We start from the raw sequence: 71,034 nt of genomic DNA on the forward strand, positions 1-71,034 counted from the left end.
CCTCAGTATCTGTTGAGTTTAGTGATAACCTTTCTCTCTGTAACATATCCATTGCCGGTATATGCCTTTTCAGATGCAATCAAGTGTTGACGTGGGGTAAAGTGACCCTTTTGGTGGAATAAATAATACGATCTTCAAGGTTACCCTCTCATGGTAGTGAGAACTCAATTTTTGCTTGATATTTTTATTTCAGGGAAAGGTGAAATACTAACATGCTCGCAAATCTAAACTCAGAATTGTTCTATGGGGTGTTAGGAGGTTTGAGTCAATTTGGAATTATAGTGAGAGCGAGAATTGATTTGGACAATAAACCAAAGAAAAACACAAAAATAATATTTTACCCATTAAATTTCTACAATACTAACCAAAATTGAACAAAAATAAAATGCAGGTGAAGATTACCAAGAAAATGAAAAAAATTAAGTCAAGAAAAATAACATCTCAGCTATTCCGAAAAACTATTTTCCCATTTAAAATCTCATTTCTTGACCATAATCAATACAATAAAATTTTCTTGTTTTTCACCAGCTACTAACACCTCAGATTTTGTAACGGAGCAGAAGTTTGACACATGAATAAAAATAGCTAACCAATCAAATTATAATATTAATACAGATCATCTTATTATTTTGCCAACAGGGACACATTGATTCATTTCTACGGATAGAGAAACGGAAAATTTAAGAATGTCCGCCGAGTTCTTTTCCTTTTCACTACGTCTCTAAAGTTTTTCGAATTTGATCTTTTTTGGTTTTTAATCGGAATTGAAGCGACGGAGGAGGTGGTTGCGGAGCGAGCGGCGCAATGGGATCAACCTGTATCGGAGTACTTAGAGCTCACGGAGCAGTACTTAGGGTTTCAACAGCCTGATTCTGTCTATGGTTTCTCTGATGCTCTTGAGGGATGTAAACGGGTCAGTTCATGAAAAATGTTACTTTTTTTTTTATTAGAACCAATTTATTATTGGATCTTTTTGGTTTGGTGAAGAAATGGTTTTTTAATCTTTGAGTAAGTCTGAGATTTTTGTGATGTGTGTTTTGGTTAAAAGCTCTCTTGGACGTTTGAGAAGGAAGGGACTAAACTTGAGTGGAGGTGGAAGTGTAAACCATCACATGATAACAAGAAGATCACTGTTGGGGTCTTGGATTTTCTTATGGAGGCTAATATAAGACTAAGTGTATGACTCTTAACACTATAGGTTCTGATACTTTTGAAGATTTTTTGTGATGTTTGAGAATGATGGTGATTAGTTCTTTATGATTATACTCCACAGGAAGAAGTTGTGAACAAGACGAGATCTTTTGAGAAGATGAAGAGTGAAGCTGAGAGATGTCTAGCTCAAGGTGAAAAGCTCTGCAAAGAAAAAACAGAGTTTGAAGATGCAAGCTATGCAAAGGCTTGTACATTATCTAATATCTATCACCTCCTTGTTTAGATTCGAATCGTTGGATTTTGTAATCTCTTAATTGCTTTATTTTTAGGGATGAGTAGTCTTTGTGAAAAAAATATTGTAATGTTTAGTATTTGATATTATACCTTGTCGATGCAGTTCCTTTCTGTGTTAAATGCAAAGAAAGCAAAACTGAGAGCGCTAAGGGACAAAGAAGATTCAGGGAAGGCAGTTGAGGAGGAAGAGTCGACAGACAAAACCGAAAGCTTTGACGACAGTGTAAGAAGTGACAATGAGCAGAGCGAGGAAGTAGCCTCAAAGAAGGCAACAAGCAGCAAAGCTCATGGCCGGAAGAGAGCTGCACGGAGCTAAGAGATTCCCCTGCATTGAGATTTTAGGTCAGAGTTTCCATTCCAAGTTTTGTCGAGCTCATAGGTAGGAAAAGAGAAACATCTTTTCGTTGAAAATTTGCTAGAATCTGTATTGATTGTGAAAGTAAATGCAATAGGCTTGGAGATGAAATACTACAGTCCCGTCTTGTGAAAGTAAATGCAATAGGCTTGTAAAACCATTTTCTTTACCAAAACCTTTACTTCCCCTATATGGTTCTTGTGCCGCCGTGGGCCGTGGCCGAAGAGATGCTCTTTTGGAGTTTAAAGCCTTTTGGATGATATCTCTTTTAAGTTAATAACAAGTTGATTTTTGAGGAAATACATAAGTTGCGAGCTGATGGGTCTAAGCCAGTTCCAAGGAAACCAAATCAAATGAAGAAAAGGGGTCGTGCTAACAAAAACAGGTACACTCAACTGATGGGTTGAGGTATTTTGTTCTAGCAATTTTCTGCGAGGTTCCGGTTCGTCACAAAGGCTTTTTGTTTGATATTTTGGGGTTCTTAATACAGGAATTGAAAAAGCAGCTAAAGAAAACAAAGAATCCAGAAGAGGCCAACAAATTGAAGAACGAGTTAACTTATGTTGTGAGTGATCCTTTCTTTGCCTCCTCCCCTGATATTAAAAAAAGCTCTCTGATCATACTTTGTTTCCTCACCTGTTATATATACCTCAGGAGAAAATGTTGAAATATGAACCATCAACAAAGAACAAGGGAGCAGCGATACTAACAGAACACAAAAAGAGAGAACGAGAAGCCGCAAAAGAAGGGAAAAAGCCTTACTATCTCAAAAAATGTATGCCCGGAGTCTTTTTACTCAAAAAGTCCCACATTTGTGGGTTGAGCATAACAGTTTTGAGTTTTTTTTTAATTTGCCAACAGTTTTACTGAATTGTTTTCTTTCTACTTACGCAGCGAAAATCCGAAAGCAAACACTCGTCGAAAAGTACAACAGTCTCAAGGTATGTAAATCAGTTTTTACTTCACAAAGTTTAAGTGTTTGTATAAAAACGAATCACTGAATCAGTTCTTTTGTTTTGGGCATAATCCAGGAATCTGGGAAGCTTTCATCGTATCTTGACAAACGGAGGAAGAAGAATGCAACTAAGTATCATAGGTACATTCCCTACCGTCGTTCAGAGGAATAGAGAGAGGCAGTTTTGCTTTCAGACCGATCGCTTACATCAATCCATGACAATTTTGTGGTCGTCTTTGTGATGATTTTATTCCTGTTTTAGGTGTGGTCCTTGCAAAGTGATTGCTCCCAAATACAAAGAGCTATCTGAGAAGTACCAGGATATGGTGTTTCTTAAGCTTGACTGCAACCAAGACAACAAGGTTTGTTCTTCCTTTTGCTATTAATGTGTCTTAATTCTTATGTTAACACATAAATATTGAGAGCAAAAACTTGTGCTTTTTTATTGTAAACGGTGACTGGTTAAGGGTCAAGACTAATGTGCTTCTTCTCTGGCAGGTCTGGTTCGATCATCCAACAATGGATGTAGAGCCTTCACGACAATACTAATGTTTGGTCTGAAATCAGTTTTGTATTGTACACAAAAATCAGCAACTGCAGGTAAGGCATTATCAACAAAAAATGATCAAACACGAAACTGCCGTTCGTGTCATGCATTAGTTTGATTCCATGAATATACAATTTTCTCGTTCGCGAATATAGAAAACGAGTACGACAGTTTGTATATTCATAAGCTATTATCAACAAAAAAAATGATCAAACACGAAACTGTTGGATCAACCAAGACTGGTTCTATGTCCTAACCATTAATTCTAACTAAGATAGTGCCTACTCAATTTATCTTGTCTCACGTGATACTTTACGTTAGAAAATCTCAATTGTGTGCTCGAGATCTAATCTTTTGTATAGAGTTATGTCTTTTTATTGACTTCTGCTTTTTGCTTATTTGTTTAGCAAAAGTAAACACAAGTTTATTTAAAATGCAATCTAACCTATGCAATCTAATTTTATTTATTTCAAAATAAACACCATATAAAATTAACCTGAAAAAACCACAAAAAAAAAAAACACGAAGCCAAATATGACAGGGGCTAAATATGAAGACTTGCTTCGAGAATTTTAGGATAAAATAAAAGAACTTGTAGCTACATAACGTGGTCTTAAAATTGAAAATTTGGAATAAGATAAATAAAACATAAAATATAATTTAAATTAAACATAGTGCATGTAGTCTATGAAACGGTAGTTCAATGTAGTACATAGTGTATGTAGTTCATCAAAAATGTCGTCTACAAAGAAATATTCAACAATCTTCAATACACACGCACATGTAATACCAAACAAAAAAACAAAACAATAATACTTAACCTTTCATTATCACAAATACTAACAAAAAAACAAAAAAGATATATATGCAGGTGAAGATAACGAAGAAATAGAAGAAGAGTAACTCCGACCATCTCACCACCTATTTTTCCATTAATAAAGCAGACAATCTCAAATTTTCAAAACAACTATTGTAAAAATCTACTACAAGGATTATTCATTTTGTTCCACAAAACAAAAGTAACTGTTTGCAAAAAAAAAAAACAAAAAAGCACTTTCAAACCAAGTACATAATATACGTTAATTTACATTAAAAAAACTCCATCAATAAAAAAAAAACAAATACAGCCAATCAAAACCACACAATAAATCATCCACATAACAATTCACAAATAAAATGCTAAAGATATAATGAATTTCTATTCCAACACAAACATACAAAAAACAGAATACAACACATGATAAAAAAAAAACAAACAAACCACACACAATAATTAAAATTACACAAAAATCATCCCCGCGGCGTAGCGCGGGTACTATCCTAGTGCTATATAAAAAACCCTTCTTTTAAACACCAGTATGTATTCTACAATACATACACAATCCGATTTAGCTGTTTTACCAAATAATAAATAGCATAATCAAGAGAAACCACCAAAGTTCATTTCATTTAAATCAACCAAACATCTAGCAATAATAATGGTCCACCAATGCATCCTAGTATAAGAAAAAAAAACAAAATTCATTTAAGTCTAAGATTTCACAAAAATAAATTTTTACAAAACCACCAAAAATTAATGACAAAAAATTAAAAACAAAAATATTACAAATTAACATTGTTAAAATAAATATTAACAATGATTTTTAATTTGTTGTTCAAAAAAAACAATGATTTTTAATTACAAACGCTATAACAAAAATTAATCACAAAATAATTGAAAACAATAAAATAACAAACAATCCTGCGGCGTAGCGCGAGTACTATCATAGTGTTTGATAATGGTTATATAGTAAAAATAAAATAAAGAGAAATTCTCATTAATAACACTAATAATTGTCTTGTTTCCAAATTTAACACAATATCTCTATAATTCCCAAAATTAAACTCTAAATTTAAATTACTAAACCCTATTCCCTACCTAAATATAAAATTAAGAACCCAAATCTATAAAAAAAATTCTAAACATTAATTTAAAATATTTAGTTGTGTCAAGTAGTGCTATTTTTGGAAATTTGTGGAATGTTTTCTACTTTTATCTATAAAACATAAAAGTTTATTTTTGAAGTCAGTGGTCTCATACTCTCATTGCTCAGTTGTTAAAATAGTATATTTCTCAAAAACAAATTGGTTAAAATAGTTAACTTGGGTTTTGAAGTCATTGATCTCATACTCTCATTGCCATTTGTATATCTTGATTTTAATAATAATTCCTAAAGGCATCTCCATCAATGGATGTAAACATTGTATGCTAAAAACATATTTTACTATTAATCTTGAAAAAAAGTTAGTTTAAGAAATTCTTAATAAACTTCAAAATTTCATGGGTCCATTGATGGTTATTAAATTTGGGGTTCTTAAAAAGAAATACTCAAATTCAATCTTGGTTTATCAAAGAAATCCTGTAACACCCGCGAACCGAAATCCCGGTTTAGGGATCGCATCGGTCGATGCAGGTTGTGCATCGGTCGATGCAGGGTTGAGTTTCTGCGTTTTGACTTAAGTTAAACGCTGCATTTTGGGCAAAAGGGAAAGGAAAACCCTTAAGTCGTTCCTTTTGTCTCATTAGACGACTTTGGCCGTTTTTGAGAGAAAAGGAGGGAGAAAAAGTGTTCTTGAGTGTCCTTGAGTGTTCTTGGTGATTCCTGGTGTTTGGAGGCGTTTCCTGTAGAGATCTGTAGCTGGGATCGTTGTAGAAGCTTCCTAGGAGCGTGTTCTTGATTGTTTAAGGTTCAGAAACTTCTTGGCAAAGGTAAGTGCATGACCATGGCTTATCTAAGCTGGAGATTACTCTGATCTGTTTATTTTTGTGTTGTTAGGCTTTCTTGTGGCTTGGGATCGATTCTTGTGGTTGCAGGAACGAAGATCCGGCGAGAAGCTTCGGGGAAAACAATGCTCGGCATGAGCATCGGTCGATGCACTATGTGTGTCGGTCGATGCTAGTGCGAGGACGGCGCGGATTGACCTAGGAGCATCGGTTTATGCCAGGTGGAGGCGTCGGTCGATGCGATTAGGGTTTCCGCGTGATGTCGAGCATGTGTCGATCGATGCAAGTGGAAGCATCAGTCGATGCAAGTAAACCTGTTGTCGATCGATGCATACCTTGTGTCGGTCGATGATGGTCCCTGATGGTGTCGGTCGATGCAATCCTTGTGTCGGTCGATGCAGAGCCTGGTTTGTTTGTTTATTGTTGTTTGATGGTTAGAGTATCTCTATTGCTTGTGTGTATAGCCCAGTAGATGGGAGGATTGCCTTACTGTGTGTTTATAAAATACTCATGCATTGCAATTTGTGTTTGTGGTGCAGGTAAAGGCAAAGTGTGATCGTGGAATCAAGGCAATGAAGAGGAGGATGATCTAGTGGTTCACTTGGTTGTCTGGCTTCTGTTAGATGGCTAGAGTTGAGTCCTCGAAATGTTGTTTAGGATTGCTGGTTCTCTGGTTTATGTTGTTTGGATCATTAGGTTATGATTTGGAATTAATGTTGGTTATTATTTATTGAATTATTTATTGGATATTGGTATCTGTTATTTCCGCTGTTGGTTGTGTTTGTGGTTAGGTGGCTAGTGGGTATGGGACCACTAGCTGTAGTTATTTATTATTATTATTTATTATTTATTAAAAAAAGCAGGTCAGGTCGTTTCAAATCCAAAAACAAAAAGTTTATAATAGTGTCAAAATTTATGTGATTCAATCTCAAAATCACCTAACAATGTGTAGAGATACATAGCAAATGACCAAAACCATTGCAATGAACCAAACCATGCATCAGATGTGAAGAAAGCTTCAAGATTTTTGCCGTCAATGGGTTGCTCCACTCATCGCGCTTTGGGATTATCATATGATATCTCCTCTTTGATATATAGTGATGACCCCAACCATACGTCACGCTTTGGGATTATCATATGATATAGTGATACATCCTCTTACATACATACATCAAAAGAGATCAGAATCAAAAAGAAAAAAACAAACTTTTGGGGAAAAAACCCCTTGATTTGTTTTACCAACGCATCTGCATGGAACCGTAGAGAGGGTTTGGAAACACAACAAAAGTGGAAATTTTTCAGTCAAATCCGCCTATTGGCTTGCAATGGAGACAAATGCCAAGTCTTTAATACATGAAGCATCGGCTCAACCGTCCACAAATCCCCTCAAGCAACAGGTTTGGAAACTTACTGCTGATCCAAAAATAAAAGTGTTTCTGTGAAAATTGCTAAGTGGAGCGTTACCGGTGGTTGATTTGTTATTTTATAGTGGAATGAAAGTAGACACTAGATGCAAATCTTGTGGTCTTGAGGGAGAATCTATAGAGCACGCCCTGTTTACTTGCTCGCTATCAAGACAAATTTAGGCTCTATCAGACTACCCTATGTCAGCAAATGGTTTTCAAGATGGATCAGTTTTCTCTATTCTCCACCACTTCCTCATAAACAAAGACAACTTAAACTGGCCTCGTGAACTAAGGAGAAGCTTCCCATGGATTATATGGAGAATTTGGAAGAACAAGAATCTATTTTTCTTTGAAGGGAAAAGGTTCTCATCGTTAGAAACAATCCAAAAGATCAGACAAGATTCTGAGGAATGGTTCCTTGCTCAAACAATTCAGGAAGAAGTGCAGGGGGAACTACAACCGGAACTCTTCATTCAAATTCAGCTTCAGAGGGTGCTGTCTTAGAAAGGAAGTGGATCCCTCTGATTCATGGTTGGTTAAAATGTAATGTGGGAGTCTCTTGGTCGAAGAGGAATTCGTTACTTGGGGGATCATGGGTACTAAGAGATGATCAAGGTAAGGTTCTGCTTCATAGCAGAAGAGCTTTCTCAGCTATTTTCTCAATGGAAGAGGCAAACCTTACTTGTCTGTTGTGGGCTATCGAAAGCATAAAGAGCCATAATATGAACAAAATCATTTTTGCAATCGAAGACCCTGTCTTAGTTGGAACAGTCCTTAGACCAAATGCTTGGCCCTCTTACAGATATCAAGCGATGGAATTGTGGAGAGTGTTGGGAAGATTTCAAGACTGGAGATTCATTTTGGAAGGATCACTAGCAAACAGAGGAGCTAGTCTCATTGCGAAAAGTGTCACTGCAGAGTGTCGGCTTCAATCTTATGTTGCAGATGGACACCCTAGCTGGTTGAATAGCTTATTCGCGGATGAGAGAGTTCTAATGCTAGTAGCTTTTTTGATAAGAGTCTTTTTGGTATAGGCCTGATTTCATATACGCTAATGGTAAGAGTAGATATATATAATCTTGTATATGGCTATCGAAAACGAGAATGGGATTCTCGCGAATGTAATTTTGGTCTTTCGACTTAGTAGTATAAATATCAACATATGACCAAAAAAAAAATAATAATAAATTTTTTTTTGATATTTATAATGGACCGATGACATTTACTTACTCTGCCATAAAAAAGAAATAGGTTTCATAGGTATATGCAATGAGTATATTTACGCTAGGACCATGCTAATTTTACATAAAAAAATAATGTATTTTAAAGTTAAAAAAACTTTCAAATTTTTTTGATATGTAATTAAAGTCCATTTTCTAAAAATTAAACTATAATTTTTTTTGGCTACTTTCATAAGCTGACCCAGTATATATCCCTTATCTTCTGGGATTATTTTCTCACGATGACACATGCATGTTCTGAAAGCCACTAGTAGTTCTTAAGAATCTTTGTAGCTAAATAAAAATTATAGCTGTACAAGTACAACCAAGACAAGCATCGCATATATGAAACTATATAAAAGGGACCTCACTAAAAAAGCTTAGACAACGAATTAACTAATATTTGTTTATTATTAATATTTCAAATCGATTCTTTGGGTTCATTTGGGGATTTTTGAGTTTTGAATACACTGACGTCACTTTAATTAAACAGTTTTTTCTTTTTCAAACGTTCATTAATGAGAATAATTTTGAACTTTTTATTAGTTGGTACATAAAATTTACTTCCTTCTTTGACTTCCCCCACCCCCAAATAAATGGAGAAATTAGATTTTGGCATCATATGTTTGTCTTGGGACTCTTTTTAAGGATTTTGTCCACACACACAAAAAAAAACTCTTTATGGACCAATTTAAGCCCAATCAGAGTATCAGACTAAAGATTTATAGATACTTCAGCTTTTAAGATTTCTTGTTCTGCTTCAGCTTGTAAGACGGTGTCTCCAGCAATTTCTCCGCCTTATCTACATCATCACCACAGGTATTCGTGCATTCGGCTAGCTCATCTCCAATTTCTCAGTCTTTGCAACCTCCTCCACCCTTCAGAATGAAGCTTTGGAAGGTCTTCATTCAAGGAGACTACGCTTGGACAGCTCTGATGATTATGATCTTACAAATGTAGATATCTGAGTTCAGTGTCATTGTTTCAAAAGGTGTTTGTGGAGAGAGGATTTCAAGTTATCATCTCTCTTCTCTGCTTGGAATGAGTGACTTTAAAATAAATAAATGATTGATTTTGGCTAATGTTCATGATATAAATAAGAAGATTTCAAAACTGTCAATAAATTAAAAATTTACAAAATCTAAAATAAAATTAATTTTCTTGATAAGGTTAATGATGATATTTTTACATCACTTTAATGATAATTCGTTTTAGTACAACTCTATCAATATGTTATAATCATTTTACACACACACATATATATATATAATATATATATACATATAAAAAATAAAGTATAATATATGAAAAAATAAGCAAAACATATGCAAAAGCTATTACTTTTTTCACCCCAAAATCTATACTAAATAAAAGTAGGAGCTATAAGGTTATAATGCTGTCCACATAGGATTTAAAACATCCAATAAAGATTAACCACTTCATTATTTAATTTTTTTATAATTCACAAAACTTTCGGTATTATTAACATCCAATAGGAATTAGCCACTTCAATATTTAACATTTTTATAATATTTTTTAAAAAAGGAAAAAGTTTAATCTATGGAAAAAAATAAATATAATAAAATATTTGTAAATTTAAGTTTTTCTCTACAAAATAAATAATTGGTATAAAACTAATCAAAATATAAAAAATTTAATTTATTAAAAATGTTAAATTGATAAACGAAAATAATTAAATTAGGATTATTTAAAATATTTAAAATAAAGGTAAACGAAAAAGTAAAATCTATGGAAAGAAAATAAATATATAATAAAATATTTGTAAATTTAAGTTTGAAAATGTTTAATCTATGGAAATAAAATAGATATAATAAAATATTTGTAAATTTAAGTTTTTGTTTCAAAATAAATAAATGATATAAAACTAATCAAAATATAAAAATTACAATTTTTAAAAAAATATTAAATTGATAAACGAAGATACTTAAAATATATATATATATATATATATATAAATGTTAAATTTCTAGAAATTGTTATGGCGATTTGCCCTATATCTTTTTGACCCAAGAAACCAAACCCTATATTGTGTCCGTTTTAACGTCGTCTGTTACTGTAAGTTGTAACAGTGTTTTGGTCCACTGTCACTTTTACTGAATTTATGTGTACAAAAACTTGTTTGAGGTTGTCCATCCATATCTACGGAACTATCCTTCTTTGCACGTGTTTTGTGTAACACTAACCATCAGTGACCATATAACATCAAGTCAGGTAGGATTATAGCCTTATACGGCTAAGATCTCGGAGTAGTTAAGTACAGAACCGGCTCAAGGGGGCGGGAGAGGGGCAAAAGCCAAGGGTCCACTCCAAAAGTCAGAAAAAACTCTTGAACAAATGGTCCACTCCCAAATTCAGAAAAAAAACTCTTGAACTTACATTATCTATCTTAGTTCTAATTCGTTTGTATATATTGTTAAAGGGATATGTAAATGTTATTGTTGTTAAAGTGACTTAAAATCTCTGAAGACGTCTACAAAAGATGTAAAGACTGTGTAAGACGCACAAGGCTTTTACTGGGCTTTTACTGGGTTTTTGTAGAGACCGACTCAAGGCAGGGTTAGGGTTTTGGGGGTGTAGACGGCGCAACCGGCTGTACGGTGTAATAGATTCTAGAAGATTCACAAGATCTTTTATTTCCTATTGTATCGGGTTTTTTGGGGCCTATATAAGGAGACTAGGGGTTTGTAAGGTTGTTCATCAGATTAATAATATAAACCCTAGACAAAGGGTATTCGCCTCAAGAACACTCTGTTTCTCTTTTCAAATTCTTTCTTATTCTGTTTCTGTTCATCCGAATTCACAACAACTGGTATCAGAGCGCCAGGTTCAATGACGAGTTCCGTGAAGTTTGAGGTTCCATGTTTCAATGGAATAGGAAACTTCTGTCTCTGGCAGACCCAGGTGAAGGACATGCTGAATCAGCAAGGGATGAAGAAAGCTTTGTTAGACACAAAGCCAGAAGCGATCTCACAGGATGACTGGGATGAGATGAGGGATAAGGCGGGTTCAATGATACGAACATGTCTTGGAGATGAAGTCGTGCATCAGGTTCTAGAGCTCAGATCTTCAAAAGAGATCTGGGATAAGCTAGAAAAGATGTACATGTCGAAGTCCCCATCTAGCAAGTTGTACCTGAAACAGAGGCTGTATTGGTTTAAGATGGCTGAAGGACCAAATCTGGTCCAGCATATTAACCAATTCAACCAGATCACTGGAGATCTAGGGCGTGTGGGTGTTATAGTTGAGGACGAGGATAAGGCCATGCTGCTGTTGTGTTCTTTGAATCATGTATATGAGACGTTGGTGACTGCACTATTGGCTGACAAAGAAACGATAAGTCTGCAGTCAGCGACAGACTCCCTGCTTGGACATCATAACCGACGCCAACAGCATGGTGGTGGTAGCAGTGACAACCCTCAAGGTGATGGACTATATGTGAGTATAATTCAAGGTAGCGGAGTACAGAAGAACAAGGGAAAGCAAAGAGATGGCAAGATGAAGAAGATAATCTGTTATAAGTGTCAGAAACCAGGACACTATAAGAGAGATTGTCCTCTAAACAAGGAGCAGAACAAGACGGGAGGTTCATCTAGTTCTGTGAACGTGGTTCAGGCAGAAGACGCAGTGAAGGTCGAGTTCGATTTGCTTGCAGTGACTAAAAACAATCACACAGATTCTTGGATACTGGATACAGGCTGTTCATTCCACATGACTTCAAACAAGCATTGGTTTGACACGTATCAGGCTGGAAATTTTGGTACTATTCGAATGGCTGACAATAGAAGCTGCAGCGTTGTTGGTATTGGACAAATCAAATTTCGGATGCATGATGGCACTTTCAGGATTTTGACTGAAGTGAGGCATCTTCCAACGGAGAAGAAGAATCTGATATCTCTTGGTACACTTCACAGGGACGGATTCAGGTTCAAAACTGATGATGATAACTGTGTGAATGTGCGCAAAGGAGATATGGTGTTGATGAAGGGTCAGCTCACAACATGGAGTGTGTATCGTTTACTTGGAAATGTGGCTGTAGGTGGAGCTGCAGCCGTGGTAACTGAAACAGATAACACAGCTCTATGGCATATGCGGTTGGGGCATATTGGAGAGCATGGTTTGTCTGAACTTCACAAGAGGGGTCTTCTGAATGGTTTGAAGAATTGTAAGATGGGGTTTTGTAGGTTTTGCGTGATGGGGAAGCAGTCCAAGGCATCTTTCAAGACAGGTCTACACACCACAAAGAGTCTTTTAGACTATGTGCATTCTGATGTGTGGGGCCTACACAAGAACATTCATTAGGAGGAAGGAGATACTATGTCATCTTTATAGATGATTTTTCTAAGAAGGTTTGGGTTTACTTCATGAAGCAGAAATCTGAAGTTTTTGAGAAATTTAAGATTTGGAAGGCTGAAGTGGAAAACCAAACAGGGAGGAAGATGAAGTATCTGAGGTCTGATAATAGTACAAAGTATACTAATGGAGAGTTTCAGAAGCTGTGTGAGGAGCAGGGTATTCAAAGGCAATTTACAGTGCGGAAAACACCACAACAGAACGGTATAAGTGAAAGGATGAATCGTTCTATTGCAGAGAAAGCAAGGTGTTTGCGGTTGAATGCAAGACTCCCGAAGATCTTCTGGGCTGAAGCAGTATACATGGCAGTCTACCTCATCAATAGATTGCCAAGGGTTTCTTTAGAAGGAAAGGTTGCTGAAGAGGTATGGACTGGGGTAGACATTGATCTATCAAACTTGAGAATCTTTGGATGTCCAGCTTATGTGTTTGTTCCCAACGATGAAAGATCAAAGCTGGCTTCGAAGTCCAAGAAGTGCATTTTTCTGGGTTTTGAGAAAGGCGTGAAAGGTTTCAATTTATGGGATCCTGAGGCTAAGAAAAGAGTGATCAGTCGAGATGTGGTGTTTGATGAGCAGTACATGCTGCTGCAGGCGAGTTCAGAACGAGTTCATGTAAGCATTGAGGCTGATACTGGTTCAAAGATAGCGGAGGATGAAGAGGAGTCTAGTGATGCTAGACCAGCAACGGAAGCAGATGAGCAAACCCCTGAGGTGGAGCAGTCTCCAAAGGTGGGGAAGAAGGGTAATCAGATACGTACAGAGGGGAGTTTGGCTGCAACCAAGGAAAAGCGTGTAGTGAAGGCACCTGTGAGATATGGGTATGAAGATATGGCTAGCTATACTCTGATGATTAGTACAGATGATCCATCTCGTGAAGCTATTAAAAGTCCTGAAAAGGAAGAATGGATTGCTGCTATGACAGAGGAGACAGTTAGTCTGAACAAGAATCAGACATGGGAGCTTACAACACTTCCAAAGGGGAAGAAAGCAATTGGTTGCAAGTGGGTCTTCAAGAGGAAAACAGGAGTCTCTGAGAAGGAAATTGTGACTTTCAAGGCGAGACTAGTAGCGAAAGGGTACTCACAGAGGGCAGGGGTTGATTATGACGAGATTTTCTCCCCTGTAGTTCGACACACGTCCATCCGTGTTGTGTTGGGACTGGTAGCTTGCTGGGATTTGCATCTTGAGCAAATGGATGTGAAGACAGCATTTCTCCATGGGAATTTGGAGGAAGAGATCTATATGGAGCAACCTGAAGGGTTTGTCAAGTCTGGAGAGGAGGCGCTTGTATGCAGACTGAAAAGATCTTTATACGGGCTGAAGCAGGCTCATAGACAGTGGTACAAACGTTTTGATACTTACATGTTGCAGATAGAGTACCAGAGATGTGAGTATGACTGTTGTGTTTATGTGAAGAATGTTGGTAACAATTCTCCCATATTTCTGTTGTTGTATGTTGATGATATGCTCATTGCTGGAAGCAATATGGATGATATTGTTGAGTTGAAAGGGCTATTGGGAGAAGAGTTTGAGATGAAGGATCTTGGTGCTGCAAAGAAGATTCTTGGGATGGAGACTCACATGGATAGGAGTTCTCAGAGATTGTGGTTATCTCAAAGAAGCTACATTGAGAAGATACTTGAAAGGTTTGACATGAAGAATGCAAAACTTGTGTCTACTCTTCTAGCGAATCACTTCAAGCTCTCAGCACGTCAGTGCCCTATTTCTGATGATGAGATCAGAAACATGGCACAAGTTCCTTATGCAAGTGCAGTTGATTTTCTGATGTATGCGATGGTTTTCACAAGACCAGATTTGGCTCAAACTGTTAGTCAAATCAGTAAGTACATGTCTAAACCTGANGAACAAGAATCAGACATGGGAGCTTACAACACTTCCAAAGGGGAAGAAATCAATTGGTTGCAAGTGGGTCTTCAAGAGGAAAACAGGAGTCTCTGAGAAGGAAATTGTGACTTTCAAGGCGAGACTAGTAGCGAAAGGGTACTCACAGAGGGCAGGGGTTGATTATGACGAGATTTTCTCCCCTGTAGTTCGACACACGTCCATCCGTGTTGTGTTGGGACTGGTAGCTTGCTGGGATTTGCATCTTGAGCAAATGGATGTGAAGACAGCATTTCTCCATGGGAATTTGGAGGAAGAGATCTATATGGAGCAACCTGAAGGGTTTGTCAAGTCTGGAGAGGAGGCGCTTGTATGCAGACTGAAAAGATCTTTATACGGGCTGAAGCAGGCTCATAGACAGTGGTACAAACGTTTTGATACTTACATGTTGCAGATAGAGTACCAGAGATGTGAGTATGACTGTTGTGTTTATGTGAAGAATGTTGGTAACAATTCTCCCATATTTCTGTTGTTGTATGTTGATGATATGCTCATTGCTGGAAGCAATATGGATGATATTGTTGAGTTGAAAGGGCTATTGGGAGAAGAGTTTGAGATGAAGGATCTTGGTGCTGCAAAGAAGATTCTTGGGATGGAGACTCACATGGATAGGAGTTCTCAGAGATTGTGGTTATCTCAAAGAAGCTACATTGAGAAGATACTTGAAAGGTTTGACATGAAGAATGCAAAACTTGTGTCTACTCTTCTAGCGAATCACTTCAAGCTCTCAGCACGTCAGTGCCCTATTTCTGATGATGAGATCAGAAACATGGCACAAGTTCCTTATGCAAGTGCAGTTGGTTGTCTGATGTATGCGATGGTTTTCACAAGACCAGATTTGGCTCAAACTGTTAGTCAAATCAGTAAGTACATGTCTAAACCTGGGAGGGAGCACTGGAATGCAGTGAAATGGATTCTCAGGTATTTGAAGGGTACTACAGATCGTGGTCTCATGTTTGGAGGACATGAGTGCAAGGCAGAAGTTGTGGGTTTCGTTGATTCAGATTATGCAGGTGATCTTGATAACAGAAGGTCTACAACCGGGTATGTATTTACTCTTGCTGGAGCACCTATAAGTTGGAAGTCTGTGTTGCAGTCTGTAGTTGCAATGTCAACCACTGAAGCCGAGTACATGGCAATAGGAGAGGCAACTAAGGAGGCATTATGGGTTAGAGGACTTGTAATGGAATTGGGTGTTGAGCAAGGTGGAGTTCAGCTACACCGTGATAGCTAGAGTGCTTTATATCTGGCAAAGAATCAATTGTATCATGGTAGGACAAAGCACATTGAGGTAAGATATCACAAGATCAGAGAGTTATCAGTTTCTGGTGTGATTTTACTGCAGAAGGTGTACACGTCTGAGAATGCGGCTGATATGTTGACCAAGCCTGTCACCATGGAGAAGTTCAAGCACTACTTGGATTTTCTCCAGGTCTTTCATTGCTAGATGAAGACAAAAGGTTCCCCCAAAAGATAATAAGGAGTTGAAGTTGAAGTCAATGAGATTTTGTCTTCAAGATAGAGTTTGTTGTTAAAGTGACTTGAAATCTCTGAAGATGTCTACAAAAGATGTAAAAGACTGTGTAAGACGTACAGAGCTTTTACTGAGCTTTTGTAGAGACCGACTCAAGGCAACTTAGGGTTAGGATTTTGGGGGTGTAGGCGGCGCAGCCGCCTGTACAGTGTAATAGATTCTAGAAGATTCACAAGATGTTTTATTTCCTATTGTATCGGGTTTTTTGGGGCCTATATAAGGCNTTTGAGATGAAGGATCTTGGTGCTGCAAAGAAGATTCTTGGGATGGAGACTCACATNTCAGATTAATAATATAAACCCTAGACAAAGGGTATTCGCCTCAAGAACACTCTGTTTCTCTTTTCAAAGTCTTTCTTATTTTGTTTCTGTTCATCCGAATTCACAACATTTACTTTTAAGATTATGTTTTCTTTTTTTTCTGGTTATGGAATTTTAGAAGGTGAAGGATACACATCAAGATTACTAAAACGAGCCTTTTAGATGATGCTTGATCCATAAGCAATTCTAGTTACTATACAAAAGAAGTTAATGCTTCACAATTTCTAGGACCCAAATCACAATCCTTGCAATCCACATACTTTGAATCATGTCACAGAATCTTTTTGTTTTCTTTTTCCCCCAAAAGTAGTACAACAAAAACATAACCTGAATGAAATCATAAACCGATTTACTGACTAGTATCCTTTGGCCGGAATTCAATGCCTTCAATAATCACACCTCTCTTCGTACTAAGGCGGCGAGTAACATCTAGAACACTCACCTCAATTAGATCATCGAAACCCATAAATCCTTCTTCATTGAAGAAATCCCCAATCTTTACCTCCATCCACCCATCTTTCCTCTTTTTTGAATACTCTATATTCCTTCCTGGCCACTTTTTTACCGTATCCAAATATATGGATGTCTTAGGCATTACATATCCATGAAATCCAACTCCAACTTGTATGGGACAATTTTGAAAGCCATAACAATGAGATGTTTTTGTGTATACAATGTAAGTTGAATAATGAGTTCCTGGGGATATGTTTCGAGTATTCAAGGCACCACGTATGTTGAAAGTATCTATATCAAGAAGTTCTGGTACTTTTTCAAACCTGCATAACACAACGCGTACGTGCAACATTTTTCCCAATACAGTTAGCTTCTTAATTAATCTTTTGCATAAGAGATATGAACTTTATAGTGATGTAATCAAATCTTATATTTATGTAATGTAAAGCCAGTATATTCTTCCATGTTGCAAAAGGAGTTAAAATAAGTCATTAAGAAAAGGAGTTACCTAGATTCAGGAATTGAAATCCATTTCCAATATCGAGGATTTGTTGCCCCTCGGATCAATAGTTTCCTTGCAGATAACATTACGCACTTCTTCCCACTCGCTTTATCTAACCTGAAGCTCTATATATTTTGGGGAGAGAACAAAAAAAACTAAAAAAAGTAAGAACTACTGAATCATGCATGAATTAGAACTTAATCCCACATTGCAAAAAGAAAAATAAAAAAAATATAAAAAAGAAGATGAGCCAATCCACTAGTTTTGGGAGAATATGAAGGAGGATTTAATCATAACATGAGTTTATTCAAATCCCTGTTGCTATATATAATTCTCTAACAAAGTCCATTCATAAATTGAATTAGAAGGTGACACATGATTAGTCTCAAAAGTGTAAAAACTGAGGGATGTATAAATAATATTATACCATTCTGCCATTGTGGTTTGGAAAAGGATCGCAAAGAGCGAAATAGAGCTCCTTCTTGGATGAGAAAACTCGCGATTTCGGAATCTGAGATACATAATCCGGCGAAGGTAAAAACTTCTCCCATACACTATCGGAATCGAACTGCAATCTGAAGCTTTTCGAAACCAAAGCAGCGAGGAACGCGTCCCGTGGAGTAGTTGTGAAAGAGCTTATGATAGATAAGCAATCGTCTGGCAAGTCATCGAAAGAGGGCGAAGAACCATTGATAAATTCGGTGATAATCTCCCAACAACCACAAAATTTTCCACCTTTGCCTCTTGCGTCAACGCCGTGTTTTTGGCCCATCGATAGCTTTCTTGATCTGCAAGCTGAGACTTTCAAGAAATAGTCTCTGCCGCTAAAATATTCAAAAAACAAAGACTCGTTTCAAGTCGTCCATATGTATATTATACGAAACTACCCTTCCTTGCATCAACGTACGTGCACGTTCTTTTTGTCTGTATGCTGTTGGTTTTGGTAGGTTTTTGGAAATATTCGTACAAACAAACAATATAATAAAATCAAGTCATGTAAAGATGATTAGGAATATATTACTATATTAGGATCTCACGTTGGTTAATTAATTATCTTAGTAAAGTTTGATTAAAAATATTTGACTGCGCTAATTTACTTTCTGATTCACAAAGTATATTTTTTTTTCTCAAAAAGATTACAATATAAACAGAACCTGAAAATAACCAAACCGTTCTTCCATTACAAATTACAATAAACCGAAAATACTTTACTGACTATCCCTTTGGTCGGAATTCAATTCCTTCAATGATCAGACCACCCTTCGGATTGGGGCGTATTGCAACGTCTACAATACTCACCTCAATTTCATCATAACCCATTGATCCTCCTTCATTGAAGAAATCCCCAATCTCTGCCTCCATCCACCCATCACCCCTCTTCTTTGGCAATTTTTTGAATTTATCGTCAAAGCATATGAATCGTTTAGGCATTTCTTGTCCTTTAAATCCAACACCAACTTGTATAGGCAAGTCTCGTAAGCCATGACGTACGTCCTTTAACTTGTACACGATGTAAGCTGTGTAATGAGTTCCTAAAGATAGAATCTGCGTACTCATACTACCACCCATCTCGAAAGAGCAAACATTGAGAAGCTCTGGTACCTTTTCAAAACTGCATACCACATCTGATCAACATTCCGCTAGATGTAATATCCCATTTACGATTTGGTTGTACTAATAAAAAAAGTTTTATAATATACAATATACATCGATTTAATTAATTCTATATTTATACGATAGAAGAACATCTATTTCTTATATACTAAATGACTAGTCACCATAACTATAGTAAATTGAGTCATTACAATCGAATTTAAGTAAAAAAGGATACCTAGATTCAGCAAGTTTAATCCATTGCCAATGGTCAAGATTATTACCCTCTGTGATCCACAGTTCCTTTGCAGCTAACATTACACACTTTTTACCACTCGCTGTCTCTAACCAAAAGCTCTTTGATTTAAAAAAAAAAACAAAAAAAGACAAACAAATCTCAAATTAAACGATCAGAAATATTTAAATAGATGCATGAATTTGATCTTAATAACTATACCAAATTACTCCAGGGTATTTGAATAGATGATAGTTTCCACATAAATTTCTAACAGATATCTCCATACACCAATTTCAGTTTGAAGGCGAGAGCTAGACAGATACATCGTTCTCACATGTTAAAAAAAAAAAAATGTAAAACTGATTGATGGGCATATATACATACCTTTTTGCCATCTTCAATTAGAACAGGATCGTAGCAAAGAGTGAAATAAAGTTCTTTCTTCGATGAGAAAGCTCTCCACGGAGGAACCAAAGATTCATACTCCGACAGAAGAAACTTCTCCCATATGCAATCTGACTTGACCACACATGCAAAAGATTTTGAAACTGAAGCGGAGATGCACACGTCCCGTGGACTTGTAAGAGAGATTATCTTAAAGATGCACTCCTCTGGCAAGTCATCGAATGGCGAAGGCCCCAGAACGATTTCTCCTCCGCCTCCACCGCTAGATTCGACGTGGTGTTTTTGCTTCATCGATGAAGAACTGGGAACTTTTCTGCCTTTGCCTCTAGAGTCAACGCCGTGTTTTTGGCCCATTGTAATTAGGTATATCGTCTTTCTTCGCCTCGAAGCTAAGAATTTAAAGAATCGTCTAAGTCGTCTCCTGATGCTAAATATATCTATAAAAAAGTCGTGCACACGTATTTAAACTGCCCTTGTTTGCCCATATTGAGTTAACTCCGTGATTCCTTCCTCACACAAGTCACGCTCCTTGTGTTTTAGTGTATTTAAAAATTTAAAAGTCGGTTTTGGTTTTTTAATTTGGAAATATTTTACGGCCATAGTTGTTTCAGTATCTTAACTATCAAATAAATTCAGCTAATTTGTAATGGGATCTCAACTCTTATTCTCTTAAGTTATTATATTACTTCCACAAAGTTTAAATCATGTAATATGTCTTGTTCTTTTTTTCTCTGAAGAGAGTACAACACAAATTTATAACCAAAGCTCCTTTATTAAACCATTCATTCTTCCACAGTAAACTTACACTATCAATTTACCGGCTATCCGTTGGGCCGAATTCAATTCCTTTAATAACGCTTTGGTTCCCTAATCAAAATGAGTCATTAGGATTTAGGAAATAGGAGTTGCCTAGATTATGGGAATTGAAATCTACCTCCAAACTCCACTACAGAATTTTGAGAGAGGAAAAAAAAAACTCAAAACAATAAGAAATACTGAAAAATGCATGAATTAGAATTGAATTCCACGATGCAAACAAACAAACAAACAAGATGAAATTTAAACTAATACTCCCTCCGAGTTTTTTTAATTGTCGTTCTAGAGCTTTGCACACAGATTAAGAAAATAGACTAGATTAAGACCCGTGCTAGAGCACGGGTTGAAATTTATTTTATTTATATTGTAATTTTTTTATAAAATATAATTTGTGTGATTATTTTTAAAATATTTTTTGGATAAAATATTATGCACTAAAATCATATGTTAAATATGATAACTTGAAAAAGACACTTATTTTGTATGTTTTTTATTGTTAATGATTCTAGATAATTACCCATGCTATAACATTGGTTAAATTTTATTTTATACAAAATTTTGTATATTTTCTATTTTAAAATAAAAATTTAATATGTTGTATTAGTTTATATACGTGAAGTTATTTCAACAATGTATATTCTATATGATGACTTTAATGTCATTATAAGACATAATTTTGTGAATTTAGTTTTTAAAAAGCAAGTTATTATATTATGAGTAATTTAATATATTGTTATACTTTTTGTTTTAATATACTTGTTTTTTTTTATTCTTTCATATTATATTGACATATTATTGACAATGCTATAACAAACCAATTTAGAGTGTTTATAGTTTCTAACTTTAATATCAAGTTTCAATATTTTAAAAATATTTCAAAATAAATTATTTAAAGTTTATTATATTATATAAAATTATAAAATTCAACAAAAAATATGAAATTGAATTTAAATATTCAATTTTTGACCCATTACTCAGTAAAAATAGTAATTCAATATATATTATTTTTAAAGAATAATATTAATAAAATTTAAATATTTTATAGATTGAAACATTTATTTTTTAAAAACAATTCAACGTATGGTATATCCGAAAATAAATCTATTTTTTAATTATAATAAATAATATAATAATTTATTTGTTTCACAAAATAGACTCATATATAAAAATGAGAGGTAAATTTTAATAATAATTAACAAATTAATATGTTAAGTTAGATATCAAAGGATTTTATTTGATTAATAATTTAATAAAAAAAATTAATATGGTAAGTTAGATGATATCAAATGATTCTTTAGAATATTCTCTTTAAGGTTTTTGGAAACAATAAATCCAGACTATACAAATAATATAAAACTTAATCTATAACATATTTGTAACTAAGTTATTAAAATTATATAGTATACAAAACAATGTTGTGTACTTCCGTTTTATTATATAGGGGATTAATGTTTTATTATATCCTTTCTTTAATACATTTTCTAATTTTTTTCTTGGTCAAAACATTAAAATAGTTGAGATAAAATTGGTATTTTTACCAAATATATGCATTGGAAACCTAAAACGACAAGTATTGGAAAACAAAATTTTTACTATAGAACAACAAATACAAAAAACCAGAGGAATATTTAACTAGTTGAATAATATATACTGAATTCTATACACTATGTTTGTTTTTATCGAGTTTTTCAAGTGGGAAACATGTCTATATTAACCAGTTAAATATTCATTTTTGCAGTCTTTTCTACTTGGATCCCCATATTCCCGGCATTGTAGGGTTTTAGATACCGGTTACATCTTGTCGTCAACTCAAATGATGTTTCATTAGAACCAAAAATTTCAAATTCACGGTTACATGATTACCGTCCAAAATTTGAGCCTACTACAATATGTTTTCCCAAGATATACAAAAGTTTTAAACTTACGTCGACTTTAGACTCATACCAAAACAAAACCGGAATCATCTAACCGTCCTCTCCATTGTAGGAAGCCGGTTTACATCTTCACTCTGTGGCATAGTCAATTAAATAACTTCTTCACTCTGTGGCATAGTCAATTAACACTACCAATAGATCGATGAGCGGCTGAATGTAAACGTCTAACTAGTGTTTTGGCATTCATTACCGGATTTTCACAGGACGGATTTCAATTCCTTGAACGATCAAACCACGTCTCCAATGGAGCCGCTTAGTCTTTAAAACACTCATCTCAATTTCATCACTACTCATTAATCCTCCTTCATTAAAGAATTCCCCAAGCTCTAACTCCATCCACCCATCTTTTCTGCTCTTTGGTTTCACTAAGTTCTTTCTTTCCATCTCCCTTCTCAGAAAAAATCCCTTTCATAGCCTCATCAAAGCATAGATATCTTCTAGAAGATTCTTGTAAATACTGTCCCACCACTCCAACTACAACTTCTATTGCCACATCCGCAAAACCATAACATATATCTGCTTTCATGAACACAATATAGACAGAGTAACGAGTTTTGGGAGATAGGACACGAGTATTTATTTTACCCCGAATCTCGAACCAACGTTCTTCGAGAAGCTCCCCTACTTTTTCAAACCTGTCATACACAAATAAACATTTTCAGCATTATAATCATCTAAACGAGCCATTATTAATACAAAAGATAATGAAAAAGGATACCTAGCTCGAGGATTTGGAATCTGTTTCCAACTATGAAGGATATTTCCCCACATGACTCAGAGGTTCATCGTTGATAACATGATACACCTTTTCCCATTCGCTTGCTCTACCCAAAAGCTCTATTAAGAATTATGAATATTCTTTATTAGCGTGAGTTATTTAACTTCAAAAGTTATACCAAATTACACCAATTGCAACATGTTAGTTAGATAGTTAAGATCCTATGAGATCTTGGATATATGTTAATAGGAATATCTCTAGAATATCTCTTAGTATAGATATGATCCTATCTTCACACTTTGTACTCTATATATACCTTTCTATGTTGAATGATAATCTTCACGGAGTTTCACTTATAACATGGTATCAGAAGCCTTTAGTCTACAACTAGTTTTGCTCTATCCATCTCCGCTTCCTCTGTTTTTCGTTCTTCTCTCTTTTTCTTCTTCTTTGCCTTACTTCCGTCTTCTCTCTGCTTTTTCTCTCCTTCTCCTCTGCATTTATTTTCGATTCATACTGTTTGCATAACGTCATGGCCGACGCAACTCCAAAGTCTAATATACCTTTTGACATCTCACAGATCAAGGCGTACATTCTGATTACCCTTGACATGACCAAAATGAATTATGATCGTGTGGAGAGAACTTTTTGAGACTCATTGTCTCAGTTTCGGAGTTCTCGGCCACCTCGACGGCATATCCACTGCAACTTCGGCGACACAACAACAGTGGAACGAACATGATGGCCTGGTCAAAAATGTGGATATACGGCACAATTTTGGAGTTCATCCTCGACACCGTTCTCAAAACCAAATCTACCGCCCGTGAACTTTGGCTTACTATCGAAGACCTCTTTCGTAACAACAAAGAGGCGCGCGCAATGGAGTACGACACCGAACTCCGCACTCTCACCATCAGTGACTCTACCGTCGCTGAATACTGCAAACGACTGAAGACGCTTGCCGATCTCTTAGCCAACGTTGACTCTCCGGTTACTGATCGCCAACTCGTCATGTATATGCTAAACGGACTTAATGACAAGTTCGACTCCATCATCAACGTCATCAAGCACAAGTCCCCGTACCCGACATTCACCATCGCCCGATCCATAATGCAACTTGAAGAGACACGTCTGTCCAAAAACGTGAAACCCACTCCAAGCCCGCCGTCTGACACATCCTCACCAAACATTTTATACACCACGACGGATCAACAGTCCTCACGCGGCAATTAGACCGGACATCAAGGTCACAGATACAGAGGTCGCGGTCGTGGCAGTCGTTAGAAAAGAGGACGTGGCCGCTACAATAACTCCTGGTCAAATCCACACCAACCATGGGGTTACATGGTCGTCGAGACTTTTGTTTCTGTTCCCGCACGTAGTACGACTTGGCATCACCGCCTTGGTCACCCTGGCAATGCCGTTCTTCACGTGTTCTCTCTTCCAATAAAATCTCTTACAATAAGACTGACTTGACAACTTTGTGTCAAGCGTGTCATCTTGGTAAACACGTTCGTTTCCCGTTTTATTCATCAAACAGTTCTGTTTCTCAACCATTTGATCTTATTCATTCTGATATTTGGACATCTCCCGTTTTGAGTGTTACCAGAATCAAATATTATCTCTTATTCATTTATCATTACACACATTTCATATGGGTTTATCCATTGCAGTGAAAGAGTGATATGTTCGGTAAGTACCTCCACTTCTCCGCTTTTGTTCGAACACAATTCCACCGCACCATAAAATCCATTTAATGCGACAATGGTGGTGAATACAATAATCGGGGGTTCTTGGCACATTTATCCTCTGTCGGTACAACTATTCTCTTCTCCTGTCCACACACGTCTCAACAAAACGGCCGGGCGGAACGGACGCTACGCACAATCAACAACCTCGTTTGTACCCTCCTCCACCAAGCATCCCTACCACTATCGTATTGAGTTGAGGCTCTCTTCAGAGCCGTCTACACAATCAATCTCCTTCCCTCCTCGGCGATCAACAATGAGGGGCCGTACACGAAGCTGTTCAACATTCCACCACGGTACGACTACCTTCGCACATTTGGGTGCTTGTGCTATCCGAATACCCTTGCCACTTTTGCACACAAGCTGGCGCCACGGTCCACTCCATGTATCTTCCTAGGGTACCCAATGAATCACAAAGGCTATCGTTGCATGAATATTGATGGTCACCGTAGTGATATATCATGGTTTTTAGGTGTTTTTAGCCATGATATAAGTCTTATTTATAGAGTCTTTTTGGTATTTTTAGAGTCTTTTGAGTCTTTATAGGATTTAGCATGGATGAGAGTATAATGGAGCTAAATAGGAGGATTTGGAGCACATTCAAGCATTGAGGCTAAGCTGTGAAGTTGGGAGACAAGTTCAGAGACTTGCATCGGTCGATGCAAGTGATGGTGTCGATCGATGCATCATCCAGCAGACAAATCGGAAGTTTTCCCACAAGTTTTGAAGATTTACAAAGCTGTCCTAAAGTTTTCCATATTTGCATCATTAGTCCCTGGACGTGTTTTAGGAATATATATAGGATTTTTATGGTCACTGTTTAGACCTAAGGTTTATTTTTTTCCTGCAACTTTTGAGAGCAAAACCCTGAGAGATTTTAGAGATTTTTTGGAGAGAAGATTCAGAACTCCTTTTCTTCTTCTTTTAATCTCTTAATGCTATCTATTTTATTCATGATTTGTGTTCTTACAATTATGTCTGAGTAGATCTGCTTGTTAGGTTTAGGGTTTCTCATTAGAGATTTCATGGATTTTTAGATTGATTAATTGTTTGGATTCATTATCTTTCTTGTTCTTCACCATATGTTGTTCTTAATGCTAGATCTTTGATTAGTCACCTGGATTTAAATCTTAGGATTATTGATTGTTATGAGAATATAATTGATTTTCCTGACAAAAACCTTTGGTGAGCAAAATTACTTCTTGCAAAGAGATTTGATTTAGTAATTTTGTGAACTTATCTAAACTTGATTTTATTGCTGGTTTTTAACTTGAATTTTGCAAAGAGATTTGGATTTTTGGGTTTTAAAACTTGAATAATATTTGCAGTGAGAACTGATTTATTTTACAATTGTGTTTAGAGTTCAAAAACGGTGCTTAATTATTGAATCCTGCTTACTTAATTAATTGATATGATTTTCCATGATTTCCTGAGAATTTCCCTAGGCCTAGCGTTTTTAATTCCTGAATTTACAACACTTTTGAATTCTGTTTTTGCATTGCTTTAAAATTAATATTTTGGTTTAGCATAATTAAAAGATTAATAAATCTATTGTGTGATCTAGAGTCTTTGTGGATACGATCTCTAAATACTACAGTGATCTCTTAATTTGAGAGAGTAGCTCAGAGTTAAATTTGAGCATATCAAATTTTGGTGTCGTTGTCAGGGACTCTTTTGATTTACCATTAGATTAAAGTCTTTGATTTTGTCTAAATTTTTCTTTTCTTATTTTACTCACACGCTTTTGTTTCTTTTCTCTTGTGTGTTTCAAGTACATGCCTAAGCCTAGCACCAGGAAAAATCATACTGGTCTGATTGTTAAGCTTACAAACCAAGAGTTAGGACAACTAGAGCGTGATAACACAGAAGCAGCCAAGAGGGCAATGTGTACAACGAGCAAGGCCAGAAACTTGATGCTAAAGGACAAGTTATTCAGGAAGAACTCGTCGTGGTTGAGGAGGATGCACGTGGCGTCGAGCGACACAATGATGGCATCGATCGATGCAACCAAGAAGGCATCGACCGACGCAACGTTGGCGTCGATCGACGCAATGCCAGAGCTGGTGCGAATGGTGCGGATTTGGATGGTAACGACCAGCAGAACCCTCAGGGTAGAAGGGATAACAATGGAGAGCTTGTTAAGACTCTTGTGGACTTCAACAGACCAGACTTATTCTATGAGAACCGCTCCGCAATTGTCCCTCCTCCATTCCCAAGGAATGATTTTGAGCTGAAGTCTGTCTACTTCGCTCTTGTTGGACAAAGACCATTCTAGAACTTGCCGCATGAGAAGCCTCTAGACAACATTGAGCATTTTGAGGATATAGTCACAAGCATCAAAGCTAATGGAGTTACAGAGGACTATCTCTGTTGCAAGATTTTCCCCTACTCTCTTGCTAGGGAAGCTTCTCATTGGCTAAGACAACTCAAACCGGGATCTCTGACAACCTGGCAAAACATCAAGGTGGCATTCTTGAACTACTTCTATGATGATGCGATGTCTGATGAGCTAAGGATTAAGCTCTCCACCTTTAGACAAGGACCAGCTGAATCTTACAAAGCTGCTTGGGTAAGGTTCAAAGCATACCAGAGAGATTGTCCGCATCATGGGTTCTCAGAGGTGCAGCTGATTAGTATTTTCTTCAGCGGGATTGATTTAAGGTATCAGATAGCTTTGGATGATGCTAGTGATGGGAACTTCAAGACAAGGTACCCAGATGAGGCTGAAAAGTTGATAGAGAGGCTAGCATCAAGCAACAGTACCAAGAATGCAGACCTAGAGCGGAAAAGGGCACATGAAGGCCATGACTCAAATCAGCTAGCTTCAGTTAATGCTAAGCTAGATTCAGTTCACAATCTTCTTGTGGGAAAGAAGTCTGTCCATTTTACTGAAAATGTTGAGATTTTTGAACCACAGCCAGAGACTACAGAAGAAGATGTCACCTATGTGTATGGAGCTGGGTATTAGGGTCAGAAGTTTGGAAATCAGCAGAGCAACAGACCTTACAGTGGGAACTCTTCAGGCTATACTCCTAAGCCGGATTACCAGAAGCAACAGCAGAACAACAACTTTACAAGGACCTATGGTACTTCCTCTTATCAGTCTCCACCTCCACAGACTTCTGAGAGTAGAATGGAGGCTATGTTTGAGCAGATTCTTCAAGTTCAAGAGCAGTTGACAGTGACATTCAATGGGAAGATTGACAATGTCTATACTGAGCTGAACGGGAAGATCGATGCATTAAACATTCATATCAAGGAGCTAGAGAATCAAGTTATTCAGATTGTTGGGTCTGTTAAACGGCAAGAAGGTTTTCTCCCTGGAAGAACTGAGTCGAACCCCAAACATGTTTGTAATGAAATTTCGGTGAAGGAAGAAGACAACTATCTGGTAGCTGATGTTGCATCGACCGATACAAAGCAGCATCGATCGATGCAACCACCATCCAGCGTCGATCAATGCACCACAAGCGACGATCGACACCCCCCACAACCAACTTCGGTTTCTCTTCCAGTTCAACCATCCGATTCACAACAAGCCTACAAGCCTAAGGTTCCTTTTCCTAAGCCTAGGAGGTCCAAGCAGGAGATTGAAGAAGCTAGATGCAAAGCTATGATGGATAAGGTGATGATAGAGATGCCTTTGATTGATGCTGTCAAGTTTTCTCCTGGTATTAAGAGATATGTGAAGCGAATGGTCACCAATGGTTTGAGTCCTGAGGAAGGAGCTTTGCTAACCAAGGATGTCAGCTCAATTCTGTTGAATCAGCCTCCAAAGAGGAAGAAGGAGAGGAAGCAAGAAGTGGTTGTATCTAAGGAAGTAAGTGCAGTGATTCAAAGTAGGATTGCAGAGAAGTTACCAGATCGTGGAAGCTTTGTACTTAATTGTTCTATCTCTGCAGCACGATTTGCTCACTCTCTTTGCGATCTCGGTTCTAGTATAAACTTGATGCCACATTCTGTTGTTGTGAGACTTGGAATGACAGATTTCAAGCCAACTAAGATCTCTTTTATCTTAGTTGATCGGTCCAGAAGGATTCCTGAAGGTGTCTTAGAGGATATTCCTATCAAGATTGGAGATTGCATAATTCCCACAGACTTTGTGGTGCTGAAATATGACCAAGAGCCTAATGATCCTCTCATCTTAGGACGCTCTCTCTTGGCTTTAGCTGGTGCCATCCTTGATGTTAAGAAGGGACACATAGCCTTGAATGTAGATGATTTGGTTATGAACTTTGATATGGACAAGCTGAGAAGGGTTCCCACTATTGATGGTCAGACATTTTCTGTGGAGGTTGTTTCTAATGACAATCCGATCATAGAGCTTCATGGAGACATTACTGCTAGGTATGTCAAAGAGATGAAGACTGTTGAGAAAGTGAGTAAGCAAGCCGTTAAGCTTGAAGATTGGAGTGGAGATCATCTAATCAGTACTAGAGACCGTGATGAGGTTCTAATCCATGACAAGTTGCTGGTAGATGACGTTTTTGTACTGGAAACACGGATAGCTGAGGAAAGTTGCAGAATCGTCGAAGAGACATGAGTTGCAGACACAGCATCGATCGATGTAGCTGTAGCATCGATCGACACACCTCCACGAGAACATCTAGACTTGTCCAAAACCGAAGATTCTCGAGTTGATTCTTTAGCTGCAAGTTCTAGACCGATTGTAAAGCTGAAATCTCACCATTCCACATTCCAGAAGCCACAGGTAAGGCCAAGGTATGCATATCCTTCACCCAAACCTTCTCCTATCATCAATAAGACTTTCAAAGGTACAAATTTTTTTTTGTAGTTAACCAAGCCACGAGATTATCGTAGAGCGCTTGTTTCTTCTGTTGATGATTTTGCAGGACATAAAAGAAAGCCACCCATACCTCATTCCCGTCCTGGTCCTGTTCCTCACATCCTTGGCAGATCTCATGCACCTAATGCCTACACACCACCTTGGATGAAGAGGACATTCTCCCGGAAGCATTCATTTCCTTGTTCCGATCCAGCGGATGCTTGAGATCCAACACAGTCAAGCTAATGACTGAAAACAAGCGCTTAGTGGGAGACAACCCACTCATAGGTTTTTTTTTTCCACTTTGAGTCATTTTTATTCTTGCTTTGAGTCATTTTTATTCTTGCTTTAAGTCAGTTTGAATTTGTATTGAATTATGAACTTTTATCTATCATGTTGCGTTTAATCTTGTGTTTGAGTGATTCTTAGCAGTGCTAACACCCAAGGAATGAGAAAAACACAAATTAATCGCAGCTAACTCAGGAGTCATGTTCGAATTCTCTACATCTGCAGAGTGCATCGACCGACACACCATCAGCATCGGTCGACACAGAACATCCGGTTTGGTAACACGATTTTGTTCACAATTTCAATACTTATTCGTTTTTGTTTATTTTTATTTCGTCAGTCTCTTACTTGATAACACTGTGGACAATGTTGTTTAAGTCTGGGGGAGGCAGTTACTAACTACGTTTTTGTTTTTGAAAAAAAAAATTGTTTTATTGAATCAAAATTTTTGTTGGGAACTATGATTTTTTTTTTAGTATACTGCATTGGTTGATTAATGCTGCAGATTGAATCCAGAATCCGACTAATGAAAAATCCAATGACTGACCAGTAAACCAATGACATCCGAATTTCCAACAGAGTCCATAAAAGCTTGAGGTATATTTCTGTGCTTTTCTTTTTACCTCATCAAGGAGATTGATGTTCATAGAGCTTGACTCCTTGTTCATACCTGACAAGTAAGATTTCAGAAAAGATAAAATGGTACTCCTCTCCCTTGTTTAAAGTTTGAAATATTTTTCCTGAGAGCTTTGTTTAAAAAAAAAAAAAAAAGTGAATAAAAGATGAAATGATTTTGATCAGTTTAGAGGAGTAGGTAAATCACCTGTGACCTCATTATTCTACTCTTGAGTCAAATGATCACACAAAGCTTGGAAGCGAGGGGTAAGTAAATTACTGATGACCCCATTATTCGCCTACAACTTTGAGAAAAAAAGAGAATAGTAAAAAAAACAACAAAGCAAAGCTCAAAGGAAGATTAAAAAGAATAAGTCTAGGGGAGAGAAAGAGTACTACATGTTGTACAAGATATTATCTTGCTTGTTATGGTATAGTACGGGAATGAGTCTAGAAGGTTCTTGACACTGATCAAATTGATGAGACCCACCGATGAAGGCTTAATGGAGGAAGTAGTGGAATTTGTTTGAATTTAGAATGCTATGAAAGTCAACGGAGAAGTACATGGTGGTTCGATTTGGATTTTATCTGCTAAGCATATGGATTATGGTTTGGATGATCATGGCATTACATTAAAAAGAAAATGAGTTCCTGCGTTTTCAAACCTCTTTCACAGGTCTAAGTTTATGTTTTGCTTGAGAGAAAGCAAAGGCTAAGTCTGGGGGAGTTGATATATCATGGTTTTTTGATGTTTTTAGCCATGATATAAGTCTTATTTATAGAGTCTTTTTGGTATTTTTAGAGTCTTTTGAGTCTTTATAGGATTTAGCATGGATGAGAGTCTAATGGAGCTAAATAGGAGGATTTGGAGCACATTCAAGCATTGAGGCTAAGCTGTGAAGTTGGGAGACAAGTTCAGAGACTTGCATCGGTCGATGCAAGTGATGGTGTCGATCGATGCATCATCCAGCAGACAAATCGGAAGTTTTTCCACAAGTTTTGAAGATTTACAAAGCTATCCTAAAGTTTTCCATATTTGCATCATTAGTCCCTGGACGTGTTTTAGGAATATATATAGGATTTTTATGGTCACTGTTTAGACCTAAGGTTTATTTTTTTCCTGCAACTTTTGAGAGCAAAACCCTGAGAGATTTTAGAGATTTTTTGGNTTTATGGTCATTGTTTAGACCTAAGCTTTATTTTTTTCCTGCAACTTTTTAGAGCAAAACCCTGAGAGATTTTAGAGAGTTTTTGGAGAGAAGAATCAAGACTCCTTCGAGAGAAGATTCAGAACTCCTTTTCTTCTTCTTTTAATCTCTTAATGCTATCTATTTTATTCATGATTTGTGTTCTTACAATTATGTCTGAGTAGATCTGCTTGTTAGGTTTAGGGTTTCTCATTAGAGATTTCATGGATTTTTAGATTGATTAATTGTTTGGATTCATTATCTTTCTTGTTCTTCACCATATGTTGTTCTTAATGCTAGATCTTTGATTAGTCACCTGGATTTAAATCTTAGGATTATTGATTGTTATGAGAATATAATTGATTTTCCTGACAAAAACCTTTGGTGAGCAAAATTACTTCTTGCAAAGAGATTTGATTTAGTAATTTTGTGAACTTATCTAAACTTGATTTTATTGCTGGTTTTTAACTTGAATTTTGCAAAGAGATTTGGATTTTTGGGTTTTAAAACTTGANCTTAATGCTATCTATTTTATTCATGATTTGTGTTCTTACAATTATGTCTGAGTAGATCTGCTTGTTAGGTTTAGGGTTTCTCATTAGGGATTTCATGGATTTTTAGATTGATTAATTGTTTGGATTCATTATCTTTCTTGTTCTTCACCATAGGTTGTTCTTAATGCTAGATCTTTGATTAGTCATCTAGATTTAAATCTTATGATTATTGATTGATATGAGAATATAATTGATTTTCCTGACAAAAACCTTTGGTGAGCAAAATTACTTCTTGCAAAGAGATTTGATTCAGTAATTTTGTGAACTTATCTAAACTTGATTTTATTGCTGGTTTTTAACTTGAATTTTGCAAAGAGATTTGAATATTCGGGTTTTAAAACTTAGATAATATTTGCAGTGAGAACTGATTTATTTTACAATTGTGTTTAGAGTTCAAAAATGGTGTTTAATTATTGAATCCTGCTTACTTAATTAATTGATCTGATTTTCCATGATTTCCTGAGAATTCCATAGGCCTAGCGTTTTTAATTCCTGAATTTACAACGATTTTGAATTCTGTTTTTGCATTGCTTTAAAATTAATATTTTGGTTTAGCATAGTTAAAAGATTAATAAATCTATTGTGTGATCTAGAGTCTTTGTGGATACGATCGCTAAATACTACAGTGATCTCTTAATTTGAGAGAGTAGCTCATGGTTAAATTTGAGCATATAACGTAGCAAAAATGGTATCGTTAAACCACGAATTCCATTATGTCTCCATACAGACGTAATTTCGCCTTTACCAACATCACATATTCAGGCCTCAAAGGATCCCGTTTGGGATGAATCTATGACACAAGAGTATAATGCTCAGATTAAACGGCATACGTGGGATCTTGTACCCTGGCCAGTTGCTACTAATATTGTGCGTTCTATTTGGCTTTTCAGGCATAAATTTGATGCTCAGGGCAAGCTCACCCGCTACAAGTCCCGGTTAGTTGCTAATGGGAAGTCACAACAACTCGGTATTGATTGTGACGAAACGTTTAGCCCAGTGGTCAAACCGGCGACCATACGCGCTGTTCTTCATGTTGCGGTGGCTCGCGATTGACCGCTTCATCAGTTGGACGTGAAAAACGCTTTCCTCCATGGTGATCTCAAGGAAACGGTCTACATGCACCAGCCTCCGGGGTTTTTGACAAGTCTAAAACCGACCATGTTTGTCTTCTCTGCCGCTCACTGTATGGACTCAAGTGGGTGCCTCGCACCTGGAACACTCGATTTGCTATGTACGCCCGTCGCATTGGCTTTAAGCAGAGCATATTGGATCCCTCTCTATTCATCTACTGCCATGGTCTTGATCAAGCATATCTTCTCCTCTACGTAGATGACATCATTGTTACCGCCTCTTCCGACCAGCTCCTTCGCCGCATCATTGCTTCTCTCAGTACGAAATTCAAAATGTCGGATCTCGGGTTCCTTCACTACTTCCTCGGCATCTCGGTCAAACGCAATGCCTCCGGTTTATTTTTAAGCCAACACAACTATGCCGTAGACATCCTTCATCGGACCGGCATGACCAACTGCAACATCAATTAGACACCGGTTGATACAAAGGCTAAGCTTGCCGCTTCGACTGGAGCTCCGGTCAAGGATCCATCCCTCTATCGAAGTCTGGCGGGCGCTCTTCAATACCTCACGTTCACTCGACCTGAAATCGTCTATGCGGTTCAGCAGGTTTGTTTGTTCATGCATGCTCCTCTGGAATCACATCTCACTGCCTTGAAGCGGATCCTTCGTTATGTTAAAGGCACTATTTCCCATGGCCTCCAACTTCACCGGTCCTCCGTCACTGACATGGTTGCCTACACCGACGCTGATTGGGCCGGCTGTCCTGACACGCAACGATCCACCTCTGGCTACAGTGTCTTTCTTGGTGATAGCATCGTTGCTTGGTCTGCCAAACCACAAGCCACGACGTCTCGATCTAATGCTGAAGCCGAGTATAGGGGTGTTGCGAACGTTGTTGCTGAGGCAACTTGGTTGCGGGGTCTTCTTGCTGAAATGCACATTCAAATCCCAAAGGCAACTCTTGTGTATTGTGACAATCCCAATAGACATCCACTTCGTTCGTGATAAGGTGGCCATCAGCGAGATTAAAGTTTTACATGCCCCATCCGCTCACCAGGTAGCGGACATCTTCACCAAAGGTTTACCCTCGCCACTGTTCTTGGATTTCCGGGACAGTCTGAACGTCCGCTCCTCCGGTACACCGACGATCAGACTGCAAAGGCGTGTTAGTTAGATAGTTAAGATCCTATGAGATCTTGGATATATGTTAATAGGAATATCACTAGAATATCTCTTAGTATAGATACGATCCTATCTCCACACTTTGTACTCTATATATACCTTTCTATTTCTATGTTGAATGATAATCTTCACGGAGTTTCACTTATAACACAACATACATTTTCATGTATAATTACAAAAATGCCATTTGAAGACAAGAGACAGATCATTATTCTCTAATACTATAAACAAAAGTGATGTATATATACCTTTTTGTCATCATCGATTAGAACAGATTCAACACATAATGCAAAATAGAGCTCCTTGAGTAATCATGTGGTCTAGGAACCAGAGATGCATACTCCGGCGGAATAAACTTCTCCCATACAATATTTGATTTAAAGGTTTTTGAAACCGAAGCGAAGATGCATGCGTCTTGAGGACTTGTTAAAGAGATAATGACTGAGATACATTCTTCCGGTAAGTCAACCAAAGATAACGGCTCAACAACACAGTGATTGTCGTTGGAAGCTGAAAGTCTGAGAGTCTTCTTAAATCGTTCTACATATTTATGAAAATGACCTTTAGTGGTGAACAATGAGCGCGTCTCATTCTGGTACCTTGTTTTGGACATTTTAAGGTCATTCCCAATTGAGAGTTTTAAGAGGGGTTTTAGTTGAAAAGAAGCAAAAAAAATAAATCAGAGAAATAAAAAAAAAAAAACATAAGAGAGCCTCTTATTTAGTAGACTCGTTTATGGAATAAGAGATCATACGTGTCAATTTTTGGTTGGCGAAAGAGAATAATAGAAGAAGGAATTTTTTTTTTTTTTTTTTACGGGTCGAATATTTCTTTCTTTCTTTCATCTCTCTGTCTCTCTCGATGGAAGTCCAAAATTGACGAAGGATTGAGATGGATTTGATTTTGGAGTCGATTGAAGCAATTGGAATCGGAAGGTAAGATTATCAGTTTAATAGTATGAATTCGCGATTAGTTATACGGATTAGGGTTCTTTGATGGTTGTTTGATGGGTCTGATTGTGTTCTTGTTCGATATATCTTCTACTATGTCTTCTCTCATTGGGTAGATTGATAAGTATGTTTTTAATTTGGGCATGATTAATTAGAAGTTTGTTTCTACAAAAAGTATGAATGAGAAGTGTGTTTTTTTCATTTGGGCATGTTAATGAAATAAAGCTACGATTTATGGAAATGGGTTTTCGTGTTTACTCTCTCTCTCTCTCTCTCTCTTTTGTACAGATCGTTGATCGAGCAGACAACTCTTCGCTTATCTCTCTTGTTAAGAGTTTTGACTCTGTTCTTGAAGTCTATGAAGGTTTCTGCAATTTGAAACATATTACTGTCTGATGATTTTGAGCCACAGGTAAGATTCTTTTAGTATTACATCAATGTTTGTGTTCGCAAACATTGAAAGTTCTGAGCTTTCTCTGCTACTGCTAAACTGATATCTATGTACACGTCCATGCGAAGATGGTATTGAACCGCAACGTGCTTGAAACAATGTGAAAACCCATTGACATAGTCAGATTGTTTCTTTATATGTGACAATGCAGGTTCTTTATAATATATTTTCTGGTATGATCTACGGTTTGGAAAGCATATAGCATGACATTACAGGTAACTCTTGTTTCCATAACAATCACTCCCCATCTCGTCACTTGTAGGGCTCGTCCCTAAAACTTGTTTGTTGTTTCAGTCTCTCTTGGGTTTCGCTCAGTACCATGACTGACTTGAGATTTTAGAGGATAAAACTCTCAGTGACAACAGGAGAAGAAAGCTTTAGAGGTTCCATCTCTTGGTAATATTGTTTCTTTCTGAAGCTTTTCACATTAAATTTTCTGCCTGAGTTTTAACTGCAGAAGCACCCGTAACCTTAAGTAAATATGGAGGCGTGAGAGAAGTGGGATAAACCCAAAGTTCAAGAGAGCCTTACGGAATTGACGTTGTTCACCTCACATTCTCTCATAGTTTAAACAAAAAATTATGATTGTTATATATTTGGGAAGAATGTAACAACCAAAATAAGGATATTGACTCTGTTTGCTACTATATGAACTCAAATTTCATCTGTTAGCTAGTATATCAACCACAATAATTTCATCTGTTAGTTAGTATATCAACCACAATAATAAGGATATATCTCACTCTAAAAAAAACAAAACTTGTCAACAGTTTTCACATGCACTCATTTTATAAACATATACTTTACTATGCAATAATCTCATATTCTACTTTTAAATTTTTAATTTAAAAAAAATTCAAATTAAGAGACTCAAAATAAGAATTCACTGATAAGCTCAAATTAATTTTTGGAGCTATTCTCTCAAACAAGAGATCACTGTAGTACTTAGGGGTCGAATTCCTCAGAGACTCAAAATCAAACACAATGAATAATAGACTTTTGTTATTACGCTAAACAAGATGATTTAAATTAAAAAGGCAATGCAAAATATTAAATTAAACTGTTGTGAAATCCGTCTCTCCCAAAAGCTTTCAATAATTTCTCTCTCAAATACTGCTAGAAAATAACTTGCTAGAATAAAACTTAAGGGTTTACAAAACCCAAAAACACTATAAATATGTCCTAAAACACGTTCATGGACTTGTGTTGCAATTGTAAAAGATTTTGGGCAACTTTGTAAAATTTCCAAATTTCTGATTTTTCATCGGCTAAAGAGGGTGTTGATCGATGCTCTTGTTTTGATCCGAGTCCAAATTGATTCTTCGAGATTTATGCTCCAAAATGATCCAAATTGCTCCACTTTGCTCATTCTGTGCCAAAATCCTAGAAAACCTGTAAAGACTCAAAAACATCCTAGAAAACAAATCAAAAGATTCTAAAACACTCCTTATATCATGGTTAAAAACCACAAAAACCATTGAAGCAAAGTGTAATTATGCTTCCCACAGTTCTTATTCAACTAAAAGTACATCTTATATTAATTCAAAATTATAAGAGCCCCAAAAATATAACCCCATTGAGGTTGCCCTAAGTCTCTCAGGATTCGTTGGTTGTGGATTATGGCTAAGAAAAATTCTGATTACCAGTCCTAGTTAATATAAAGAGACAATTCACGTAAGCATTATAGATCAATCAACCGTGTTACGGTTGACAATAATAGTCCCTTTTTACAATATACTCTTGACTATCGACTCGTTAAGCTAACTTTTAGAAAGATAAATTTTTAAAAAGGGAAACCAAATTAGATTCTCTTTTTTTTTTTTTTAACTTACCCCAAAAAAAAAGAAAAACAATATAAAACACGGTTTTGGGTATTTTGGAACCATATCATTAGATCATGACATAACAAAACGATAGTAGTTAATTTTTAGAGAGTACTTATGAATCTAATTAAGTTGTTAATGAGAAGTCGTCTTTAAGAGAAGCAATCATCAGCATGCAAGTCATGATAGGAGGCCAAGAACCAGTGATAATTTGGTGAGAATCTCACAGCAACCAAGAACTTCTCTGCATTTGCCTCTTGAGTCAACAGCCGTGTTCTTCTTCTGCAAGCTGAGACGTTAAAAATTCGTCGTTGGTGCTAAATATTCGAAAATAAAAGACTCGATTTTTAAGTCGTCCTCACTAATTTACGAGACTAACCTGATATGCAACAATGTGGGCAATATAATATAACAAACAAACAAACCATATTATTAAAAAAAATCAAGTCAGATATATAAGCATATGAGGCCATCATGATATCAATTCCTATTGATACCGACATGCCAGTCTAGTAAACATGATTTAAATTAATAGTCTATAGTCTATACTATAATTTATGGTATTAAAATAAAGTGTTGAACCGTGAATAATCAGAATCAGATTTGTTTTCCAAGATACAACAAATTTTTAATTCGCATCAGATTTGTTTTTGCTAAATAAATCAAAATTTCTGAAGAAATCTTATTTTTTGGTAATAGATAGAATGATAGATAGATAATTAGGAGAGGAGATTATTATACTAACTTGTCGTCCTTGAGGATTAATCGGATCCTTCGTTTGGTTTTAAAAAATTAGTCCTTGAGGAGATTATGGATATTCGTTTGGTTTAAAAAAAAAATTCTTCTGTAATAACAAACCCAATTAATAGTGAGTCAATTCACGGTAAGGATGATTATCCATAATAATAATATTAATAACAATAACAAGAGTCTCACTCGTTAATGCTTTATGATCTCATTCGTGTTTTAAAAAACAAAAACAAAAAAGATCGACATATATGAATGCTTTTTGGCCATAGACTCGTAGTCATCTAGTAAGTCATGTAGACTATGTAGTCTTTGTTAAGTATTTGTTTATGTATCGTCATTAAGCTTAGATACTAGTAAGCTATATTATCGGAAGAAGATAACCAAAACAAGAATAGATACGTCTCTCACTGTCACTGATATATCTGAAACGGTTAGATACCGTGTTAATGGGATTTCGAAAGGTGTTTTAAAGCTTAAAATTAGGCTTTCCCTAGCTACTAGTTGTGTGAGACGATTAGTCTTACTTATTTTAAGAAAGTGTGTCGTTTAACCTTTCTTGGATTGTATCCATGCATCCTGTTTTTTTTAGCACGTACGAATGGAAACTTACTTTAAAAAGTTTTCCCCATTAATAGTTCTTTTCAAATAATTTGAAATCTGCCTTTTGAGTCAAACCCGTGTTTTTGCCTCTAAATATTCAAAAAGAAACTACTCGTTTTTTTAGTGGACCACGCATATTTACGAAACTACTTTTGGATCAATGTGCACATTTTGCAACCTCTCTGTTTAATGTTTGTTTGGTCTCTTGAAATCTTCTAACTAACAACCCATATATATAATGTGATCAACAAAGTTTTCAACTTACTTACAAGGCCATATATCCTCCACTATAACTATAAGAACAAAGTTGGAACTAATTAGCTTATAACACACATAACTGAATACACTTTTATCATAGTTACCTTTTTCACTCCATCGCATTATCAATTAACAATAATATACCAATAGATGAGAGGTTGATAGGGTAAAAAGCCACCATTCTTGGCATTTCACTACCAGACCTTCGCAGGACGGATTTCAACTCCTCGAATGATTAAGCCACGTTTCCAATGACGTAGCTTGTTCTCTAAAGCAACCACCTCAATTTCATCGTACTTCGATAATCCTCCTTCATTGAAGAATTCCCCAAGATTTATCTCCATCCACCCATCATTTCTCCTCTCTGGTTTCACTAGGTTCTTTCCCCTGTCTCTCCTTCGAAACTGCTCATCCCTAGCCTCATCAAAACATACATACCTTCTACAAGATTCTTCTAAATCCTTACCCACCACTCCAACTACAACTTCCACGGCTACATTCTCAAAGCCATAACATATATTCACTTTCATGAACACAATATAAACCGAGTAACGGGTTCTTGGAGATAGGACACGAGTATTTATTCTTCCACGAATCTCAAACAAACATACTTCAAGTAGCTCTGCTACTGTTTCAAACCTGTATATATTAACGTAAAGATATCATCATCCGACCAAGTCACTGAAACCGAATTAATGTAAAGATAACTAATAAAAATGGTACCTAGCTTGGGGATCTGATACCCATCGCCAACTCTGAGGAGAATCACCCCACGTGATTGAGAGGTTCATCGCAGATAACATGATACATCTCTTTGCATTCTCTCTTTCTACCCATAAGATCTTTAAGTTTTGGAAGACAAAAAAATTCCCAAATGATCAAAAAAGTTCAAAGCAGAAATTTTCATAGTTAAATTTTAAATCACATCGTTGTTTTTATAATACAAAGTTTTAATATTATTAATAGATATTATATACCTTTTTGCCATCGTCGATTAGAACAGATTCGTGGCAAAGAGCAAAGTAGAGCTCTTTCTTGGATAAGAAATCTGGAGATTGAGGAATCAAAGATTTATACTCCGACGGAAGAAAATTCTCCCATATGATATCGGATTGGACCGCGGATGCAAAGGTCTTCGAAACCGAAGCAAAGACGTACGCATCTCGTGGACTTGTGAAAGATATTATGATAGAGATACATTCTTCCGGTAAGTCATCCAAAGACAACGGCTCAGTAACGCCACGACTTTTGTCGGAAGCTGAGAATCTAAGAGTCTTCTTAAGTTGTTGTACGAGTTTACGAAAATGTTGATGCACATGGACGCACCTTGTTTTGGTCATTATAGTCTCTCAGGATATGTTACGCTTTTTTTTTGTGGGTTGCGAAAATTCTACTAAACAAACACAAATTATAAATAGTCAAGTAAAGTAAGCGTTAACCGTGTTTCGGTGAAAAGAATTTGCTCTTATTTTTAATAATATAGTTTTGACTCTGTTTACGCTAATTAGAAAAATAAAATGTTGCAAAAAGAGAAGAAAACTCTTCTTTTAATTAAAACTAGAGATGAGAATCCGCGTGTTGCGGGGAGTTGTATGCTAATCAGTTTCTATTTTATTTTTATGTACGACTCAGAGGTATATCATTAATTAAAAATTTACATATATACTATTCTATAAAATTATTATAATTAACATTTTATTTTTCGAATCTAGTGTTTTTGCACTCTTAGCACATGTGCTTAGTTGGCACTGATTGTGAAACCCGACTTGAGATTATAAACTGGGGGTTAAAAAATATAGTTGAAATTAAATGTTCCCATGAAAATGGTATTTACGTTAATTTTCTATTTTTTTACTGTACAATTATATATGATAGTATTTTGTCTGATTTACCATTTGGTTTAAATGTGCCATGTGTTAGGCAATTATAAAACTTTTTTTTTCCATTTGATGAGCCTATTTGTTTTTTTAGTATTTGATTTTTTTGCTTATTATGTTTTTTTATTTTTTTGGGTTTTGTTCTGTAATTATTTACTTCTTTTTCCTTTTTTTTTCTCTGTGACACGGCATTGGCTTTGCTCTGTTTCTCTATTTCTTTCTTCTTTCTTCATCCATTCATCCTCTGTTTCCAGCTTCAGTTTTCTCTTTTGTTGTACCAACTTGGATTGCAATTTATGATGTAGTGTGGATGTAGACTAAGTGAGTTTCCTATTTCCTGGCTGGGATTTTTTTTTTTTTTTTTTTTATTAAGTTTGTTTTTAAAAATTTTAATTGTTATATTGTTTGATGGTAATAGTTTCTCCCCCAATTTGATTTATAGGATGAAGAAGGGAAGTAAAGATTTGGGTTGTTTGTCAAATATTTTTGTTTTTAATGCCAAAATATACATACATAACGTAATACACTTTACGTTATTTGTGTGGTTGGATTACAAATCTTACTATACCATTACAATTTTTTTTCCTTTATATCTTCTAAACACAGTCAATTTAATCCTAACAAAGTAACAAACTAACAATGTCGGTTAAAGCCCATTATTTTTATTTAGTGAAATCGACTAAAAAGTCAATCACGTGAGAGAGAGAACTAAACTTTACCCTCTTCTTTATTTGGAAGCAACACCACATTCTTCTCGTCCGATACTCGCCGGCTCCGATTTGGTCCTTGTAAACACCGGCCGGCGCTGTAGAAACGTTAGTTCTACTTCATCTCTATCAATATTCTCTGACTCGTTAACACCATTGATCTTCTCCATTGGTACCTCTGATTCAGTTTTCTCTGATCTCTGTGTTTCAGCTTCTCGTTGTTTGTTTTTTTCCCAGAATCTAAAAGCCAGCAACGAAGATCTATACGGTCAATATCTGCTTCTCGTTATTTGTTTGTCGCAGCAATGGGCAATTTGTAAGTATTTGAAGAATTTGATTGTTGTTTTGAAAATTGATTAAACTTGATGGGGATTATCATGAGTGTTTGTTTTGTTGTGTGAAGATCAGTTATTGGAAAATTGATTGTTGAATAAGATTTAACGGTTTAATGAGAAAATTGTTAAAACTGAATTTTTTTTGTTTACAAAATAGTTAGCTTTCTTGGTCCCTTCTTTGATCTCTCTCCCTTTATTCTCTCCTAGATCTTCTTGTTAACCTCCTTTGGTTTGGAAAAACAGAAAACATGGTTAGTTGAATATTTGATTCTTTGTTTTAAATTAACATATGGTTGATTTGAATAACAAACGGTTTGATCTTTTACCCTCATATGTGGATTTTGGTAATCATGTTGCGAAAATGTGTCTCTTGGTTTCGTTTGCACAATGTCTTGGCGAGGGACTGCATAATGTTGCTTGCCATGCGGTTACTATCATCTTTCACCTTGAAAGAGATTCAAAGAATATTCAGGGGTACACCAACCAAAATGCTTTTCAGTGTTGGGGAGTGAGAGAAGGAAACGATGGAATTGACTGCAATATCAGTTTCCGCCGGCCACTTCTTCTCCTTGGAATTGAACTTGAGGTAGATGATTCCATATGAGGAGGAGAGACCCTCTTGCCGTTGGGAGAAACACTCTTGATGTTAGGTATAGGGGAGTGGATGAGAATCTCAGGCATTTCTTCCGCTCTATCCTCTGCGACTGTCTCGAATGAGTTCTCTATCCGGGATTGAGTCAAATCAATATCTGGTTTTCTTATATATTGACTGTTAAATATCCCTGAAAAAGATCCACCTCCAAGAAGAGACTGTGGAGGAAGCATTCTGTTCTTAGATGATGAGAAAGGTAGTAATTGAACCAATTCTTGTCTGCAAAAAAAATAACAAATACAACTATTCAGGTGATATAAACTCACATCAAAACTCCTTTTTAAATTTGAGACTTTACCTGTAATTTGGTGTTGGTGTCGTAGGTAGAGCAGAACTCGCCTCCTTTCTCATTAAAACCTCAGTGTTCTGTTGGCTTTCGGCTGTTCTGCTTCTCTCAGATGTTTCATTTTCCTCCTCTTGTTCAGCTTCCATGTCAACAATCGAAGACCCTGAGATATACACTAAGTAGAATCAGAACCCGGAAGAGAGCTTAAAGGTTATTAGTAAAACTCGGAAGCAGAGAAGCTAACCATCTTTGCGGCCAAATTTGTTCTTACATCCTTCACATCTACAGTTTATGGAACTGCCCACACCACCCTTTAAAGAAACATCAAACCAAAGGAAGTTAACAACATAGATCCATTGGAAGCACATATATGGCGGAAAATAAAAACCTCAAGTAGAAAACAGATGAATAAATTGCCGAAGAAAGCTAGACGGAGGTTGACGATCGGAGAAGGAGAAATCGGGAGAAATCGGAAAGGGGGAAAAGACAATTAGTTTTCAACTTCAGAACTGCAATCAGGAGGAATCACAACTAAAAACATCATTATGAAGCCAAAAGTCAAAGCCAAAGCGAGATAGAAAGGAAAACAACTTACCAAGCCATGGGACCTTGACGAAGAAAAATCCAGAGAAGCAGAATCGTTAATCCCTGCAGAGATGATCGGGAAGATGACGACAACGTTTTGTCTAGCTTTTTATTTAATGGGCTGATATCAATTGATTTAATGATATCAATTGATCGGGCTGATATCAATTGATGGGCGGAGGCGGTGGAGAAGAGAGGAGCGAGAATCTGTCGCCGGTGAAAGTTCGCTCCGTTGCTTATTACGGTGACGGGAGAGAGTTAACGGGTCGAAGATTGGGTTCCGTTCAATCATTTCGGTTGAGGATTATTGCAGTCCATCGAAGGAGCTCGTCGTGGAGAAGAAAGAGAAGAAATCTGATTGTTTACGAAGAAGACGACGAAGGGAAAAAGTTCAAAGAGGCTTTCATCAATTGGACTTAGAAAAGTTATATTTGGGTTTACAAAAAGCCCAACGAAATTGAAAATTTATGCTGACGTGGACACTTTAAAATGAGAGAGCACTTTGCTATTATATATACTAAGAATCAAACCCGCGCGTTGCCGCGCTCGAAGCGAAAATCTATAATGTATGATGATAAAATGAAATGACTTCTATTTCTTCATAAAATATTTGTTTTAATTTTAATCAATGAGTATTTTGAAGTATAGTATTTGTAAACAACAAATTTAATGCAATTAATTCTGTAAAACTATATTTAGTTTGTAACTTAAGATTGATTATTTTTGTAGTTTTAATAGATTAAAAAATTGAAATTAAATTATTACTTATATGTTGTAAATGTTACATCTTCTGTAGTTTAAGTTGTTTAATTAAATAATTACAATTGAGTCTATAAGTAAATAAACTAATAAGTAAATATAATTAATTTAGGAGCTATCACTATTGTATTCTATTTCCTCTAAACGTTTCTTCTTTGCTCTCATGTAACGCATCGCTTCTACAGCCAATTGATAATCCATGACACAGTTTTTCAATTCTTTTTCCTTAGCCGAAGGAAATTGGACTTTTTTCATCATTTTACGCCATTCCTCATGAACATTCTGCATATTTTTTAGTTATAGTATAATTTGATTGTGAAGTCAATAACAAGAATAAAAAGTTTCGAATGATATACTTACTTGACGTTCCTTTTGACGAATAATTTTGCCGATTGATTGTAAATGTTTACGTCTTCGATTGATTGTAAATGTTTACGTCTTCGCCATTTTTTTTTAGTTTTGTCCCACATGAACTGTCTAGGTTTTGGTGTGTATGCATATTGACTGACCTCGTCCATTTTCAGATTTAATGCTTTCATTTGCTTTGCTAGAATGATATTTTCGTCAATTTGGTTCAATGGTGGGTGTCCGAGATCTTCCATTCTACTTCAATAATTCACTATCTTCATCATAAACGTAGAAACAGAATTAGTAAATCAACAAAAACATTTAATTCCTCTATCATTCTACTCATTCTAATTTATTTTTGAAATTATGATAGTATTTGATGAGTGGGAAGGAATAAAGAAAGAGAGATGTTTAAATGCAATGATTTTATTAAAGAGATTAAGAATTAACGTACCTGAGACAGAGACGCTTAACTTCGCTTTGTTAATAAAGGATTATATTATTTAAGTGTGCGATAGAAATGAAGAGATTTAAGTAAGTTGCTAAATAATGGTTAAGGGTTGTTGCTTATAAATGGGAAGGTTTTAAAGAAGTATTGGAAAGGTTTAAAGAAACATTGCAAAGGTTGGCTACGAAGAGGTGGAAGCAAAGGTTGGCTACGAAGAGGTGGGGGAAGTAAGGTTGGCTAACGTTGAGAAAATAAAAAGGTGTTTATTTGTATACTATACACGTTAATTTACCTTTGTCGCTTTATTAACCCTGGGAGTTCGGTTAATTCGGTCGGTTCGGTACGGCTAAATCGGTTTTCGGGTTCGGTACAGTTCCGCTCTCGGTTAATTTCTGTTTTGAGTTTAAAATCTGAAATAACGCAATTTTGATTGTTTTCCGGCGACCGATGGAAAATAATCGACCGTGAAGAAGAGAAGAATCAGCGGATAATCACCATTGTTGCAGTCATGAGCCATTATGTCCAATCACAGAAAATAAAAAAATAAATCGAGTAGAAGAAGAAATAGAAGAGAGGCTGTAGAAAGGAATACAGAAGAGAAGATAACAAACTGTAGAAATAGAAGAAATAAGGAGCAACGGCGGTTAAAGAAAAAAGTATGAGAGACCTTGGTTAGGGATATTAGGGTTTGTATTTAATTGGTTTAAATAAGCTTAGGCCCATTCGAAATTAATTAAACGTGGGCTTACATCCTAATTTGGAATCAAGTGATGGAACAAAAGAAACTTAGCCCACATAAATTAAAATTTCATAATTGTTTTAACCCACATCGGCAACTTTTACTATTTTTGTCTTCTTTGTTCAGCCTTACTTTATAACTTTATATTGGTTCGTAGAGTAACGTGCTAAGTATTGATATATTTGTTTCTTTGTTTGTTTTAATTTATAGTTTGTTATTTATGGATGAAACGATTAATTTTTATGTAGAACGTGAGTTAACGAATAATTAAATTCAGTCGTAGTCGTATGGATGTAAATTTCATTTAATTTAAGCTAACTTGTGAAATAACATTTAACTTTTAAAAAAATAATTTATTAACTTATACATATACTACACATAATCTTCATGAATTATCATTTTTCTTTTTCTTTGTGGTCTCATAGATTTTGTAGTTAAGTCTTCAAGATCATTAAGATTTTCTTCTTTGTTTCTCTTTTCTTCATTAGAAGCGAATACTTTGCTCTTTGGTATTATTTTTCTCTTCCTATTCCCAGTTATTATTACTGTAAGTTCATTGTCTTTGGACTCCTCCTCTTTTATTCTTTTTACAGCTTCCGTTATTCCAGTGGGTGTGATCTTCCTTTTTTTTGTTACTCTTTGTTTTTTGTGTGTATCCCCGATAAGATAATTATCATTAGCAGCACTGTCTAGGTCTACATTCTTTCTTTTGGTGATGTTTACTGTTTGTTCAGCATTTGTGGGAGCGTCAAATACGTTTTCATCCTGAGTTGTTAAACAGATTGTATCTCCTTGAATACTTGTCACAGTTAGACCCGCCGATGTAGATTTAAAGTTAAAAGATGTGACTTTTATATTGAACTTAAATTTATTCCCCACAAGTTTTTCTGTAAGGAAATTGATAATATCTTCGTCTGTTGGAGTATAGAACATCTTTTCCTGATTCATCGATTACATTTAAATATCAGTAAGAATATTAATATTGTATGACTATTGTTATAAATAATAATTTTTTGCTTTGTTGTTAAATTTATTATATGTATTTCTTACATAATATTTAACCAATTCAGTTGCAGATATGTTCAAAAGTTTGGTGACATCTTTATTAAATGTAGTCAATGATGCTACGTCTGAATCGTCCTCAACTAAAATTTCAAGCCGATACCTGTTCATGTATATAATAATAAAACTTCAAATAAGTTATTTGATTGCAGCTAAATTATGAAATTATTAATTAAAAAAATTCAAAGATATGGAATATACCTTAGAATACCAACGACATCTTCCTTTACACAATTATTGCAGATTAGTTTTCCTTCAATTTTTTGAAGTTTTTTTGAGCATAAATTACATGATACATAACTCCATCCATTCCTTGAACAGATTTCAATTATTTTGCCTTCACATGTAAATTCCTTCTCCTGGTAATAATATTTGTACAATTTATTATTTTATTTTTAACTAAATAAAGTTAAAACCGCCGTTCGTAAATATATATTAATTATTTAATTAATGTTTAAGTCAAACAATTTGTACCTCAACTAAATCGCCGGAAATATAATTAATTATTTCAGAAATTTTGACCATTGATTTTTCCAATGTTGTTGGAGAGTTGTCGTTTGATATAGTTGTTATGATACTTGGCAATAAACTGTTAGAAATATTTGTAAGTATAGGAGTAAACATTTTTCTTTTTTTTTAAAAAAAAACCATTATTTTCAATTACCGTAATTTGAAATCGTCTATAACACCTTCTTGGTCATTAATGTAAATCTTTGTTGCAGAAGTAGAGTTTAAGTAGAGATAACCTATAAATGATAATTATTTATTATTTATAAGGAATAATAAAGAGAGTGACCCATTATATATTAATGATAAGAAACAAAATGAACGTGGGGTATTAGTTACCTGCATATTTTTTTGGATTGACACTTGTAATTATCACGATTTCTCCTTTTGCATCTTTATCTACTAACAAGTCTTTATATGTATTGACTATGTTATCCCACAATGTAACTCGAACTTTACTTCCTCTGTTACATATTAATTTTATTACATTAATTAATAATGTACTGGAAACTAATGTGAAACGTGGCTTCTATTCCTAACGACAACTATTATTCAATTATAAAAAGTTAGGGGATGTATATAACCAACCCTTCCAGTTGAATATCTAAAGTTATCCTCTCATTTCCATTACTTGAATGTGCGTTCATTATTTTTTATCGGTTATAACTCCAATAATATCTGTACAAAAATGGACAAAATATATTATTTAATATTATAAACATTTTGAATAGGTCTATAAAATTCAAGTATGATAATGCTCAATATATTAAAAAGACCGAAATGACGTTCTTATTCAGTGATCATTTTTATTTTCTCACGACCATAGATATTTAGCAGATTTGTATGCCATCACGACATGTGTTATTACCCGACATGCCATACTGCTATTTTTAATATTTTCCATACTGTTAAATTTTTAAGAACTTTGTGATAGAAAATTTAATATGCACTGAAACACTGAAGTAAATTATTAAGAAATTCATACCTTCAAACCGACTATTTTTATCGGATATATCCATAAGTTCATCATAATTACGAAGACTGAATTTTTCCGAAGAAATAGAGAAAATATTATTTTCTATCTGGGATATATTTGAATGGTCGTTCAACCGTATAGTAAAAACATGGTCGGAAATTTTATAATAATCACCGGCTCGCCATACTTCAAAATCATTTAGAAAATATATGGTTCCTTCGGTAAAATTATGTATGTAACGATCGATATATCGTTTATAAATTGAACCCATAATAGTTGTATCCTATAAACAAAACTTAGTTTAGTCATACGTAACAATCATATATTAAATATTTTAAAAGTAACTTGTATGAATGTATTAAGTTACCTTCTCATCCAGAAGAAGAAAATTCAAACTAATAATTTCATTTCCATTTTTTGGATTTCTTACTTCCCATATTCGTATTACCCTTCCTAGAATGCGTTGCTGTCCACGTTTCATTTGCAGGTTTGATAAATATTTATACGGTGGATTACTGTTATGACCCATGTTCTTCTAAATTCTTGTAGCTATGTTGAAGTTGTTGTAATAAAGGAATAGTGAAGTTTGTTCTCTTAATTTTAGAATGTTAATATATATATATATATATATATATATTAATATATATCATTTTCCCGCTTTCATAACGATCTCTACCTTTTCTAAATGTTTTGGCTAGAATATTATTTTCATCAAGCATGTTTATTAGAGCTAACAAAATTTCCTCATCTACTATTTCTTTGCCATCTGGAAATATAGATAACCTATTTTTCAACTCATTAGCGGTGTCAAATATATACATTTGTAAAAATTTAGGTTGTTGCCCATCCAATGGTAGAAGTGATCCAATACTATGATAATTTTCACCATGCACTTTAAAACAAAAAGGACCTGCTGAATTTAAAATTGAATAATCAATTTCAGCACCCATAGAGCATATAGAGAGCATAGAATTATATACTCTAATGTGTCTTCGGAAAGATGGATCAGACAAAAGCTTTTTTAACGGAAACGGAGGTTCTTGAATGGTAGGCAATTTGACACGCCCTTGTTTACAACATATTGTAAATAGAGGTCTTTTTGTTTGTCGATCCTTTGCAGTACTTTCCTTAGGCCATACTAATGCATCACAATCCCCACACCTTATTAATTGATTCTGTTTCGATTTTTTTTGATGATACAGGTTTTTTACCTACATTCAAATAACCAATTTGTTTATTAATTACCGCACAAAACCGTAAAACTAAAAACGCAATAAACAAACTACTCAGATTTGCTGAATCAAGAGAAAAAAAATTAAGAGAGAGAGACGAAGCGGAGAGCTCTTATGGAGAACTTTAGCTTAGTAGTGGTGAGAAGTTTATTTCTGTATATCAACCATATATTAGGAATTGATTTTCCACTTATGTCTATGAATCGGTACCAAACGACAGCAAAAATTAAGTCGATGTGGTGAAACAGGTGATAATAATATCTCACCTTTTGATGTTCTCTTCTTTGGGTTAAACACTAATTTTCTAAAATTTCTTGCATTTCTTTTTTTGGAGGATTCCAGATCACTCTACAAGTGACTGTTATACATTATGTTTTTTAAAAGTTGTATATACAGATTAGAAAGTCATCAAAGACTTAACAAATTACCTTTAGTAGATCTTTTCTTTCTAACTTGACTTGTCATTTGGTCGTGCTTACGCTTTATAGAATTTGATTTTGTGTTGTCACAAGTATTTCTGGCTTTTTCTTCGGCACTTTCTATTTCCATGCTCATTTGTAATATTCCTATATATTATCAAAATGTTTGATACCCAGAAAGTATAAGAAATTATAATTCAACTAAATTTTTTAAAAACTTTATTTAAAAAAAAATGGAATCTAACCTGGATTATTTATATCTAATGGACATCCTACAAAAAAAAATAAAAAAAAAATTAAACATTTATACCATGAAAAAATAAATAGGTTAAATAAGAATATATATAAAATTTTGTTTGTTATACCATGTTTGTTAAAAAAAATTTGGCTTATCTGTAGCTCTAACATCATTGCATATCATCATGCCTCTCGTATCTTGGTTTTGGTTTTTCCAGAAAGTCAAAAAAAAAAATCTGCACATTGAGAATCAAAAACATTAGCTATGCAAAAAATATGACACACGTACTTAATAACATTAGCCATGCAAAAACATGAAAACCGGAGAAGCTAAAAATTTTGAAGAGACTAAAAGTTAACAAAACTAAGATTAATGTATGAAGTTAATAGCCATAATCCTACAAGTCACCACTGTTGATCACGACTTTACGGTGGCGCTAATGGTATTTTCAACATACCATAATCACCGGTTACCGTTTAGCACCACCACAGATCAAAGAACATAAATGATGCAATAACCGTAAGCATCTATATCAATAGTGACCCAGATTCTAATCGTGCACAACCTAATTCATGCCCACATCAACAACGATTTCATAATAATATATTCTAATTAGAATAATAAACTAACCCAGAAACCTCTAATCATGTTTCTAAGAGAATCCTCATGCACACACAATATTATTCAAAGTGAATTAAACGATTTAGAAGAATGTTGCAGTTACTTATACGTACGGTTACGATGGTTTATACACACCAAAAAAATTCAGAATTGATTTACGAACCGTTAAGCATTAGATTTTCATGTGGTGCGTTAGATGGTGAACTAAACAAATCTAGATTGCTCTGAACAAAAAAGAAGAAAGCCAAGTAAACATATATTTTGTCCCACCGTATCTAACAGTATTAATAATCTAACCGGAAAAACAATTAACAAGTTCGGAAAATATGGCACACGTATTTAATAACATTAGCCATGCAAAAACATGAAAACAGGAGAGGCTAAAAATTTTGAAGAGACTAAAAGTTAACAAAACTAAGGTTAATGTATGAACTTAATAATGTCGACTAACAGTAATAATAATCTAAATGAGAAACACTACAGGTCATTCACAGCAAAAATATTAATTAAATTACCTTGAATTAGAGTTTGATGCTTGAAAGTTAAAAAACACTTCAATAAAAAAATTCTTCGGTACTCAGAAAACAATTTTTTGAAACTTGTTTATGTAGTCAAGAAAAATTTATATATAATAAACAAAGAGGTGTAAGACATAGAGGTGTGAACTGTAAAGGTGTAAAAACTAATAGATGTGAAACATGGAGGTACAACAAAGAGGTGTAATACATAGAGGCGTGAAATTCAAAGGTGTAAAAATTAATAGATGTGATTTTTGAAACCAGGAGGTACAACAAAGAGATGCAAAAACTAAGAGGTGTGATTTTTTAAAGATGGGGATGCGACAAAAAGACACGATTGATAATTTAAAACCGTTGGATTAAAACTGGAACTAATCTCATCTGTTGGATTAAAAGTTGACAAAAAAAAAGTGGGTTTGCTATATAAATATAGATGATTAATACTTAGTAACAATGATAATAGGAAAAACCTAAATTATGCAATGGTTTCTCTTTTCCCAAAAACGAAGATAATATATTGTATTATAGTATAAGGTTTAAGATTGACAACGATAATATGTTCCTTCTTTTCCAGACGCTTTTCACTTAAAAAAAAAAAAACCGCCAAGTTTTTAATTTTTTCTCTAAATAGAAATAGCAATATGTTAACCCTCACAAGTTACAACCCACAAACCAAAAACTCGGCGGGAATTTTCGAAGGACGAATTTCAATTCCTTGAATAATCAAACCACGTTTGCGGGCTTTCTTCCGTTCTACTATACTCGTCTCAACAATTTCATCACCATGCCTTCCTCCTTCATTGAAAAACTCCCCAACCTCTACCTCCATCCACCCATCTTCTCTCGCCACGGGTTTCACCATGTCCTTTCGCCCACCAGTAGACATATCAAAGCACACTAATCTTTTATATGCTACATCTCCCACCAGCCAAACTTCAGCCTTCATAGCCACATTCTTAAAGCCAAAACACTCAAACCCTTTCTTGAACACAATGTTGACCGAGTAACGTGTTCTTGAAGAAAGGACACAAGTATTCATTTTGCAACGAAACTCGAACTTATATGTTTGAGGAACCTCCGCTACCAATTCAAATCTGCACATCACAGACAGGGGCAACGTTTTACAGCGTTATGTTCAAAATGATCGGATCATTGCAAAAGATAATGAAAAAAATGGGTACTTAATCACCTAGCTTCAGGACTTGGAAACCAGTGGAGGTGCGGAGGAAAATCACCATGTATGCTTAAGAAGTTCTTCGCAGATAACATGATACACCTCTTCCCACTCGCTTTCTCTAACCATATGCTCTTCAGTTTTCGACAAAAAAAGTTATTAGAGAGTTAACCGAACTGATCAATAACTCTATATACCAATTTGAATTTAAATTAGGTTATTTACCGTATTGCCATCATCGATTAGGAGAGGATCGTGGCAGAGGGAGAAATAGAGTTCTTTCTTGGACGAGAAGACTCGCGACGGAAGAATCAGAGATTTATAATCTTCTGGGATAAACTTCTCCCATATGATATCTGATTTCACCGCCGATTTTAAAGATTTTAGAAACCACAGCACTGACGCAGGCGTCTTCAGGACTAGTGAAGGAGATTATGCTTGAAATGCATTCGTCAGGCAACCAGTTGAAAGGAGAAGAAGAAGAAGAACCAGAATCAATCTTACTTCTTCCGCTGCTTTCGCTTCGACTTTTCTCCAACAGTTTCCTTAAATGTATCATCGTTGTCGTCTGTCTCCGTCGAGTCGGGGATGAGAGTTCTTTTTCGATTCTCAGACTTCCTTTTTAAAGAGTCCTTTTTCGATTCTCAGAGTTCTTGCACCCGTCCACTTCACACTCCATCGTTTTTTCTTTCTGGTCATAGTTTCAGATGGGCCTTCTACAGTAGAAAAGCCCAATTAAAGAAAAAGAGAGAGAGGAGAAAGAAACAACCACAACAAACAAGAAAGCATATACAACACAAAAACATAAACGGAATCATTCAATCCAACCGCTCTTCCACAGCATGAGAACAAAGCTGGAGCATAACTTATACTAGTAAGCAAAGTAAGTTGTTTGTTCTTGTTCACCACATAAACTCTAATTATTGAACCAAATCATTACAACAAACTCAACTGAAATGTACCTCTTCACTCCACCATTTGACAATAATACCACTAGAAGTGTTCCGCCAAAATCACTTTGGAGGACTTTTTGCAGGTCGGATCTCAATTCCTTGAATGATCAAGCCAGACTTCCAATTGAGCAGCTCAGTCTCTAAAACAATCATTTCAATTTTATCACTATTCATTAATCCTCCTCCTTCATTGAAGAATTCCCCAAGCTCTATCTCCATCCACCTATCTTCTCTCTTCTCTGGTTTCACAACGTTCCTCTTTCCACCGTCTCTTCTTATAAACCAATCATCCATAGCTTCTACATCAAAGCATATGAACCTTCTGGAAGGTTCCTGTCCCACCACTCCAAGTGCAGATTCAAAAGGCACATCCGCAAAGCCATAACATTCATCCCCTTCCTTGAACACAATGTATGTAAGCCGAGTAAAGAGTTCTTGGAGACAGGACACTAGTATTCGTCCTGCCCCAAATCTCGAAAAACCATATATTGCGAAGCTTGGCTACTTTTTCAAACCTTTCATAACAGGGGGGAAACAATTTTCCATCATCACCATCCCAACGAGTCATTGCAACCAAACCAACGCAAAGATGAAAACAAAAAAAAAGAGTACCTAGATTCAGGAATTGAAATCCATTGCCAATATTGAAGAGTATCTCCACATATGATTGAGAGGTTCATAGCTGATAACATGATACACCTCTTCCCACTCCCTTTCTCTAACCATATGCTCTATTATATACCCAAACAATCAGAGTGATTCAGTATCAGCACCATATAGAAGAAACATTCTCAAATAAGCTTGTGATCACATTCCTATTGACATAATTCTCTACCAAAATAGCATTTCAAAGGCGAGAGACATTTTCAAATCCTCAAATCCTATAAAAAAAAGCGCAAAATTGATGAATTATATACTCAAATACCTTTATGCCATTGTCGATCAGAAGAGGATCGTTACAGAGAGAGAAATAGAGTTCCTTCTTTGATGAGAAAACTCGCGATGGAGGAATCAGAGAGGAATAATCCGGCGGAATAAACTTCTCCCATACAATATCTGACTTGGCCGCCGATGCAAAGGTTTTCGAAACCGAAGCAGCAACGCACGCATCGCGTGGACTTGTGAAGGAGATTATGCTGGAGATGCAATCCTCCGGAAAAGAATCAAACGGAGACGACGAGTCGGAAACTATCTCTCCTCCGCCTCCGCCTCCGCCGCTAGATTCGACGCTGCGTTTTATCCCCATCGATGGTATGAGCAAGTCAGGAGGTAGTGCTTCTCCTTCTTACGTCTACTCTTCCAATTTCGCCATTACTTCTCCCAAGAAAAATCCTAATCCCGGTCATGGCCTCGCCTTTATCGTCGTCGTCCCCCACAATAAAAACGACACAGTTTCCGGTTTAGGTTACATAAGTCTTGTGAACCGGTTTCAAAGATGCATCTTTTGGCGTCCCACATTTACGATAACCACGTTGGTATCAACATTAATTCGGTAACCCGACGGTTTCCAAGAAAGCCGGTTATTGGATTCAATCAAGACCGGAGGAAAAAACCGGTGGGTGTTCAAGACATTGAAGCTAATGGATGCAAGACTCGATATTTCGAAGCGAGGCTCGATCTTTCGAAGGTTTTTCACGAGAAAATGTACACGGGTTTTGCTGGTTCAATGGGAAGTAGCGCCGAGCGTCACGAGTTCTCGGACTGCAGTTTTGAGAACAATGCCAAAAAATAATACAAGTCCAAGTTATTACTGTCGTGAATCTCATGATCCATCGATCTAGCTTTGGTTATCCTGACGTGTATCTACTTTCAAATGTATTACAATAAAAAGGACTCGTTCCCTAAATACTGTAATTTATTTAGATACTATACGAATACGGGTTTTCAAAATTTGAAATTTGAACTAATGGGCCGTATTGGGCCTATCTTTAACTATGTTAGGCTTACCATAAACCGCCTAAAATGTTCGATTAGAGTATATAGCGAATCCACAACGGTCAAGTCTGTATTAACGCGTTTCGTTGTAAAGACAGAAAAGAGAAAAAAATTCACAGATTCTCAAATTTTCTCGCTCTTTCTTTTAGATACCATAAGAGTTTTTTAAATTTGAAATTTGAATTAATGGGCTGTATTGGGCCTATCTTTAACTCTGTTAGGCTTAACATAAACCGCCTAAGATGCAGGACCGTTAGATTAGAGTGTATATAGCAGATCAACAACGGTCAATTCTGTATTAATAAAATATAAACTCGTCTGTTGTGAAGACGGAAAAGAGAAAAAAATTCACAATTCTTCAGATTCTCAAATTTTCTCGCTCTTTCTTTTAGCATTCTCTCTATCAATCGTAGATTTGTTTAGAAGATTAGTAAGTTTCTTTCAATTTCCTGTAAATCGTGAATTTGGTTTTTGGATTTAGAAGTTGGTGTAATCGATCTTTATCTTTTACTGATCGATCTAGGGTTTGAACATAACTTCGAGGTTGCTTGATTTGGCGTGAATCTGCTACCATCGTATGCGTTTTGATGTTGATTTTGGTTAGATTCCTTACTAATCTTTCCCGATTTGTTTTTTTTTTCTTTTGATATCTAAGTTTCCTGATAGTTCGTATATACTTTTTTTGTTTAGGGTTTCGAAGAAGCATGTCTCCTCCATTGAAATTGTACTTGGAGTATGCTTGATTTGGCATGAATCTGCTACCATCATCTTCTGGGTTTTAATGATAATTTTGGTTTGATTCCTTCCTTATCTTTCGCGATTCTGTTTTTCGATTTCAAGTTTTCTAATTGTCCGCTGGAAATCGTGATTTTGCTTTTTTGATTGTTTAGGGTTTCGAAGAAGCTTGTCTTCGCTTGAAACATGTCGTCGAGGTATGTATATCGCTTTTCTTTCCTGATTTTAATTTTGGTTTTGGTTTTGTTTTTCAGTTTTTGAGTATGAAATCGAACAAGAGAACAAACTTTTACAATCGATCAGTTCTCGTCTAGGATTTTGTTTTGCAATTGATGACATCAGTCTTGGGATTATATATCCAAGTCATCTCTTTTTCAAAGGCTTTTTTAAAAACTGTTCTACGGAACTTGTTGGTTTTTGTTTTTGGATGGTTTTGTTTTGTTTTGTTTTCTTAAAAACCCAAAAAGATTCGTGGGCAGACACTAATCTAATGGTGCTCTGTTTGATTCTTTTTGGGGACATTGTCCCGAACGGAATCGGATATATTGGATGGGTAGTGCATGCATGTTGGGAGGGAATGACCAACAGTTTAAGAAGTCTATAAGACAGAGACTAGATAAAAGGGAAAAAGGAATAAAACGAGTTCATAATTTGACTCTCCCTGACTTAAGACATTGAAAGAAGTCACAGACTTTGGGTTGGATGGTAAAAACGACCAACGGCTTAAAAAGTCTATAAGACAGAGACTGTGGATAAAGGGGGAAGAAGAAAAGAAAGAGTTCATAATTTGACTACCCCTGACTTAAGACATAGAAAGAAGTCACAGACTTTGGGTTGGATGGTATAAACGACCAGCCTTTTGTTTGATGGAACAAAAAGAGTTCACAATTTGACTCTCCCCGACTTAAGACATTGAAAGAAGTCACAGACTTTGGGTTGGATGGTAAAAACGACCAACCCTTTGTTTGATGGGGGGGATGACCAACGGCTTAAGAAGTCTATAAGACAGAGACTATGTATAAAGGGGGGAAAAGAAAAGAAAGAGTTCATAATTTGACTACCCCTGACTTAAGACATAGAAAGAAGTCACAGACTTTAGGTTGGATGGTATAAACGACCAACCTTTTGTTTGATGGAATCATACCACCGGCTTAAAGAAGTCTATAAGACAGAGACTGTATAAAGGGGGGAAAAGAAAAGAAAGAGTTCACAATTTGACTACCCCTGACTTAAGACATAGAAAGAAGTCACAGACTTTGGGTTGGATGGTATAGACGACCAACCTTTTGTTTGATGGAATCAGACCACCGGCTTAAAATATGAGGCATAAAGACAACAATACTTGACAAAGAAATAAGACATAGAAAGAAACTAATAGACCAACGGCTTAAAGAAGAGCAGATACCACCGGCTTAAAGAAATAAGACAAAGATCTGTGACAAAGACAATGGAGTGATTAAGACTTGTTGGATGGTAAAAACGACCAGCACACTAAGAGAAAGAGATTAAGATAAAGGATGAACCTAATACTAATAGACCAACGGCTTAAAGAAGTTATAAGACTATGGAGTGAACCAACGGCTTAGAAAAGATTTGACAAAGATATGTGACAAAGACTTGTTGGATGGTAAAAACGACCAACACTTGAGTAAGACCTGTTGGATGGTAAAAACGACCAGCTCCTAAGAGAAAGAGGTGAAGATTAAGGCTGAACCTAAAACTAATAGACCCACGGGTAAAAGAAGTTATAAGAATATGGAGCGGTTACCAACGGCTTAAGAAAACAAGACAAAGATATGTGACAGAGACTATGGAGTGGTTTGTTGGATGGTAAAAACGACCAGCACCGTAAGAGAAAGAGGTTACGATAAAGGCTGAACCTAAAAGTAATAGACCAACGGCTTACAGAAGTTAAAAAGCGGTTACCAACGGCTTAAAGAAGTTAAAAGACTAAGGAGCAGTTACCAACGGTTTAAAGAAATAAGACAAAGATATGTGACAGAGACCATGGAGTAATTTGTTGGATGGTAAAAACGACCAGCACCGTAAGAGAAAGAGGTTACGAGAAAGGCTGAACCTGGAACTAATAGACCAACGGCTTAAAGAAGTTAAAAGACTGTGGAGCGGTTACCAACGGCTTAAAGAAATAAGACAAAAATATGTGACAGAGACATTGGAGTGGTTAAGACTTGTTGGATGGTAAAAACGACCCACGACTTAAAGAAGGCTTCAAAAAAAAAAAGCTGAGCCTAAAACAAAAAGGTTTCTCATTCTTTGATAGAAATGACGATCAATAGCTTAAAAAAATGAGGTAAGTATCAAGCATTTAATTAAATGAAGACTAACCAATTTTCATTTTTGCAGGTTATGTGCTTCTGAAGGCGTTGAGGAGATTTCAAGTGTAGCAGACTTCTTGAACAGCAGAACAGGTATATACTTCAAACTTGTTTGTAATTATGATACAATTTTGATTTGTTCAGCTATATATGCTTATCTCTGTTTTGGTGCTTGTAAGTATCATAGGTTCTCCCTTTTAGTCGCTTGAGTTATGCTTAAAAGTTAAAACCCTTGGTGATTATTCGACTGGTGTGAATGACTTTTGCATCGTTTGTGTATAATGGTAGTATCTTCTGTTGTCTGCGATAAAAAGGTAGATTTTATTTTGAAACATTACATTGTGTATTTGGTGCTTCTATGTAATATAATGGTTTCTCATTCTGTGAAATGTATGCTGTAGTAGTTGTCTTGAATCTCAAATGTATATGTTTTGCGCTATCCTCTAAACCCCTTGTTGGTTGATATCTTGGTAATCTGCATCATTATCTGATGATTACAGTTTTAAATTCTACATATTGTACATGTTTCTTGAGTCTTTACTGTATAAAATGATTGAAAATATCTCTCTTATGGTACTAGAGTCTAATTTTAGTCTTATTGAGTTGCTGGAGCTTGAAATCTATTGAATACTAGAATGTGAAATGGATCTTACTTGATTTTCCTACCATGTTTTTTCTTTTAATAACACTATTCTATGACTGATGTCAAAATCAGAATTTAGTACACTTTTATCATCGGCATAGTTGGCATGTGGAAGAACTGATATGATATTCTCTGCTCTTTAGGTTGACTAATTGTATTCTATATCTAATATTTTGTTTGTTTCGGTTTGCTATATTAGTTGTTAGACTTAAAGTTCTTCTAGTTGCTATATATATATGCTCAAACTCGAGTTTTTTTTGTTTGTCATTCGGCAAAGTAGAAGAACTTTGTTTCGGTGTGCAGTGAGTTAGTAACTTAGTATTATAGAACATTGTATAAGACTGTTAAAGTCATGTTCTATTACGTTTTTATGAAACGACGCTACTATCAACTACTGTATAAGACTGTTAAAGTCTTGTATTTCATTTTTAATTCTATTTGTAATCTTTTAAAAAAGGAATATTTCATATTGTTTGTTTGTTTGAAATAGACACTTTGAATTTCAATTTTTGGGTCTGTCAACTACCAGTGTCCTCTGTAATTTTTTTCCATTGTGTTGCATTTTGGTTTGTTATTAGATTGTCTTTGGATGATACTTCTTTGACTTTTGCCTTTTGATTCTCTGAATATTTACTGTGGTAAATTGACTTAACTGTTTTGGGAAATATGTATTCTTGTATGTTTATCCTAAATTATACCCCAAGTAAGAATCCATCATCAATGTCGTATGTTTAGTATGATGAATCGTCCAAACATATGAAATGATATTTTATACTTATTATCTTTCCTTTGGTGCATGTATGTAGCATAAGATCTCTTGCTTTATGAATGTATTTTGTCTTTGCGTCATGCTGTGATTGGCTCAAACATACAAAATAACATTCTCGAATTGTGCATCAAAGACTGATGATTATTGTCCTAGCATTCTACCAAGTATACTCATTGCTTGATTTTCTTACCATACAAATTGTAAATATTTGTGTTTGGCACTAGTGTCTATCTTTAGTCACTTAATCTTATAACTTGATGGAGCTTAGAACTCCATTGAATCACTAGTGTATCCATTTAGAAAGTGCGACGAATCTTAGTTTGATTTCTCTGTTTAATAATACAATTCTGTAATTATCATGTCCACTATAGCATGTGACTGTAGTCTTTGTGTCTACAGTCTACTAAATGGATTTATGCTTTCTTAATCACTTCCCTGTTTCTTACTATTCTAGAATATTATAAGAGTTTGTTAGATTAATAAAATATGTCTAGTGAACATAGTTCTTGTACTAGCATCACAATCTTCATCTTCTTCTTCTTTTTTTTGGGTCTTCGTTACTGTGTAGCGAAATTTAAAAAAAAAAAGAACATAGTTCTTGCATTTTGGTTGGTTGCCCAATTTTCTTTTGATCATTCTTTTCTTTGGATGATACCATCTTGAATTCTGCTTCATGGTTTTTGCATAGTTAATCAAAGAATGGTAAAGTCTTTCTTAGGAATATTTATTCTTGTATGTTTATCCTAAATTATACTCGATTAAGGGTCAATATTTGGTTATGCATTGCATATAGAGGATAAGACATGACTTGAATCGTTTGTTTAAAGAATAATACTTTTCATGATCGAACCTATAACTTGAATACTATTAAACTAACTATTGTATACCAAATCAAATTAGTTTCTCAAATATAAACAGAAACCATTCGTAATATTTGGAGACTAGGAGTGGTCGTGGGCAAAACATGATGAGTTATATATATACCATAATTAAAGGGAAAAATCATAATATAGCATAATTTTATAAAAAATATTTTAAAAAGAGTCTATAAAATATTAATTTATAAAAAGTATAAAAGATATCAATCAAGCTAAGATTTCATTGCACTATAATTATAATTTAAAATCCAACTGTAATTATAGAGAATTAGAGCATCTCCAATGGCAATATAATTTATTTGAGTTTAATTTTCTTATTTATCTAAATTTTAAGAGATGAATAAAATTGAATCAATTATGTTAAGATAAGTGGCATATGTGGGTTCTTAAATATTAACAAAGAACCTCTCCTCACTCTCTTTCCTTTTTATTGATTAATTTTTATTATTTTAATATTAAGAAGCTCTCTACATTTAGAGATATTGAAAATAGAAATTAACTGTTAGCAATTAACAAATACAAAATTCACTACTAAAAAAATCAATAAAAATTAATTTTGGTATAACTGAATGAAATATGTTAAGATTTGATTATATATGAATAAGCGAATAGTGTTAGGGAAGGCGACAGACCAACCCGTACTAGTCTTTTAGTCTTTTTTTTTTTTTGGTCATCCATGCTTTCATTCAATTATAGTGTGGATACGAAAATTCATTTTTTTTTTTGTTTCTTTTCACTTCCCAAATTCTGAGAAAAATAAAAACAGAGCAAAAAAAAAATAAAGAACCAAATGCTCTGTTTTCACCACTTTGTTCATAGCTATCTTCTTCACCTCTTAGTCCACCACCACTGCTTACAATTTCAAATTCAATTATTTTGGTGGTAACGACACCAATCTATTATCATTCCACGGAGAATCTGCGTATGATCCAAATATCTCAAGAGCCATCGCATAGACACGAGACAACATCCCTTTCTCTCACGGCCAGCCATTCTCACCATTCCAATCTAACGTTACATCTCTTTATCCTTTCAAAACCTCTTTCGCATTCTCCATTACTCATAAATCAAACCCTGGTCTAGGCTGCGGCCTCGCGTTCATCGTCGTACCTGCTATTAAACAACAAGACGATTCCGGTTTAGGTTATCTCAGTCTCGTGAACTGAACCAGCAACGGTAATCCCAAGAACCATCTCTTTGCTGTCGAGTTTGATCTTTGATGTCTTTCAGGACAAGAACCTCGGTGACATGAACGATATGTTATAGCAAATTAATGAGACTGAATGCTGAGAACAAAAAGCTTGTCCTACTCTTATTTGTAGAGGGCCTTAAATAGCCAATTACACGAAACAACTGCCTCCTACGTTCTCGGAGGTATTTAACAACATGAAATAACAACTCCACTAGCCACTACTCCTACTTGACCGGTTCTTGTTATGACTAAGTCCAAAGACTAAACTAACAAATTCCTTCCCTAAACTGATGCTCAAAAGAGTATCAATTTACTTTGGCATTTCGACAAGCCCCATCAGCTCCTTCAGCTTCTTGAATGTATCCAGCTTCAATGCTTTTGTCATGATGTCAGCGATTTGATCCTTTGTTCCATAGTGCACCAGCTCCACTCTACCTTCCTTGGTTAAGTAATAACTCTATAATTTACATGTTTTTAGCATCCTTTTTTGTCCATATTTTGCATTGTTTATACCCTTACCTTAGCATTGTTAGGTCATTAACTGTAGGAATTCACTTTTAGGCCATTTGGGGTGTTGCATTCTTGCATTTGCATACTTTGGATGAAAACATGTGCTTTAGAGCCTAAAATGGGGAGAAACAAGGACAAATCTGAACATGTACCCGAAGGAGCCTTCGAGCTGGAAGAACAGTCCGAACCCCAACACGATCGAGGAGGATCCAAGAGCAGGAAGAACAATCCGAAGGTCTACCCGAGGTGTAACTCGACCTTATCCTCGTGTACCCCATCGAGTAGAGCCTCGGGCAGGACTGGGAAGCTAGGTCAAAGGGGTTTCCATATATAAACCCCTCCTCCTCTTCCTCGAAAACGAGCACGCCGCAGACCCTCAAACCAGAGAGCGAGAGCTTCTGTGAGAGAACTGAGCGACTCAAAACACTTTTCACTTTTTGTTAGGATTTAGTTTATACATTTTTGTCATTTTCTTTAGATTTCTACTTTGTACTCTTTATTCTCTACTCTATCTTTTAATACAATGCGATTTTCGTTCATAAATGCTTTTGTGTAGTGAAGTAAAGTTTCTAGGGATGGGATAGATGATTTTGTGTTCTTGATCGGTTAGGATGTCTTAGTTTGATTCTATATGTTTTATAGATTCTCGTCTAGGTTGGTGTTCTTAATGCTGTCAACAAACCGAGAGGGTGAGATTAGATCTAAGGTGTTTTACCACCGAGAGGTGTAGATGATACGCTTGAATCAACCAATGCTAGAGATTTACTCACTTAGCCTAAGAGATTAGATGAGTAAGGGATTTATTGACAATAATGAATCGGTTCTTATTGCCTGCTTGGTCATGTTTCTCCAATGAAAGTTGGGTAGGGGAGTGATCAAGTTTGATTGTTTCTATCACGAGAGTGTATTAACAAGGTTTTAGAGATTCATTGTCTAGTGAATATTTTCTTGAGGCATGTAAGACATCTTTATTGGTCAGGAACACTTAGGATTCGATTACCGCATCCTTAGAAGCTTTCGTATTTTAATTGTTTGCCTTTTTATTCATCACTCGATCCATTACCCGATCAGGTACACGATCACCTGCTTCGAGTAACACCTCAAGTTGTTCATACTTTCTTTGCTTACTCGATCAACCCACCCGATCATGTACTCGAATGCTTAGGTCGTGTGGTTCCTTGTTTATATTCCTTTCTTTTATCACTTTAGGATTGTTAGACAAAACCCCATTATTGCTTGGCTTGACTTGTATTGTTCTGATTGCATCCTATCTGCTAGCATAAACAACCATTTGGATTGATAACCCTTTGTACAACAACTGCATAGGGAATTGATACCCTGGGTGAAAATCCGCTTATCATTAAGTCTCTTAGATAATGGAATCGTACCTCAATGTGTTTGCTGCGTCCATGATGGACTGGATCTTTGAAAATTATATCGTTGAACTGTTGTCACACTTGATTGTGATGCAATCCTCATGATCCACTCCAATAGTGTTAAGAACCCGTGACATCCAAATCCCTTGTGTTGCACATGAAACTGCAGCAATATATTCGGCCTTGGTTGTGGATAGTGCAATGATGGGCTGTTTCTTTGAGCTCAATGACACTGCTTCTCCAGCCATCAAGAACACAAAATCGGATGTACTCTTTCGATCATCTAAGTCTCCCGCATAATCACTCTCTGTATAAGCTTGAAACTCCATGTTTCCACCACGCTTATACATGATACCAACTTCTAATGTACTCTTCACATACCTGAGTAATCTCTTCACCGCTTGGAAATGAGCCTCCGTTGGATTCTCCATAAAGCGACTGATAAGGCTCACTGCGAACTGCAGGTCTGGACGTGTAACAGTGAGATACATGAAGCTCCTTATCATCTGCTTGTAGAGTGTAGTATCTAACACTGCTCCGCCGCCTTTTTTTGAAAGCTTTGCTCCTGGAACAATTGGATTGTTCACTCCATTGCTTGCCTCCATCTTAAATCTTTCAAGCACTTCTCTAGCAAACTTCCTTTGACACATATAGATACCTTCCTCCTTTTGCAAAATCTTCACACCAAGAAAATATCTCATCTTCCCCAGGTCTGTCATGTCAAAGTTCTTCTTCATCGACTCCTTGAACTCGAGAATCAACCTTTCACAGTTTCCAGTAAATATTAGATCATCAACATACAAGCTCACAATGAGAATCTGACCTTGTTCCTTTGTTTTGACAAATAGAGTGTGCTCGAAATCACACTTCTCGAATCCTTCCTTGATGAAATAACTCTCAATCTTGCTGAACCACGCTCTTGGTGCCTGCTTCAACCCATACAGAGCCTTTCTTAATCTATAAGCCTTGTTTTCATCTCCAGGCTTAACGAATCCTTGTGGTTGATCCACAAAGACAACTTCCTGCAACTCCCCATGTAAGAAAGCGCTCTTCACGTCGAGTTGATATATGTTCCAGTTTCTGGAGGTTGTCGTGGCAATGATCATACGAATGGTGTCCCACCTTGATATTGGAGCGTAGACCTCAACCGTAATCAACCCCAAATCTTTGAGCATAACCCTTTGCAACCAATCTGGCTTTGAACTTGTGTACCTCACCATCTTCATTATACTTGGTCTTGAATATCCACTTAACACCAATGGTTTTAGTACCCTTAGGTGGTTCCACAAGCTCCCAGGTTTGATTTCTCTCAATGGATTCAATCTCTGCTAACATGGCTCATCTCCATTCGGCATGCCTCACAACGTCGTCATAAGTTACAGGATCTCCAAGCGGAGTGACTACTTGCAATCCAAGATCGTCAATCAGATAATCATCGACAAACAAAGCTGCAACTTCTTCATCGGTGAAAACTGCTTCTCTATACTCATAGTCATGCAAGTATCTAGGAGGAGCTCTGTCGCGTACTGGTCTTCCTTGATGAACCGGTACTGCAATTTCTCTGACTGCTTCTCCATCACCGCATGTATTCACCTCGACTTCTTCCACTTCTTCCTGAAAATACTCTTCCTCGCCTTGAGTATTTTCTCCATCATTCTCCTAAGTGAGAACCTGAGATGTTGCATCTTTTGATTCATTCCTTCCCCAATCCTAGTTCTCTTCCTCTTCGAAAATCATATGGCGGCTCACTGTGATATTCTTTGAAATGGGATTGAACATTCGGTATGCCTTGGATTCTTCACTAACACCGAGGAAAATACACTTGCAGATTTTTTTGTCTAGCTTTGTGTGTTTTGCCTCCGGAATGTGAACATGACCAATACACCCGAAAACTCGAAAATGTTTCACATTTGGTTTAACACCACTCCAAACTTCTTCTGGTGTTTGATCTTGCAAGGCATTCGTTGGGCTGAGATTGAGGACATATGTTATCCACTTCACTCAATTGCCCAGAAAACCTTTGGCATCTTTCTTTCTGACAATGTGCTTCGAACCAGGTTCATGATAGTTTGATTTCGTCTCTCTGCTACTTCGTTCTGTTGTGGTGTATAGGCTGCTGTCAGCTGACGCTTGATACCATGATCCCTGCAGAACTCTTCAAACTCCTTTGAACATAACTCTCCACCTCTATTTGTTCTTAAACAACACACAGACAAGCCAAACTCTTTCTCCACATAGGCTTTAAAATCTTTGAACTTCTGAAATGCTTCAGACTTTTCTACAATCAAGTAGCTCTACATTTTTCTGCTATGATCATCAATAAGAGTCAGAAGATACCTCTTGTGACCAATGGAGAATGGAGTGATTGGTCCACATATGTCAGTGTGTATCAGCTGCAGGTTCTTTGAAGCTCTCCATGTGCTTTTCTTTGGAAGAGATTCTCGTTTCTGCTTTCCCACCAAGCAGTTCTCGCATACCTTCTTGTACGAACCGATGTGAGGGAGTCCTATCACCATTCCCTTGGAGCTTAAGCTTTGGAGACTCTTGTAATTCAGGTGAGCAAATCTGCAGTGCCACAGATGAGTGTCACATGTTGCTTCCACTTGAAGCGCCAGGTCCGAGCTTATCGTTTGAGCAACGATTACAAACATCCGATTTGCACTCATTTGTGTCTCGACAATGAGTCCCTTAGAAGGATGATAGATTTTACACACTCCTTCTTGGATTAGGAACACCATGCTCCTTTCTTGAAGCTGACCTATGCTTAGAAGATTGTTGCTAAGCTCAGGAATGTAATACACATTTTGTATCTATACTAGTATTTTTGCAGCACTTTTTGCTGAAAAATATGTTTATGAAAATATTTATCATTGAATGATATTTAATGTTTATATTCGTATCCAAACAAGTTTAGTTAACTCTCTCTACTATTCTTATAACTAAACACAATTAAAATATTTTAAATATCTATATATATAATGTTCTATAATTAATATAGATATTTAGACGATTTATTCCGATTAAAAAAAAAATATTCTGCTATCATCTTTTTTTATTTTAAAATTTAAATATAGTGAATCATCATATAATACATAAAGTTTCCTGCATATATTATGATTTGAATTTTTAAAAACAAACATATATTACTTCATTAATATAAAAAGTGTGTGTTCAACATACATATATAGTGAAATTTTCGTATATAGTATTATAAAATTTTAAGAAGTTTATAATTTATAACTGATGTATCTAAACTTAAAACTATGAATATTTAAACATATTAAATTTTCAAAATAACACAAACGAATTATATTACATGACGGGTTATATGACACTACAAGATTGAATTGATAATACTAAAAAATAAACTATCATTAATATGATATTTTTTTTTTGTCAAAGTCATTAATATGATATTTAAATCTTCATTTTACTATTTTAGTAACACCAATATAAAATATGTCGAATCAAACTGATTTAATTAAGATTGTATTAAACAAAAATTGTTGTGTCATATACTACGGATTATATACAAAATCGCTATAATTAACAAAAGGGTATAATAGCAAAATTAGTATTAAAATAGTATATTAACCAAAACAAAATTTTAAAACTTACTCCGCGGTGTACCGCGGGTCATAATCTAGTTACTTGTATCAGCCCATTCATCTTGAGCTTTATGCTCCCTTTTCCTTGCCCATCATCCTCATGTTGTTCCCAAGTTTCACTGAGTGTCGAAAGCTTTCATCGATATCAACAAACCACTTCTTTGTTCCAGTCATGTGATTGCTGCAACCACTTTCCAGAAACCACAAATCTTCCAATTTCGACCCCATCAGCTCCACCTGTGCCATCAACAAAAGTTCTTCCTCCTCATTGAACTCAACATAGTTCGCTTGCTTCTCCAGACTAGGACATTCAAACTGAAAATGTCCTAGCTTATGACACTTGTAACACTCAATCAATGCCTTGTTGAACGATCCTCCTCTTCCACGTCCTCTGCCTCGGCCTCGGAATGAGCTTCCTCTTCCTCTTCCCCTTGCTCCATTCCAGTCGTAAGCTTCATAAGTCACTTTTAACACTTGTTCTTCTTTTACGATTCCTTTGGAATGTCTTGTTATCTTCTGTTCATGACATCGCAAAGACTGTTTATGTCTTTGGATTCCTCAATTGAACACACTAAATATGTGAACTTCTCCGAGAGTGTCCGTAGGATCTTCTCCACAATCTTGGCTTCCTGAATCTCTTCTCCAACATTTCCCATGTATGTTACAACTAGCAACACTCTTGAGAAGTACTCCGCAATGCTCTCTGTTTCTTTCATCTCCAGAACCTCAAACTCCCTTCTTAAACGTTGAAGTTGTGCTCGCCTCACATCCTCATCTGCTTGAAACTTGGTTTTCGGAGAATCCCACAGTTGCTTGGTCGTGTCCTTCTGAATTATCTGTTTCAGAACTGACTTGTCGATTGCTTGAAACAAATAGTTCTTCACTTTCAAGTTCGTCAGATTCTTATCGGCTAACTCTTGTCTTTGTGCCCCATTGAGGATCTCTCCACGAGCTAGCTCAACGTAGCCTTTCTTGATCATATCCCACCACTCCTTGGATCTCAAGAGATTCGCCATTAGCTCCAATGCTCGAAATCACCATCAAATTTTGAAATTGCAAGCATGCTCTGACTCTCTCCTGACATCGTGTTTCACTCACCCTTTTAAACTCTCTCTCTCACGAAATTTTCACCACTCAGATCTAGCTCCGATACCAATATGTTATAGCAAATTAATGAGACTGAATGATGAGAACAAAAAACTTGTTCTACTCTTATTCATAGAGGGCCTTAAATAGCCAATTCCACGAAACAACTGTTTCCTACTTTCTCGGAGGTCTTTAACAACATGAAACAACAACTCCACTAGCCACCACTCCTACTTGACCAGTTCTTATTATGACCAAGTCCAATGACTAAACTAACACGATAACCATGTCAGAATCAACATTAATTTGGTCGAGTCGGTGATTTCGGTCAAATCCGGTTATTGGACTATGACAAGAAATGGTTGGTTGTTTAAGGATTTGAAGCTGAGTAGTAGAGATATGTACAAACAAGGCTTGGATTGAGTACAAACAACCATTACAAAGTCATCGTCGTTACCATTGGTTTAGAGTATTTGAAGAAACCGAACCAGCCTTTGACCAAAGCAACATTGGAGCTTTCCAATATGGTTCACGAGATAATATATAGCGGTTTCGCCGGTTCGATTGGTCATGGTGTCTAGGCGTCCAGCGTCATGAGATTTGGGACTGGCTTTTCCAGAACTAAAATATCGGTTTGATTTGGTTCGACATCATTGGTTTTGTTTCTGGTTTATATTATTTGTCGTGACTTCAGCTTTGTGATCATTAAAGTGAAAATAAATGTTCATTTTATGGCTTTGGACCATTTATTTTGAAGATATGAACATTTACTTTCAACGAACATTTATTTTGAAGATATGAACATTCATTTAGTACTTTCAAGAAATTATCCAATATGGTTTATATTATCCCTGATTTGGTATATCTTAAATTTCTATGTTAGTCATTAGTACTTTCAACTAATAATATATAATTGTATGACTAACTAAGTGGACATTGGATAGTATCAAGAGAAAAACAATTATAAACATAAAAGGTTTTGAAGAACAAAACAAAACAAAAACAAAAAACACTATCTAAAATGTCAATAAAAATTTACTGGAATTGAATAGTTTAATGGTAATTCATCCATATGATCCTGTCGTTATTTTTACAAAGCTTGTCTTCGAATGCCATGTGGGGGACTAAAGATAGGTGGTAAACTAGACCACCTTTGCCTTATGTACAAAAATGAAATAACCTTCCAAACACAAACAAGCAAAGTCAAGAATACCTGTTTGTTTGGAGGATACATAATGGTACTAACTGGGATCTTCATCCAACCAAGAAGATGTGATCCATCATTCAGTAAATGTTCAATCCATACCGTTGAGTCCGTCACACCACCCAACAACAACTACTCCACCATCCTGCACCATCCTAGTGGTAGAGTACCACTCATCTCTCAATCCACCAATTTAGTTTGCCAAAACCTTTTTTCAGTGATTTATATGAGGGATGTATATTAACGGTTAGAGTTTGTTTTCCTCTGTTTCAGGGAGTTAGTATTGGAACCATCAAGACAAAGGCAAATATTTTGTCCAGTTTCCGTCAGACTCGGGTCGGACTTTAGCATATGGTTGAGCAGATCACAAAGTTTACTACTATGATCTAAGGAATCACAAGCTTCCTCTTTGCACAATGGTTGGTCACAACAAGACCGTGAGTTATGTCAGAATTTTAGATTCATCAACACTCGTGTCTTCTTCGATGGATAACACGCTGAAGCTATGGGACTTACCAATGTCAAATTCCGGTGTTAATGAAACACCTCTCCACTCTTCTTAAAATCTCAAAGTCGTATT

The 71,034-nt window shown here is 35.8% G+C and overlaps 7 protein-coding genes, 1 long non-coding RNA gene and 3 pseudogenes across 10 annotated transcripts in view; 4 read left to right on the plus strand and 7 right to left on the minus strand.

The window, feature by feature from the left end:
• The window catches only part of LOC104779573 (DNA repair protein XRCC4), a 2,977-nt gene extending 832 nt beyond the window's left edge, over positions 1 to 2,145 (plus strand). The window contains exons 3-7 of one of the 3 annotated variants that reach the window (XM_010503940.2): positions 74 to 913; positions 1,049 to 1,177; positions 1,274 to 1,396; positions 1,550 to 1,788; positions 1,899 to 2,145. In XM_010503940.2, coding sequence (XP_010502242.1) covers positions 1,154 to 1,177; positions 1,274 to 1,396; positions 1,550 to 1,762 — 360 coding nt within the window. In that variant the 5' untranslated portion in view covers positions 74 to 913; positions 1,049 to 1,153 and the 3' untranslated portion in view covers positions 1,763 to 1,788; positions 1,899 to 2,145. Of the gene's footprint in view, positions 1 to 73; positions 914 to 1,048; positions 1,178 to 1,273; positions 1,397 to 1,549 lie in introns of all 3 variants that reach the window. The other 2 variants (XR_002037641.1, XM_010503941.2) reach the window with 2 other exon arrangements.
• On the plus strand, positions 1,795 to 3,808 carry LOC104779572 (rRNA biogenesis protein RRP36-like). Its single transcript, XM_010503939.2, has 7 exons — positions 1,795 to 2,186; positions 2,292 to 2,366; positions 2,456 to 2,576; positions 2,696 to 2,742; positions 2,833 to 2,897; positions 3,019 to 3,118; positions 3,255 to 3,808. Exons 3-7 carry the CDS (start codon positions 2,462 to 2,464, stop codon positions 3,303 to 3,305), a joined length of 378 nt encoding a protein of 125 aa, XP_010502241.1. The 5' UTR covers positions 1,795 to 2,186; positions 2,292 to 2,366; positions 2,456 to 2,461; the 3' UTR covers positions 3,306 to 3,808.
• LOC104779574 (F-box protein PP2-B5) lies at positions 17,144 to 18,549 on the minus strand. The gene is made up of 3 exons (XM_010503942.1): positions 18,205 to 18,549; positions 17,784 to 17,902; positions 17,144 to 17,598 (listed from the first exon to the last, which is right to left on the minus strand). The coding sequence occupies exons 1-3, from the start codon at positions 18,547 to 18,549 to the stop codon at positions 17,172 to 17,174; spliced, it is 891 nt and encodes a 296-aa protein (XP_010502244.1). The 3' UTR covers positions 17,144 to 17,171.
• Positions 18,842 to 20,420, minus strand: LOC104779575 (putative F-box protein PP2-B6). Its single transcript, XM_010503943.2, has 3 exons — positions 19,993 to 20,420; positions 19,609 to 19,727; positions 18,842 to 19,389 (listed from the first exon to the last, which is right to left on the minus strand). Exons 1-3 carry the CDS (start codon positions 20,365 to 20,367, stop codon positions 18,993 to 18,995), a joined length of 891 nt encoding a protein of 296 aa, XP_010502245.1. The 5' UTR covers positions 20,368 to 20,420; the 3' UTR covers positions 18,842 to 18,992.
• Positions 22,950 to 35,527, minus strand: LOC109132422 (annotated as a pseudogene).
• LOC104779576 lies at positions 35,745 to 36,945 on the plus strand. Its single transcript, XR_766500.2, has 4 exons — positions 35,745 to 35,849; positions 36,153 to 36,276; positions 36,467 to 36,530; positions 36,610 to 36,945. It is a non-coding gene; the product is annotated as an uncharacterized LOC104779576 (long non-coding RNA).
• LOC104779578 (putative F-box protein PP2-B8) lies at positions 39,702 to 41,110 on the minus strand. Its single transcript, XM_010503944.1, has 3 exons — positions 40,724 to 41,110; positions 40,470 to 40,588; positions 39,702 to 40,385 (listed from the first exon to the last, which is right to left on the minus strand). Exons 1-3 carry the CDS (start codon positions 41,084 to 41,086, stop codon positions 39,941 to 39,943), a joined length of 927 nt encoding a protein of 308 aa, XP_010502246.1. The 5' UTR covers positions 41,087 to 41,110; the 3' UTR covers positions 39,702 to 39,940.
• LOC104779579 (protein tesmin/TSO1-like CXC 2) lies at positions 42,737 to 44,093 on the minus strand. The gene is made up of 5 exons (XM_010503945.1): positions 43,992 to 44,093; positions 43,848 to 43,914; positions 43,616 to 43,766; positions 42,992 to 43,536; positions 42,737 to 42,889 (listed from the first exon to the last, which is right to left on the minus strand). Exons 3-4 carry the CDS (start codon positions 43,747 to 43,749, stop codon positions 43,161 to 43,163), a joined length of 510 nt encoding a protein of 169 aa, XP_010502247.1. The 5' UTR covers positions 43,750 to 43,766; positions 43,848 to 43,914; positions 43,992 to 44,093; the 3' UTR covers positions 42,737 to 42,889; positions 42,992 to 43,160.
• LOC104779581 (F-box protein SKIP3) lies at positions 52,662 to 53,805 on the minus strand. The gene is given in 4 exon segments (XM_010503947.2): positions 52,662 to 53,149; positions 53,245 to 53,363; positions 53,455 to 53,604; positions 53,606 to 53,805. Coding segments are annotated over 4 exon segments (888 nt in total). The 5' UTR covers positions 53,789 to 53,805; the 3' UTR covers positions 52,662 to 52,713.
• Positions 54,229 to 55,535, minus strand: LOC104779580 (annotated as a pseudogene).
• Positions 60,552 to 69,875, plus strand: LOC109132423 (annotated as a pseudogene).

This window comes from Camelina sativa, chromosome 4 (assembly GCF_000633955.1).
Source record: "Camelina sativa cultivar DH55 chromosome 4, Cs, whole genome shotgun sequence".
Classification (NCBI taxonomy): Eukaryota; Viridiplantae; Streptophyta; class Magnoliopsida; order Brassicales; family Brassicaceae; genus Camelina; species Camelina sativa.

What these genes read in the sequence shown, in the direction of transcription:
- LOC104779574 (XM_010503942.1), bottom strand. Translation starts at nt 18,549, where the DNA reads ATGGGCCAAAAACACGGCGTTGACGCAAGAGGCAAAGGTGGAAAATTT. An exon ending in CAAACCACAATGGCAGAATG is followed by an intron (nt 17,903 to 18,204) that starts GTATAATATTAT and finishes CAAAATATATAG; the next exon opens with AGCTTCAGGTTAGATAAAGC. An exon ending in ATTTCAATTCCTGAATCTAG is followed by an intron (nt 17,599 to 17,783) that starts GTAACTCCTTTT and finishes TGTGTTATGCAG; the next exon opens with GTTTGAAAAAGTACCAGAAC.
- LOC104779572 (XM_010503939.2), top strand. Translation starts at nt 2,462, where the DNA reads ATGTTGAAATATGAACCATCAACAAAGAACAAGGGAGCAGCGATACTA. An exon ending in AAAAGTACAACAGTCTCAAG is followed by an intron (nt 2,743 to 2,832) that starts GTATGTAAATCA and finishes GGCATAATCCAG; the next exon opens with GAATCTGGGAAGCTTTCATC. An exon ending in ACTGCAACCAAGACAACAAG is followed by an intron (nt 3,119 to 3,254) that starts GTTTGTTCTTCC and finishes CTTCTCTGGCAG; the next exon opens with GTCTGGTTCGATCATCCAAC.
- LOC104779579 (XM_010503945.1), bottom strand. Translation starts at nt 43,749, where the DNA reads ATGGAAGCTGAACAAGAGGAGGAAAATGAAACATCTGAGAGAAGCAGA. An exon ending in ACACCAACACCAAATTACAG is followed by an intron (nt 43,537 to 43,615) that starts GTAAAGTCTCAA and finishes TTTTTTTTGCAG; the next exon opens with ACAAGAATTGGTTCAATTAC.
- LOC104779575 (XM_010503943.2), bottom strand. Translation starts at nt 20,367, where the DNA reads ATGGGCCAAAAACACGGCGTTGACTCTAGAGGCAAAGGCAGAAAAGTT. An exon ending in TAATTGAAGATGGCAAAAAG is followed by an intron (nt 19,728 to 19,992) that starts GTATGTATATAT and finishes TTTAAATCAAAG; the next exon opens with AGCTTTTGGTTAGAGACAGC. An exon ending in ATTAAACTTGCTGAATCTAG is followed by an intron (nt 19,390 to 19,608) that starts GTATCCTTTTTT and finishes TGTGGTATGCAG; the next exon opens with TTTTGAAAAGGTACCAGAGC.
- LOC104779578 (XM_010503944.1), bottom strand. Translation starts at nt 41,086, where the DNA reads ATGACCAAAACAAGGTGCGTCCATGTGCATCAACATTTTCGTAAACTC. An exon ending in TAATCGACGATGGCAAAAAG is followed by an intron (nt 40,589 to 40,723) that starts GTATATAATATC and finishes CAAAACTTAAAG; the next exon opens with ATCTTATGGGTAGAAAGAGA. An exon ending in GTATCAGATCCCCAAGCTAG is followed by an intron (nt 40,386 to 40,469) that starts GTACCATTTTTA and finishes TAATATATACAG; the next exon opens with GTTTGAAACAGTAGCAGAGC.